We start from the raw sequence: 56,687 nt of genomic DNA, 5'->3' as shown, positions 1-56,687 counted from the left end.
ATGCACTAACACATTTGGCTCAATTTTCAATTCATATATAATTCCTCAAGGAAAAGTCTCAACTACATGAAAAGAAAATCTAGCTTTAATTTGAAGCTTAAAGTCCAAAATGACATTGTTTGAAATACATTACTTTTTTTTAATATAGGAAGTCTCACTTTTGAAACACATTTTGAAGAGGCTCATTTATTTCGCATATATGATTTTTTAAAATGAAGTCCATAAGGCATTACTGACATCAAACTGGAACACAAATACATGTTATAAAAGTACTTAATTATCATTTTCTCTCTGAACCCTATTAAAATCTTAGGGCCACCACTAACTGAGCACTTTCTATGTGCTAGGCATTGTGTCACTCACTGAACACACACTAACTTACTTAATTTTCATAATGACCTATGAGAGACTGGACAGAATCCACTGGGTCTACGAAATGGAGCAACTATTACCCAAACTAGTCACTACTGGGAAAAGGTCCCAAGCCCAACATTCCCGGCTGGGGCCCCTTCGGGCTCTACCAAACTCCACAACACAGCACTTTAGGAATGTTTCCCATATTGCCCAGCGGCAACCAAATCTAGCAGGCCACTGCTCTGCAGATGATCTTCCAGGCGTGCCCCGACTGCCTCCGGCCCAGCATCCCGACACCTGGACTCTGGACACTGCCCGCCCTTAGGAGCCTCTCCGCGCCCCGTGGTCCTGTCCCGCCTTCTCTCTCCAGGCTCTGCACATGCTGTTCTTCTTTCCCCAAACCTCCTCCACCCTTCCACCTCCAGCCAGTGAACACCCACCCCACTTCTCCGTTTAGAATTCATTTCCTCTGGGACACTTTCCTTGATAGTCCCCCTCCCCCAAGACAGTCTGAGAACCCCTCCTGGAAGCTCTGGCGGCGCCCTGGGCACCCTCGGGCTGATTTCCACCATAGCGCTGGGGCATGGACTCCACAGCCGTCCTGCCTGTGCCTCTCCATCATGTTCTTGTTTACATGCCCTGACCTGGCACAAGGAAAGCTCTCCACACACGTGTTGAACAAATGAATGAGCTGTGAAGACAGGACGTAACCAGTGTTTGCTCCTAGCACCAATTTTTGCTGACTGTTTTATATAAAGTATCTCATTTAATCCTTAAAAATTCTGAAGTAGGAATAGCCTTTAAAACTTGTTTTAAAAAATATTCAACACAGTAATTAATTACCCATGTATGTGACACTTCAACAAATGTTACGATGCACTGTCTACTCACAATAAGGTTTTTTTAAAAGCCTCAATTCTGTTGTGATTTTAAAGATTTAAATTAAGATTATCACCCTCCAAAAAAGTAAAAACTTAAATATTTTTGGAACCTTACGTAGAAATAGAGAAGAAGATGTTAATTAGATCTTAACAAAAAGAAAAACTGAACTGAAATTTTAAGTCAATCTAGGTAAAACACAGGACCTTTATCAGGAAGAAAGCTTGAGCCCTATTATCCAAATAAAGTTTATACTTTCCTCATCTGACAGTCAAAAGAAATTACAAAACAGTGTGGAGGTAAAAATAAGACAACAAGGGAAAAAGAAGTAGAGGAGGAGGAAAAGGAAGAAGAAAGCCAAAACAGTGAAGATTAAGCCAGCCTTATTTACAGTAATGTTAAATAGCAAAAACCTTGATTTTCTGGGATAAACATCCCTTCAGGACAATCATTAACAAATGACCAAATAAAATCATTTTACTTGCTCCAGTTGCCTTTGGCGGGGGGGGGGGGGGGGTCACAACTCTTAAATTAAGAAAAAAAAAACCCCAAGGAAAACATACAACGCAGTCGTTGATAACCATATAGCATTATAATTTGGGAAAACCAAAAACATCCATTCTCCTTCACATGTATATTCAGCCAATGACTTCTTACCCTGAAACCATCAGGTATTAAACTGGAGAAAACCTTTCTGGAAGCCAAACAATGTTGCATAGGGCTCAGGATTCAGATGTTACATGTTCTTTACTCTCAGTAAAGCTTCTAAACATTACTGAAATAAATCTCAGGACTTTTAAGCAACTACTTCAATGAAAAGTTTAAATTTCTCTCAACACCTCCTGATGATAGACAAACAAAAAGTTACAAAAGCATGTTTGAAAAAAACTGAGTACAAAAATCAAGGTTGGATGTGTGTGGAGGAATGAGACAAAGTGACTTCTCAATTGTTTCCATTAAGTGTACCTGCTTTAAATACAATGTTTTACTTGAAAGTCTTAAAATGCTGTCCCTTATATGGTATTTCTCCCTTGTGGTGACCAAATGCTAGAATACATTATTCTTTTTCATTTTTAAAAGAATAAGCATATGGCTATTTGAACATTATGGCACTCCATATACATTGTGATAAAAATATCAATACATGCAAAAAGAAACTGTTATACCTGTGCTTCTTAATAAACAATGTAATCCACATTCTTGTTGCATTTCCATTTGAAAACTCACAAGCTTTAAAAAGACAACCTGGATTTTACTTATTTGTAAGGAAACAAATCACTTCGCTTTAAACTTTTACAAAAAAAAAACCTCTGTAGACTTAATTCAATGATACAGGAAAGAAGTGAAACTGACCCTAAATACAAATAAGTGAAACCGATTATTCACAACACCGATGCACTCTGAATGAATAATACAGTCAGAAGAGAATTATGTTTCAAACGTACAAGTTAAAATTTGAGACTCCACTAAAACGTACGAGAACCTAAAATACCGCTGTTTTAGGGGCTAACTAGTTTTTCAACCAGTTTTACTGTTATTTGAGTGTATCTACTTTAAATAGCCAACGTGTTTTCCCATAAACAAGTAAGTCCTAAGGCCTCCCGTAATATAAAAGAGCTATTCCACAAAAGTAATCTCAATTGCATTCATTATAGCGAGGTTAAAGTCCTAAATGGTAAAACTTCTGTCCCATCAAATCTTCATCTCAAACATCTGAAACTGACCGCCCTCTCCCCCCACACACTCCCCCACCCCCGCCCCAGGTAAGTTGGGTCTTCCTGGCCCGAAGATAAAGAACAGGACTAGGGCACACGCGCTTTGGGGGACGCGACGTCGGGCCTGCCGGCCCCTCCTCTCCTCCCGAGGGTGCCCGCTCCGCCCGGCGGCAGGCGTGGGGAGCTCGGACACCCGGTGGACTAGCCAGATGGACGGCCCCGCGAGGACGGACCGGCGCGGGGGGCGGGCCGGCGGGACGCCCGGGTGGGAAAGTTTGTCTCTTTGGGGGGCGCAGGCGGGGCGGGGAGGCGAGCCCGGGGCTCCGAGGGGCGCTCGGGGACGGGAGGTGGCAGCCACGCGGGGGGCGGCGGGCGGCCCGGGGACTCCGGGCGGCTCAGCGGTCGGCGGCCGGCACACGCCCACCCCGGGCAGACCCATGCGGGCCTGGCCGCCCCGGAGCAGCCAGCCGGGCCCAGCCCCCGGGGCCGAGAGGGGCGGGCTGGGCTGGGTGGGGGTGGGAGGGCAGTGTCCATGGCAACCAGGGGGGTCCGGCCTCCCCGCGCAGCCCGGCGCTCTGGGAGCCCGGCCGCCGGGGCCGTCGCGGCCGCCGCCCCCTCCCCAGCGGCCAGGCCCAGCCGGCGGTGGCGGCACTGCCACCGGCGCGGCGGGGTCCCGGGCGGCCCGCCGCTGCGGAGGGGGCGGCGGGCGAGGGGCCGCGCCAGCCCCCGGCGGGCCGCGCCGGCAGAGGGGCGGCCAGGCCAGCTGCGGCCGAGGCGAGCGGGGCGCTCCGCGGGCCCCACGCCGGCCAGCGGCGGGCAGGTAGGAGGCGGGAGCTTACCTGACCCGGCTCGGCGATCGCTCCATCCCCCTCGGCGGCCGCCGCCGCCGCCGCCGCCGCACACAGCCCAGCCGCCCGGCGGGGGACAATGACGTGCCTCCATCCGGGCACCGCCGCCGCCGCCTCCGGGTCAGCGCCGTGCCCGCAGCGCCCCGCCGGGCCGCCAGGGGGCGCGCCAAGGCCGCGCCCGCACGCGCCGCTGCCCAGGGGCCGTCGCACAAGAGGCGCAGCGCACAGTTAACTAGCCGGGCTAGCGCGGGAGGGGCCATCTCCAAAGCGCCGCGGGCGCAGGCTGGCCCGCGCGTCACTGGAGCGCTGGTCGGCCGCGGAAGGAGGTCGCTGATTGGTGGAGCCGAGCCGTACGGCGTGGGCGGGTGAGGTCTTTCCCCAGCGGCCGGCTGGAGCCGACCGCGCGGCCCTCGGCGGTCGCGACCGGAGGGCCGAGACAGCCCTGCAGCGTTTGCGCTCAGTCCGGCCAGCGCGGGTGCACGGCCCACGCGGGACACCTGGCCCCCCCAAATGGACATGGCTCCGGGAGACGCCCCTTGGCCTAGAGACCCGGCATTGAAGAACGCCGGACCCAGCGGTGCTCCAGCGCACCATCAGACTTCTCCAACTGTTACTGGAAGCGGAGAATTTTAAACCCGGCTCTAGAAAAGGCAGACCCCCGACTATCCCGTCACGATCTCATCTCAGATCCGAGCGTTGCTCTTGCAACGGAGGGCCAGACCATACTTCCAGCCGCTTATTGGATGTCTCCACCGCGAGGTCGAGCAGAGAACGAATTGATTGATCGTGTCATCTCCCCTCCACCACGACCCTGCTCCTCTCTGTGGGGTTCCCTGCTTTGATTAGGGACGTGGCACTCTCCCGCACTAGCCGAGTCCTCCCTCTGTCTCTCTTCTCTTTCCTTTCCTGACCTAACCCCTTACACCAGGTCACACCCACCCAACCTACCCACGGGCTGTAATCCCCACCCTCCCGGGGCAACCTTCCTAGTCTCGCCCCTCGCCTTCCCACAGTCTCCTTACGGTCACTCCACTCTCTTTCAGCTTCCACACTGCGGCCAGGATGATCTTTCAAAGACACAGGTCAGATGTTGGTCCCCTCCTAAGAGCCTTTAGCTACTTTCTTAGCCCACGGAAAAGTCTCAACTCCTTTACCTGGCATTGAAGGCCTACAGTTCCCTCTCCTCTTTTGTGTCCCAGCCATAACCTCCTTTTTCCTACAAACACCCCACTCCTACTTCTGCTTATAGAAATCCTGCCTGTGTCTGTTCTTCCATGAAGCTGCCATCAGAATCTTATTGCTCCCCCTATGTCTTTTAAAGTAGTGCTAATTTCACTATTATGGAAAGAAATCACTGAAGTGATAAAATAGCAGTTGTGCGTTTGGAGCAGAACACTGAAGTTGTCTGAGAAAACAAAAAAGGAAAAGGTGAATTCCAGACCTCCAAAGTTCAGTACCCACTTTTGGGATTAACACCACAGTTTACTTCCTGATGAAGAATGGTTATGAAATTTCACCTGTACGGTCCTGGCAACACTAATAAGAGACTTGGAAGAAAAGAATAGCCATAGGGATGGATCCAGTAATTTGCTTGCCTTTTCCAAATGACTTGCAGGTGATTAAATACAGAATAAGGAGGAATTAAAGAGTCAAATGCCTAATACCTGAGCTTTGTGGTTATTTCAAAATGCTTCCTTTGGAAGTCACATGAGAAGTTTGGCTTCTAATATCAGTTTCCATTTCATATCCTATTGACAAACTGCCCCTGCAGTCAACGTCCTAATACAGTAGAGTAGGAAAAGAGATTAAAAAGAAGAAGAATCCCTTGGCATTCTCTCCAGAACAGAATTTTTCGGAGGGGAGGGGTTGTTACACAGCCCTCTGCTCCTTCCTCCGCGCCTTGAAAGCAAACATAGACGCCCTTTTCCTCTAAAGAATTTTGGGGTCACTTTAGTGCAAACTCATGACATAAATAGAGTAGTTAACAGAGGACATTAGGAAGTCCCTGCCTTCAAACAGCTGGGTCTTTGGCTTTTGCCCCAGAAATTCATTTTCCTCCAGACCAGAGCTTAATCCAAAGTGAATGCTGTTGGGAGAAGATTTCACTCTGCCTCTGTTCTTACAAGCTGTGGGACCTGCACTAATTACTTAGCCAGTTGCCTTGACCAAAACTGTTTTTAGGCAAGAGGTGAACTGACACCAAGTCCGCCACCTCCCAATCCGGGTGATCACATGATCAAAGAGCAAAAGGTGTCAAAGAGGAATAAATTAGATTTTTCAAGGACCTCCAGATAATGAGGGAGCCTGTGGTGGGCTCTGTTAATGCCCCATCTAGATCCACTTTGCTGGCTGACTCACGAATTCCCCTCCCAGCTGTTACGTATGTTAGTTGCTAATAACCCACAGCTGCCCCCTTCTGACAACTGTTCTTGGCTGATGGGAAGCTGCCTTCTGGGGAGGCTAAGCCCACCTACCCTCCCCCCTTTCAGTCTACACCAATGGCTCACCAACGCAGGGGTTCAGAAAGACCTTGCCTCAATTAGTGACCAGTCTTGCGATGCTGTTTACATTCCAGAGCCAATGGAATCAGAAGGAAGCTCATCTCCCACTGAGACTGTGCCTAACTCTTCCCTGCCCTCTCCCTCCCTTCATTCCCTTTAACACTCCCTCGATGTATCCTATGCATCTGAATTCTGTCTCAAGCCCTCGGTGGTCCAGCTTAGAGAGTCGGTACCAGGAATGGTCCTAAGAAGCAGAGTCTAAGGATAAGATTTCAGGTGGTAGCTGGGATGCCGACAGCTGTGTGGTGACCCTCACCTTGGGGGAGCTGGGTGGGAGAGAGGTAGATGGGGATGCATTGGCTTATTCAATCTCTCTGGTGATTGAGGACGTGGGGGAAATAGTAATTTTTTAAACTGAAATTAGGTGGCCACTGATGCTTGAAAGAGGGAAAATGACTGCCTCTGGTCAATCCATCATCAATATACAGCAAAGCCCGTGGGCCTGCTTAGGAGCCTGTTGTAACCATCACCTGCAGTCAGACAGCAGACCATTCGTTCTGCGGACCAGGCTCAGGTTCACTTAAAATGAGCTGAGCTTTAGAAATGGTCAACTCCTCAGCCATGGTTAATCCCCAGCACCACAGTCTGGGCTCTGAGAAGGAGCTAGGGATGCGACTAGGGATGAGAACCAAACAGTGGTAGAACTTCAGACTCCTCTGAACCTTTGGGGCCTGTAGAAGTGGCCAACTCCCACCCCCCAATCTGAAGACTATGCAGAAGCTTCAAATGAGGCAGGTACCCTACAAGACAATGCATTTTCCAGGATCTGCCCCATAGCCCCCTCTGGCCGCTAGACCAATCACTAAAATTAGGCCTCAGGGACTTCCCTGGTGGTCCAGTAGTTAAGACTCCAAGCTTCCAACGCAGGGGGAGCGGGTTCAATCCCTGGTTGGGGAACTAAGATCCTACATGCCATGCGGCACAGCCTAAATAAATAAATACATTTTTAAATAAAATTAGGCCTCAGTATGGCCTAATTATGTCCGCTGACATAAGGAGTATCAAGAAACAGTTTGGGCTTGAGGATCCATTAGTAATTCACCTTATTTGGGAAAGTAAAGAGGAAAGGAGAAATAGATATGCTCACCCAAAAGAAGTCGCTGTTCATTTGGCACTTGCCAGCCCACGGCTGGCAGGACCCTATTAAGTGAGGTTATAAGCCTGATGACATCACAATGTTTGCCTGGGCCAAGATTGTAAGCCTGATGACATCACAGTGTTTGCCTGGGCCAGGGGTGATGGGTCCCCTGCACTGTCAGGTGGATTCTTAACCACTGCACCACCGGGGACGTCCCCAATCGTGTGGTTTTTGTTTGTTTGTTTTTGGCCTGGCCTTGCAGCATGCGGGATCTTAGTTCCCTGACAAGGGATCATGTCCCATGCCCCTGCATTGGAAGTGCAGAGTCTTAACCAATAGACCCCGGGGAAGTCCCAATCATGTGTTTTTATTTTCTGTATTTTAGGACGTTTTGACATCTGAAAAAGCTTGCTGGCCAGGAGAGAGTATCCCTCCCAGAGCCAGCCAATTCTTAGAGCTAGCAAAGGGTTCAATCAACCCATGCAAACCAACCAATCCCAAGCCTGTAGATCCTGCCTTGTTCTTATCTAACTCTCACACATGAGTCAATACTTCCTCTGCCCTAAATCACCCCAGGGCCAGGTACCAGGCCACTAGAGATACCTCTATGGCCCAAAGCCTGCTGGAATTATTCCAACCAGCCAATCCTAAGCTGCTCACTCTGCTGTGCCTTGCCTTTCCAATAGAAACCCAATCCAGGCTCTGGCTCAGACTTGTCCCTCACTCCTGTCTTGTGCCACTTGACCAAAACCTATTGCTTTCCTTGTGCCCTTACATGGCATGTAGTGACCCCTTCTTTGGGACCTGGGAGTATAATCAACTTCTTCCTTCCAAGTCTTGTTCTTGTTTCCTTCTGTGGCTGCACCAACTTAACCACACGTATACAACATTTACATTCTTGGGACACAGCAGGTTTCTTGTTTCTTGTTTTTTTTTTTTTTTTTTTTTTTTTTGCCACACTGTGCAATTTGCAGAATCTTAGTTCCCTGACAGGGATTGAACCTGCGCCCTCAGCAGTGAAAGTGTGGAGTCCTAACCACTGGACTGCCAGGGAATTCAGGACACTGCAGATTTCAAGGAGAGGGGCAGTGGGAAAAAATGGAGAGAAAGGAAGCATAATGTCTAACTCACCTGGATGAGTGTTGAAGATACAAGATTATACCGTTTCAGAAGAAATCTTTCTGGGCTTCCCTGGTGGCGCAGTGGTTGAGAGTCCGCCTGCCGATGCAGGGGACACGGGTTCGTGCCCCGGTCTGGGAAGATCCCACATGCCGCGGAGCGGCTGGGCCCGTGAGCCATGGCCGCTGAGCCTGCGCGTCCAGAGCCTATGCTCCGCAATGGGAGAGGCCACAACAGTGAGAGGCCCGCGTACCGCAAAAAAAAAAAAAAAAAGAAATCTTTCTGCTTAGGGAGATTCTAACGGTGAAGGACTAAGGAGCCGACACTACCACCAGGGTCAGAGAGTTTGACCTGAGTGGTGTTGGTCAGCGTTCGTTCGCAGGAAGAATCAGCCACCTAGGAGCAAAGAGGAAGGATCATCATTAAGCAAAGGTGTTAACACCAGCCAATAGCTGAAAGGTTCCTATGCCTCAGGCACCTCCTCTAAATGGTTTAGATATGTTAACTCATTTACTCTTTACAACAAGACTATGAAGTAAGTACAAATTAATATTTCCATTTTACAGATTAGGGGTTAAGTACATTGCTCATGATCTCACAATTAGTGTCCGAACATATATTCTTCAATATTAAGCTGTATAGGCACAGATTTACTGTAAGACCAGAAATGCAGGCTAGGGGCAGGGGGATTTTCTAGGCAGATGGGGCAGTGTACGAAAAAGCAGAAATAAAAGAGAACGAGGGAGATCTCAGTGAGTAGATTGTCTTAAAGAGCTGTTGGAGAAAATTCACATATTTTTCATCTTTCTGAAAAATATCTCAGTTCAATAAAGGAGGATTAAAGAAGTTTTGCTACCACCAGGGTGTTTTCTCTGATCTCAGTGTTCTCAGTGATCTCATAATAATACTTCTTATCATGGTATTATATGCCCGGTACCTCTTCTGTACATGTGAATTAAATGTTAACTCATTAATTACATTCAACGACACCATGAGGAAGGGAGAATTAGATTTGCATTTTACAGGTTCCACCATCTACAAGGGAATGGCCAAAAAACAGAACTGTGAAAGATCTACTAGGCAAATAAGAGGAGTGGGGGACACTGGCATAAAAAGTTGGCAGTGGTGGTCAGAAAGGGGGCCTCCTAGGCAATAATGTTGCTCATAAGTACAAATCCACTCTTGCTGGGGGATCTGAAAGTATCTTCACCTAACTCTGTCATAGAAACTCTGCACGTGAGTAGTATTTAAAATGCAGTAATGAAAGAAGTCCTCAGAGTCAAATCGCTGACTAATAAACCAATTTGTAAAGCAATAATACAACATTCAGTAAGAATCCAAAAACTAAAGTCCAAAATATTATATATATTTTTCTATGGGCACATGGCTAGCCAAAGAAGTGAACAGAGAAAGATCTGGACAGAAAAAGTAAAGAGTGCTTAATTCTAGAAAGGGAAAAGAAGAGGGGATAGAGTTTAATGGTCATATGGAACTTGACTCAAAATGTTTTCATGTTTCCCAGAAGATTTTACCTATTGTATGATACTATTAAGAGTAAAAATTTTGTTTTACCACATATATGATTTTGTTTTAGCTTTCCCTCTTATTCCTCTACATTAACCTCTATGTTGGATTCCAAAAAAGAAATGCACCATTAAGGCACTGGTGATTTCAGGCACTGCTTTCAGGTAATTCCAAAGGATAATACACAAACAAAATTTCAATAGTGTAAAATTTTAGAGATTGGTTCTCTGATTCCTGGGCAGCAAATTTGATGTTAGCTCCTGGAAGAGCTACTTTACACAGCTACTGGGAACAGGGAGGTATTAAAGAATATGAAGTTCCTTTCCATAATTACGTCCTTACACTTTTATGTTTAGGATCTTTACTTATTAACAGGAGTCATTCCAAATAACTGCATTGGATAACAGTTACAAAGGGCTGCCCCCAAATATGTCAATTTATTTAATCCTCATGTAATCCTGTAAGTTTAGGTGATAGCAGAATCTTCTTTACAAATGAATCTCCTTTACAAATCTTTACAAATTAACCTGAGACAGGTTAATTGGTTTAAATCAGAGCTACCTGTGGTGGGACTCCCTGTAAACACATTAGATACAGATGTTACTTTTCGAGTTGTTTGAAATATTGACTTACCGGAGACACCTAATTCCCCTTCACCTTGGGGAACGGCTAAATTATGTTATACTGTGTATAACATATAACTTTCCATGTGAGTATACTATGTTATACTCATATGGAAAGTTCCCCAGGACATATTTTAGAGTGGAGAACAAAATGCAAGTTGCAGAACAATATGTATTTAGCCATCGTTTTATGCAAAAACAAACCCTCTCAAAACGATGCTGTTCCATTGTAGTACATATCTTTGTCAATGAATAGGGAAAGATTGGAGTAACATACGCTAAAGTGACAGCAGTGCATAGGGGAGGGAAGGGGGAGACATAGGGCTTTAAGAGTTATGGTAAAATAGAACTGTATCCTTACGAAGTTTTTTGAATAATTTGAGAAATAAAATCCACCATTAAGGTGTGAGGGTTATAAGAGTATGAACATAAAAATAGAGCGTTCTCAGGGACTCTCAAAAGAGACATTAAAAGTCGTTTTTAATAGTGCAGTATTTCATTATTTAGTCTCAAGGAGCTTAAAAAAATGTTACCTCAAACTGCCCTAGCTCTGCATTACATAGCTCATATTGGATGGAAACAGAGGCATTAAGTAATATTAAATATTTTTTCAAATATGCATCCTGGGGCTTCCCTGGTGGCGCAGTGGTTGAGAGTCCGCCTGCCGATGCAGGGGCACGGGTTCGTGCCCCGGTCCAGGAAGATCCCACATGCCGCGCAGCGGCTAGACCCGTGAGCTATGGCCGCTGAGCCTGCGCTTCTGGAGCCTGTGCTCCGCAACAGGAGAGGCCACAACAGTGAAAGGCCCGCGTACCGCAAAAAAAAAAAACAAACAAAAATGCATCCTGGTATTTTCAGTTGAAATATTTTATAGCTTAACTTTTTTTTTCTCCTTTTTTTTCCATCCAATTGAGACAGTATCTTCTAACTCCCCACCATATAGATGAGAAATTTCTACCTCTCCCATCTCATTACGTCCAAACATGTATGGATATACCACTGATTCTATTAGGGTTTATAGCACTTACCTCCTGTTGGGCAGCCATAATTATTTATGTAACAGGATGATTGATAAAGGTAGCTAGGAGGGACATCCTCTGAGGTTACTGATGTCTCCCCCATAACTGAGAGGTGACTTTGAATTCCATGTGGATATTGGTGGGAAGGCTTCACATTGGGGTGCTTAGTGATGGGGGAGGTAAAGGAGAGACTCGGTAGGCATTTGTGCACACACACAGACACACACACCTAGATGTACACAGATGCACGCCTACGCTGCCCAAAAGAGGGAGTCTTCCTCCGGGATGCCAGCCCCCACTCTGTGATCCCCACCCCTGCCACAAAGAAATTTCCATCTCTTTAGAGAGTTCGTCTTCGCCTCACCATGAAGAAAAAGCTCTACTGTCCATGCAATATAGGTGGAGGAGGTGGGTGAAGGCCATCTATGCAGCCAATCGCCAATTGTTCAGTTACTGAGATTTCCATCCTAATTCTTGTGTGACCCTGTCCCTGCTCCAGAAACTGTGACCTTGAGAACAATCTCTGCTCTGTCCCTCCCTCATGAATGCGTAAGTCATGGGTCTTGCTTATCGGCCTGGTCCCATAGGCTGCCGTGAGAGTGGCACGACTGAAGACTGAAAAGGAAGGCTGGGGTAGCTCTTGAAAGGCCCTGTGGGCCTTACAGAGGACTCTGAATTTTCTTCTAAGTGCAGTGGAAAGGCTGACCCATCACAACAGGTAACCGGTTCTCTTGCCACTCCTGTTTCTTTCTCCTGGTCTCTTTCTTTCTTTGAAATGTACTAAACTCATTCCTACCCCAGGGTGTTTGTACTTTCTTTCTCTCTCGGGACACCTCCCGGGTCCTAATACTGATGATGCCTTCTTATAATTCAAGTGACAGCTCAAAAGAGGCCTCTTCAGGCAGGTTTCCTCTGGTCCTGAAATCTGATGTGCTTCCTCACCCCCTCCTTTGCCCCACCCCCTTTCTATCTCAGTGTCTCACTTGTCTTATGTGTCAACTTGTCTGGGCCATGCTGCCCAGATAGTTGGTCAAACATTATTCTAGATGTTTCTATGAGAGTGTTTTGGGGTGAGATTAACATTTAAATCAGTGGACTTTGAATAAAGCAGCTGGCCCTCCATAATCTAAGTGGGCCTCACCCAAACAGTCGAAGGCCTGAATACAGCAAAAAGATTGACTTGAACCTTCAGACGCATCAAAACATCATTTCTTCCCTAGGTCTCCAGCATACCAGTGAACCCTGCAAAGTTTGGAGTTGCCAGCCTCCATAATTGCATGAGACAATTTCTTTATTTTTAATTTTTTTTTGAATTTTATTTTATTTATTTTTTTATACAGCAGGTTCTTATTAGTTATCTATTTTATGCATATTAGTGTATATATGTCAATCCCAATCTCCCAATTCATCCCACCACCACCCCCACTCCCTCCCGCCACTTCCCCCTCTTCGTACATCCCATTCGTTCTTTTTCTCTGGAGAACACTGACTACACAGATTTTGATACCAGGAGTTGTTCTAGAGGAGAGGAAACTTAAGGGTGAGTTTTCTGAGTTGGCTCTGGGCTTTCTGGAATTGGCTTTCTAATTAAGTTAGGTTGAAAGACTAGTGACTATTTCTTTTTCCTATCTTTTTTTTTTATGTTCCAAATAGGTTTTATTTTTTCTTGCTTATTCCTTGAACATACCTTACTTTGAAGGACAGCCCACAGATTTTTCTGATAGACTAGACACATAGTATGTAAGAGAAATCAAACTTGAATGTTATGTTTTGCCTGAGAAATCATAAGGTTGGAGTTTCTATCAAGGAAGAGGTTTAGAGGCAATCCTATTGAGTTAAGATAGTCTAGTATTGTAGCGTATCTGAAGCATGACACATGGAATGAAGAGATTATAGAAGGGTTATAAGTTTTTTTTTAGATATCAAGGACTAGGACATAGGAGTAAATGGCTGAAATTAGGGTAAAGCTGAGAGAACCTTGGGCCACAGGAACCATGTTTATCACAAATATAAATTAACTCCATCTTCTAATTTTCCTAATTCTTACTAAGACTGTATCACTTCTCAGCTGCTTTTCACACAAAGTTACTGTGACTCAGGCACTTGCCTCACAAATATTCAAATTCGTGCCTCTGCAAAATTACAGATACCTTCAGGACATCTCTCAAAGTTCTTCATCCAATAATGAACAACCACAGTGTTGCCTGTCACCAGTACCCATGTTCCTCTTGCCTGAAATACCCTTGCTATTCCTTCAAGCCACTTCTCCCATTAAGTCTTACTAAAAAAAAACCACTCATTCCTTCTGTTATTGTTCTTACCACACTAGAATCTACTTAACTACTTACTGGCCAAATAGTTGGAAAGGATAATCAATTTAAGAAAAATTCCCAAGTCAAAAGAGATTTTATTCATTTAAAAATATCACATATGAGTCTGGCCTCTTGCAGTTTCTGTAGCTGGATCACTCAGAACTTACTCATCAACCTGTTGAACTGTTCTTTTTTCAGAAACATAGATACCATCCAAAAATTTTCTGATATCCTTTTTTTAACTGTTGTGGCTTGCTGAATCAAGGCAGCTGAATTTGACACAAGTTCAATGTTGTTTCCTTCAAGAATCAACTCATCTTTCTGGGCTTGAGATACTGAACAAGCAACACCTGGCCTCATCCGAACCCTGCAGATGTATTTTTTGTTTGTTTTTGTTTTTGTTTTATTTTTCTGATACGCGGGCCTCTCACTGTTGTGGCCTCTCCCATTGCGGAGCACAGGCTCCGGACGCGCAGGCTCAGCGGCCATGGCTCACGGGCCCAGCCGCTCCGCGGCATGTGGGATCTTCCCAGACCGGGGCACGAACCCGTGTCCCCTGCATCGGCAGGTGGACTCTCAACCACTGCGCCACCAGGGAAGCCCCAGATGTATTTTTTACTCCCAAAATTTTGGATTTCTACAAGAGAACCATTTTCCTGAATAACAACATTGGTGGGTAAAAGAGCATGCGCAGAACTCATCTTGTAACGGAAGCCCAGTGTAACACCCTTGATAATGGTCTGTACGTGACTACAGGTAGTACGAACAGTCACCAGTTCCTTTCTATTCTCCCACCATGTGTCAACCCGGAACCTCTTCTTTTTCTTTCCAAGGAGACTGAGTTCTCCACTGATATGATTGAAGTCCCTCTGCAGGGTGCCTCTGGGGCCGTTCACAATAACTGTGCGTCCCTTCAGAGTAATGTCGACATTTTCTGGAATGTCGACAGTCTGATTGCTGAGAATGGTCTTCATTCTCACCTCGAAATAGATGTGGCAAAGAGTAGTGACTCTATTTTTAGAGGTAAAGAGAATGCTCATAGTCCACGGCATGATGTGGCAAAAGAGATACAGGAAATACCACCACTGGATACTCTTTTCTTTTTTTGTGTGTGTGGTACGCGGGCCTCTCACTGTTGCGGCCTCTCCCGTTGCGGAGCATAGGCTCCGGACGCGCAGGCTCAGCGGCCATGGCTCACGGGCCCAGCCGCTCCGCGGCATGTGGGATCTTCCCGGACCAGGGCATGAACCCATGTCCCCCTGCATCGGCAGGCGGACTCTCAACCACTGCGCCACCAGGGAAGCCCCAAGCCTCACCACTGGATACTCTTAATCAAACACTTATAAGAAGCAAGGATCTGGGTGACCTTGTATATGATACCTTAAAACATTTTGTTAAATTAACAAGTATAATGAGATTGACTGGTGACTCCTAATGTCACTGGACAAAAAGGGGAAAGAAAAGGATGAGCTTACAGATTTGATTTTAACTGATGTGGAAGCTCTGTGTCTGCCTTGAAAGAAGAGACCCTTGGGACTTCCCAAGGATCCAGTGGTCCAGTGGTTAAGACTCCGTGCTTCCAGTGCAGGGGGCGTGGGTTCGATACCTGGTCGGGGAAGTAAGATCCTACATCTTATTTACCTGAATGGCTTATCATGAACTGGGTGTTCTTTGACCCAACAAGCCATAAAGTTGGGCATGCGCAGAAGCACTGCATCACCAAATGGAAGTGAAATCATGCCCAGGCAGGCCCTGAAGGCACACATAATTTACATGAAGAAGTGGCTCAAATGTTCACAGTTCCCACTCCTGCTACAATACCCTCTCTCTCCACGCCTACGAGTATGGCCTTATGGAGAGTTGCCTATGATCAGAGCATATACAAAGGAAGGGAAGACTTGGGCCTGGTTTCCAGATGCTTCTGCACAGTATGCAGGCACCACCCACAAGCGGGCAGCTGTAGCACCACGGCCCCTCTCTGGGACATCCCTGAAGTACATGGTGAAGGGAAATCCTCCCACTGAGCAGAACTTTGAGTAATGTATCTGGTTATTCATTTTGCTTGTGAGGAGAAGTGGCCAGATGTGATTATATACCGATTCATGGGATGTGGCCAATGGTTTGGTTGTATGGTCAGGGACTTGGAAGGAGTGCAAGTCTATAATTGATGACAGGGAAGTCTGGGGAAGAGATATGTGGATACACGTCCCTGGATGGGTGAAAAAGGTGAAGATATTTTTGTCCCAAGTGAATACTCACCAAAGGATTTTTTTTTTTTAAATAAGGCCGCACTGTGTGGCATGTGGGATCTTAGTTCTCTGACCAGGGATCGAACCCTCGCCCGCTGCAGTGGAAGCGTGGTGTCCTAACCACTGGACCTCCAGGGAAGTCCCTCAGCAAAGGATTTTAATAAGCAAGTCAATAAGATGAACCATTCTGTGGATACCAGTCAGCCTTTTCCCCCAGTTGCCCCTGTAATCACCCAATGGGCAAAGTGACCATGGTGGCAGGGATGGAGGTTATGGGTGGGTTCAGCAACATGGGCGTCCACTCACCAAGACTACAGCCACTGCTGAGGGCCCAATCAGCCATCAGCCGGGACCAACACCGAACCCCCAATATGGCACCATTCCCTCAGGGTAATCAGCCAGCTACCTGGTGGCAGGTTGATTATATTAGACCACTTCCATCATGGAAGGGGCAGTATTTTGTTCTTACTGGACTAGACACTTATTCCGGGTAGAGATTTGCCTTCCCTGCATGCAATTATTCTGCCAAAACTACCATCTGGACTTACAGAATGCTTTATCCACTGAAATGGTATTCTACAGAGCTTCTGATCAAGGAACTCACTTTCCAGCAAGTGAAGTGCAGCAGTGGATCTATGCTCATGAAATTCTCTGGTCTTACCATGTCCCCTACCTTCCTGAAGCAGCTGGCTTGACAGAACAGTGAAATGGCCTTTAAAAATTTTGTTTTATTTTATTGAAGTATAGTTGATTTACAGTGTTGTGTTAATTTCTGCTGTACAACAAAGTGATTCAGTTACACATATATGATATATATGAGTTAATATTTGTATATATATAATGAGTTAATATTTGTAAAAGCACATAGAACTGTGTGAGTGAGGCTGACACAGCTCTCAGTAAACGTTATTTTACATATAAAATAAGGCTTCTCGTAATAGGGAAGGGATGTGGGAACAGATGTGTATGTATGACTGATTCACTTTGTTATAAAGCAGAAACTAATAAAAAAAAATAAGGCTTCTGCAACTTTCACTGTGTTTTAATTAATTAATTTATTTATTTTTGGCCACACTGCATGACTTGCAGGATCTTAGTTCCCTGACCAGGGATTGAACCCATGCCCTCGGCAGTGAAATCGCAGAGTCCTAGCCACTGGACCGCCAAGGAATTCCCCACTGTGTTGTTTTAAATGTCCATGATAAGACAAGTATATCTAGTTGATTCATTCTAACTGTTCTATAATATTTGTTTGCATATATGTTTATTTCCCTACTGATGGATATTAGGCTATTTTTGTATTTGTTGTTACAAACAATGTTGCAGTAAATATCTTTATACACATATCCTTAGGCACAGATAAGGGTGTCCAAAGAGAACCAAGAGGGGAATTATTATCTTTAGAATATATTTTAAAATTTACTTATTATTTATTTGGCTGTGCTGGGTCTTAGTTGCGGCACATGGGATCTAGTTCCCCAACCAGGGATCGAACCCAAGCCCCCTGCATTGGGAGCGTGGAGTCTTGGCCACTGGACCACCAGGGAAGTCCCCAAGAGGGGAATTAGTTACTGGATCTTGGGTATGCACCATTTCAGCTTCACCCAATATCCCTAAATAGCTCTTTAGCAATGTATGATAGTTCCTTTTCTCCATGTCCTCACTAACCCTCGGTATCAAAAACTCCAATTTTTGCAAATGATAGTTTGAAATATTTCATTGTTTATCTTACACTTACCTGTAACTAGTGAAATGTGTGCATCTTTTCCTCTGTTTATTGGCCATTAGGGGTTACTTTTTGGTTACCTGTATGCTTAATATTGCATCTTTATATGTATCATGTTTCTATTTATTTATTTTTTATTAATTTGTAGGCAGCCTAGATATATTCTGGATATGGAATAAAAGTTGACTCTCAGGTTTCAGGCTTGGATAAGTGGGTGGATTGTGTGCTAATTTAAATGGATGGAGAAGGGTAATAGAAAACAAGTTTTAGGAGGAATATCACGAGTTCACGTTCAGACAAACCTGAGATGCTTTTAAGCCATCCAAAAGAACAAGTCTGTGTTGCAGAGATACATTTGGGAGTTGTCAGGTTATAGATGGTATGTAAAGTGATAGCGGTGCATGTGGTTATCTCCTGACAGAATTTGGAGTGACATGACAAGAGCCCTACAGAATTACACATTTGGAGAAGGAGGATCCAGAAGGGGATATTGAGATGAAGGGCCAGTAAAATAGAGAAAAACTAAAATTGTGTGATATTATGGAAGCCAAGAAAGGAACGTGTTTTTTTTTTCTTCCAATTTTTGCCTGCATGTGGTTTCATTGCAGGGATGTACCCTAACTGCTCTTCTATTTGGAATTTGGATTATTTCAGTGCTTTTTTAATTATAAATTACACTTTGATGGACATTCTTGTATTTATCTTTTTTCACCACTCTATTTCCTTTGGATATACACCTATATATATAGGTGGAAGGGTATGCTTATTTAGAAGCTTTTAACTATAAATTGCAGGTCATCTTCTAGAAAGATTTCTTTCATTCTATTCTGACCAGAATGAGTTTTTTTTTTTTTTTTCTCCATTCTGGTGGTGGTGGAAAAGTGGTGAGAACCAGATAATGCATACCAATATTTTTAATGGTTGCAAAGTGTGCCATTGTATTGATATTTGTAATTTATTTAACCAGTTATATTGCCTGTTTTGGGTATTACAATTAGTGTTGCAATTAATAACTTTTTAAGCTAAATCCTTTTGCTCATTCTTTTTTTTAAAATTAATTAATTAATCAATTTTTGGCTGTGTTGGGTCTTCGTTGCGGTGCGCGGGCTTCTCGTTGTGGTGGCTTCTCCTGTTGCGGAGCACGGCCTCTAGGCATGCCGGCTTCAGCAGTTGTGGCACTTGGGCTCAGTAGTTGTGGCACACGGGCTTAGTTGTTCTGTGGCATGTGGGATCTTCCCGGACTAGGGCTCTAACCCGCGTCCCCTGCATTGGCAGGCGGATTCTTTTTTTTTTTTTTTTTTTTTTTTTTTTTGCTGTAGGTGGGCCTCTCACTGTTGTGGCCTCTCCCCTTGCGGAGCACAGGCTCCGGACGCGCAGGCTCAGCGGCCATGGCTCACGGGCCCAGCCGCTCTGCGGCACGCGGGATCCTCCCAGACCGGGGCACGAACCCGTGTCCCCTGCATCGGCAGGCGGACTCTCAACCACTGCGCCACCAGGGAAGCCCGGCAGGCGGATTCTTAACCACTGCGCCACCAGGGAAGTTCCATCAAATAAAATTCTTTTTTTTAAAAATATTTATTTATTTATTTTTGGGTGCGTTGGGTCTTCGTTGCCGCGCGCAGGCTTTCTCTAGTTGCGGCGAGCGGGGTCCACTCCTTGCTGTGGTGCACGGGCTTTTCATTGCAGTGGCCTCTCTTGTTGCGGAGCACGGGATCTAGGTGCACGGGCTTCAGTAGTTGTGGCACATGGGCTCAGTAGTTGTGGCTTGCGGGCTCTAGAGTGCAGGCTCAGTAGTTGTGGCACACAGGCTTAGATGCTCCGCAGCATGTGGGATCCTCCCAAACCAGGGTTCGAACCCGTGTCCCCTGCATTGGCAGGCAGACTCTCAACCACTGTGCCACCAGGGAAGTTCAAATACAATTCTTAAACAATACCATTTTTGCACATCGCACTGGGGTTGAGGCCCCAACTCTGAAAGGCTTTTCTTTTTTTTTTTTTTGGCCGAGCCACGTTGCTTGCGGGATCTTAGTTTCCCAACCAGGGATGGAATTTAGGCCAGGGCAGTGAAAGCGCCAAGTCCTAACCACTGGACCGCCAGGGAACTCCCCCAAACGCTTTTTATTCCAGCTATGTTATCTGATCTGCGATCTAAGAATCAACTTCCAACAGCATTGTGTCAGCGACCAAGTCTTCAGAGACATCGCCAGAGGGCAAAGAGGATTTTTGCAGCCAATGGCTTCAAACCGACGTTGGTCCAGTGTGGCCATGGGATCACTTGGAAAAGCCTGTCTCAGGTTTGTGAAAGTCCTCTCAAAACCAGCGGAATTTTTATTAGGCTGATTCACTCTCGAATCTATTTGGCATTTCCCGTTTTGCTGTGGCCTAACGGTTCACCAAAATATGTTCAGTTCTCCTTGAGACGAGTCTTGTAGATGCTTTTGATATTTTTTAAAAAATAAACGACAAATTAACAGTCACCGCTGTATCCGCAAAAAGTAAACATTTGGATCAGCATCCCTGCAGACATCCGATTCTTACACTAGCACCCGAGTCTTGGCGTGAGAAGTGAGAGCGCTGACTCGTCGGGTGTTCAGGTCTCGAGGATAGTGGGGCTGAACCGCGGGGAGCAAAGGCCGGGGTCGACCCCACGTGGGGGCCACCCAATTCCTCCCGCAACGCCGCGCCAGCCGCCGCCCGCAGAGAAGCCCGCCACGCGCCAGCACCCCGGGTACGCCGGCACGGGACCAGCTCCCCTCCTCGAAGGGGAAGGGGCGGGGGCGGGGCTTGAGGCAGGGCCCGCCCCCTCAATCGCCCGGGGGGCGGGCAGGTCTTCCGCCTTCCGAGGGGCTACTTCCGGATCCGGTCGGCCGCTGGGAGTAAATAGGGAGGCGGCGCTTGGGTGGCGGGAGGGCTATCGTGCAGCCCGCGCGCGGCGGGCGATGCTGGGGGATATCTTGGGGGCCCGGGAGCGCGAGGCGGAGGGCGACGCGGCAGGGGCTGTGCCTGCGCCGCCTGCCATCGACTTCCCGGCCGAGGGCTCGGAACCCAAGTATGATGGTGAGGGACCCGGAATGCGGCGGCGGCCCTCCCTGCCCCCGTCCACCTTCATTCCCGGGGCGGGCAGGTAGCTGCGAGGTTCTGCCCAGGACCTGGACAAGTTCGTCTGGATCCGGGCTTGAACCGGGACCCAGCGGTGCCGTATGGGGGCGGCGGGCGGGCCGTCTGGGTTAGGTGAACTCGTGTTGAAACAGGTGTCTGCAGCTTGGTCGATCGCTTACATTTCTGTTCCTTGGTTTCCTCTGTAGACTCGGGGCTGCGGACGTGCTGGGCTGTTTTCCAGCTCCCGAGCCCCGGGGTGTTGTCGGGCGATGAGCTTGAGCTTTGTAAACTACTGGAATGGAACTCTGCAGACCCTATGCGCTGAACAGTTTGGGTTAAGAGTTTTAATTTGTAGCTTCTCTTGTCTTTTGCTTCACTAATCGCGTAGCTAAAGACTTCTCATAGTGAGGCAGTATGGACATCATCCTCTTCGGTTAAAAAAAAAAAAACGCCCAAGTTTTCTTGAGGCTTTTGGTTTCTAGGAGGTAGGGCTAAGTCGGCAAAGCCAGTCAAGTTATTCATAAAGCGAGAGGTACTTACAGCATTGAGTCTAACCAGTTCAGAGTATCTAATGTTTTAATGAAAGTGCAATCGGCTCTTTAGCTGCAACCAGTTGTTTTGGCAAAAAAAAATTTTTTTTTAAATTGAACATGAGAGTGATTTGGAGAACTTTTCCAAACTTGCAGTTGGTATCAGAAGGGAGGGAGGTTTCATGTGGACAGTCTACCCTGTAACATTTGTAGTTGGCTAAGCCCTTGCAGACATCAACATAAGGATTGGGAGTGAGCATTACAGCATATAATTATGAGCAGAACTAAGATTAAATAGGGGCCAAAATGGAGAGAGTCTGGTATGTAACGTCTGCTCAGTTTAGATATTGGACAACTAAAAATAAGGGAGTGGGGAAAGCATGTATTTAAAAAGTAAATATATTGATGATGGTAGTATAGCTATCGATATTCTGTAACCCAGTAGCAACAAATATCCCAAGTTCTCAGAATGTGGTCTTTTTTTCCTTAGTGGATGTACACTTAAAAAAATTGAATTATAGTTAATTTACAATGTTGTGTTAGTTTCAGGTGTATAGCAAAGTGGTTCAGTTATACATATGCATATATATTCTTTTTCAGTTTCTTTTCTATTATAGGTTATTACTAGAATTGAGTATAGTTCCCTCTGCTATACAGTAGGTCCTTGTTGTTTACCTGTTTTTTATATAGCAGTGTATATGGACTTTTAATTAATTAATTATTTTTTTGGGTGCGTCGGGTCTTAGTTGCGGCATATGGGCTCTTTTTGTTGTGGCACGTGGGCTTCTCCCTAGTTGTGGCGTGTGGGTTTTTTCTCTCTAGTTGTAGCACGCAGGCTCCAGGGTTCAGTGGGCTCTAGTTGAGGCGCGCGGGCGTAGTTACTCTGCGGCACGTGGGATCTTAGTTCCCTGTCCAAGGATCGAACCCACGTCCCTTGCATTGTAAGGTGGATTCTTTACCACTGGATCACCAGGGAAGTCCCTGTATGGCCATTTTTAAAATAAAATTGTGCCATAAAAAATGAATACATTGATTCAAGGAGGTTTTTACTATGTGGTAGTTCGAATAGAATGATTACAGAGAATACATGTTAAGTTGAAGCATGAAACAAATATTAACATGTTGTAGGGATTTAAAGGAGCAAGCTGAGTTGAAAAGGTCTTAATTTATTCCTTAAATTCTTTGATTTTCATCCTTATTACTACTACAATTCTTGATCTTAAAGAGAAACAAAAACAGACTGTGAGGGCGATTTAAGTATGCCCTTAGCACAGGACAGTTGTAAGATAACTACTTTGTAATGGGTAAACTGATTTTTTCCACGTGTCATATTATAGCAGCTCAATGATGTGTAAAGCGTTATGTCATAGAAGTCCCAGCTGTAAACAGGCAAGTCTGTCTGTTCTGTAACATTGTGATAAGGTTTTCTGCAAACCGAAGATTATTTTTGAAGGGAGTGATCGTCGATAAGCTTCTAAAAATTTCCTCCTCCTTTGGTTACTAATAATACTGCCGCATTTACGTATTGCCTTTTCTTCCAAAGAAGCCCAGAATGTCCAGACATACTTTATCTTTTTATATGAAATTTAGGTGTGTGAGAAATGTAGTTTCATTTCTAGACTTCAAACAGTAGGTAGACGATTTCTTGATGGTCGCCTGTATTGATGTGAGGAGGTCACTGCCCGCCAATGGTAGTGTCAGAAAAGTTGCAACCTAGATGTAAGTAACACCTGTGTTCTTTAGCAGCTCATCCTGTAGGGAGTCTCCTGGAGCCAGCATCAGCCTTTGATCAGAGTTTCTGCATGGTTTTTTTTTTCCTGTGGAACAGCATGGCGTTAGAAGGAGGGCTGACAGTAAGCCCATTGTCAGACTCATTCATTTTCCTTCTTTCATCTGACAAAAATGTTTTTACCTCAGATTAATTCTACAGGTTCTTTAATTTAATAATGGACCATTTGGATCATACTTTCCTCAGGAAGTTGAATCAGGTCATCCCTTTCCTGTTTGTCTTACTCCCCTCCTTCTTGGCAGAATTCTAGAACTCTAATGCACATCGGGTTTAGATACCATTTCCTACTCTTTAATAAGAGAACTTGACCTCACCTTTCCTTTCAGCCACTTAACCTCTTCCTTTTCTCTTGACCAGAACTGTGAAATGGGAAGCTTTCAGCCTCAGCCTTCATTTCCTTTCAGTTTTACTCCTTCCTGCATTTGGCTGTCTGTCCATTGGTCTTTTTAAAGTTGTCATTTTCTTGATTTATTAGGTTCAGTTGACTCCACTGAGCAACGATTCTTTTTTGTTTTTTATTAAAAAGTAGAATTTTCTCATTGTAGAAAATAGGAGAATGTAAAAATAGGAAAGTGTAGAAGCAGAAAACCCTCCTAAAAAAATCTCACCACTGTTGACAATTCAGTACTTAAAAATTTTTTTTCACATTAGAGAGTATGTTAAAAATGTAGAAAAGCATGAAGAAGAAAATTAGAAAAACCATAATCTCATCGCCCAGGGATTACTGTTTGTAATTTAAATATACAAACATTACATTTTGGCTTAGCTAGAGACAATTTTTTGGGTGAATTTTGCATTTAAAACTGTTTGTCAAAGAAAGGTATTCTGAATGGATTCAAGATTTTCTGTCTGATTTTGTCGTCCAGACAAGATAAAAATTTAGAGAAGTCATATGCAAAATTTAAAGGCATAAAGGAAGAAGAGGGGGAAGTGTATTTATTCACATCTCTGAGGAGAACTCACTGCTAATAATTTGGTGTATTCATTTGCACATATTTCCTGAGAGTTGCCGTATGCCAGGTAGATGCCTAGATATGAAGGATCAAACAGGCAGACTATAAAACAGCTGCTCACTAATTTCACTCTTTTTGTAGCCTCTTTCATTGAAAGCACGGGGCAGAGATTTCTGTCTGTTTTGATGTTTCCATTCTTTTTGTGTGTGTGTACATTTATATAGATATAAAATAAATATATTTAAAAATCGTGATCGTAAAAATTTTATGTTGCTTTTTATTTTTTATTTTTATTTTTTGGCTATGCCTTGCGGCTTGTGGGATCTTAGTTCCCCGACCAGGGGTTGAACCCAGGCCCCCGTAGTGAAAGCTCAGAGTCCTAACCACTGGACCACCAGGGAATTACCTTATGTTGCTTTTTATTTTTTATTTTTTTATTTTTTAGAAACTAATTTTTTTTTTTTTTTTTTTTTTGGCTGTGTTGGGTCTTCGTTTCTGTGCGAGGGCTTTCTCTAGTTGTGGCAAGCGGGGGCCACTCTTCATCGCGGTGCACGGGCCTCTCACTGTCGCGGCCTCTCTTGTTGAGGAGCACAGGCTCCAGACGCACAGGCTCAGTAGCTGTGGCTCACGGGCCCAGTTGCTCCGCGGCATGTGGGATCTTCCCAGACCAAGGCTCGAACCTGTGTCCCCTGCATTGGCAGGCAGATTCTCAACCACTGCGTCACCAGGGAAGCCCCTTATGTTGCTTTTTAAATGTGAACCTTTATTAGCATTTTCTTGTGACAAATTAGTCTTTAAGAACGTTATTTTAAGACCATCACATTCTGTACTATCACTTATTTAGTCTTCGCTGTATTGGTGGAAAACAGATTTATCTTTTTTTTTACCATTAGAAATAATGATGGGTTTGACATGTGTATACATTAATCTTTGTTAATATCTGATTATTTCTTTAGAATAGACCCACAGAAGTAGGATTTGTTGGGTCAAAGAAAAATATTTTAAAAAGTTTTGATATGTTTTGCTAAAATGATAACCAGAAAGGTTGCACTGGTTTGTATGAAACTATCTCCCTCACCTTCATTAGTGTTACTGTTTATGGCCTGCTTCTTTGACTTGATACAGGATTACTTATGATTATCTTTCTATACACCATCATTTATAACAGCTACATAGTATTCTATTATATGTGTATAACTTGTTTAACAAATTTTTAATACTTTGTTATCCTGAACACCTTGTACATATATATTTGTTGTGCTTTGTTTAATTATTTCCTTGGTTTACATTTCCAAAAGTAAAGTTTTGCACATGTGAAATTCTACAGTGTATTGTCAAAGGTTGCAAACACCCCCTTGTGTTCGAAAGTATCTAGTTTTCTGTGCCCTTAACAATACCAAGGATTCCAGGCTTTAAATAGTTACCAGTCTGATGGCAAACTCTTGTACTGTGGTTATTTTACTATGTATGTCATTACCTACTAGTTTCATTAAGCCTATTTGAATTTTAATTGTGCTTCATTTTCTTACTAGCTTGTAAGAGTGCTATATAAATTTTATTCCCTTTTTCTTGTCATGTACAGTAAAGGTATCTGTACTGTATCTGATTTTGTGATTCATATTTTAACTTTAAGATGTCTTTACATAGAGAAGTTTTTACATGGCCACATTTTCCATTCTTTTTCTTTCTCATATTCAGGCCATAAGTATTCATTTAAAATGAATAGCACATCTCCATTCATGCAGGTCTTTTTTGGGCCACCTACAGGTCGGAGAGGTGAATTGGTGAATGAAGTCTCAATTTCAAAACCTCTCTTCCAGGACCTTTAGTAGTTGATAGAGAAGCGTGGAATAAAATGTTTCGACTGGGGCTGATTTGAGAAGGTGTAGGATACCTGGGCCCTGTCTCCACAGGGCATTTCCAGCTGAATGGGTCAGCGGCTCCTGAGTTTGAACTCATCTCTCATCCAACAGCCCCTCTTACCAGTTTTCACTCTCGTTAACCTCTCCTTCCTCTCGTTCCTAGTGTTTTAAATCCTGACCCGTCCATTTCTTTCTTGTTATCTCTGGGACCTGTCCTTTCCTCCACATTTCTGTCACTTACCTGCTTTATAGGCTCACCCTGACTTCTTGTTGTCTTTTTTCTTTTAAATTTATTTTATTTTTTAAGTTCATTTTTGGCTGTGTTGGGTCTTCATTGCTGCGTGCGGGCTTTCTCTAGTTGTGGCGAGCGGGGACTACTCTTCATTGCTGTGCGCGGGCTTCTCATTGCTGTGGCTTCCCTTGTTGCGGAGCACGGGCTCTAGGTGAGCGGGCTCTAGAGCGCAGGCTCAGTAGTTGTGGCACGTGGGCTCAGTAGTTGTGGCTCACGGGCTCCAGAGTGCAGGCTCAGTAGTTGTGGCGCACGGGCTTAGTTGCTCCGTGGCATGTGGGATCTTCCCGGACCAGGGATCGAACCTGTGTGCTCTGCATTGGCAGGCGGATTCTTAACCACTGCGCCACCAGGGAAGCCCCTTCTTGTTGACTCTTGCATGTCTCCTTCCAGGCTACCTATCACGTGTCCAGAACAGTTTCCTCAAACATGTTTCCTGCATTGTGTTTTCGGCCGGTTAAATAATGTATTAAACAGTGCGTGAGAACCTAACGACTGTCAGCTTTAAGTGCCAACTCAGCTGTCCGCTTGGTCTTGTTCAGTGGAAAGAGGATGGGCTTGGGAGTCAGTCTGATCTGCCTGCTAACTTGTTCCTTAACCTTTCAATGAGATCAGTGTCTGCATCTGTAAAATGGGAATGGTAACATAGGGCGTTTCGGGAGGATTCGATGAGATTGTGCATATAAAACACCTGGTCCGGGCTTCCCTGATGGCGCAGTAGTTGAGAGTCCGCCTGCCGATGCAGGGGACATGGGTTCGTGCCCCGGTCCGGGAGGATCCCACATGCCGCGGAGCGGCTGGGTCCGTGAGCCATGGCCGCTGAGTCTGCGCGTCCGGAGCCTGTGCTCCGCAACGGGAGAGGCCACAACAGTGAGAGGCCCGCGTACCGCAAAAGAAAAAACCCAAAAAACCCCACCTGGTCCATAGTGTGTAGCTCAGAGTAAAGATTCCGTTCTTCCTCCCTTTCTCTTTCTTTGCTGCCAGACTTCTTTCTTGAAGGAAGGAAGCCATCCTGTTCCTGCTTGCTTGCTTGTTTGCTGGAATATTTATTTGTTTCTACCTTTGTACACATCATCCCTAACCAGCACTTCCTCCCTTCCCGAACTGGCATCTCTCTGCTAGTCCTTCCAGAATTCAACTCAAAACTCAATTCCAGAATGTCTCTCTTGATTAACCCCACTCACCTTAACTACTGTTTTGCTTTTTATTTCCTTAAATTTAAATAGTGTGTTTTCCTAATTAGAATATGCTGTTTTGTCATTACGAGATATGTTTACCATTTCTTAAAATTTTTTTCCTTTTTTAATTTGCAGAATCTGATGTTCCCGCAGAACTCCAGGTGCTGAAAGGACCCCTACAGCAGCCGACCTTCCCTTTTGCAGTTGCAAACCAGCTGTTGCTGGTTTCTCTGCTGGAACACTTGAGCCATGTGCACGAACCAAACCTGCTTCATTCAAGACAGGTGTTTAAATGTTAGTAAGAATAAATTAACCTTGCTAAATAAAACTTGTAAAATTACTCTGTTGTTTAACGCTGTCAGTCTGAGAAGCAGCTGGTATATAAAAATTTGAAATAAGCCTTAGTAGTACATCTTGTAAACTTATTTTATGTTTGCCTTTGGGTAATTCCTTATGAATATCATCCTTGGGGACCCTGCAAAAGATTAATCACCACAAAATTGTGTGTATTTAAAAGGTAGTTCTTTTTGATTTATAAGTGATAATTCATGCAATTTTCGAAGATCTGTTACGGGTTAGTTGGTGAACAGGTACATGAAAATCCCAGGTATTGATTCGGAACTCATTTTTGCCCAGAGCCCTGAACGGTTGTGTTTTGTGTCGTTGAAGGAAACTGTTTTCCTCTACACATTGAATACTTCCGACACCAAATGTGTGGGGCTTTCCTCCCACACGGACCAGTTCTCCTGACACCAGATGGGTGTCTTACAATTCACTTCCGACACTATCTCCCTGGAGTTGGTGTCAGATCTGGCAGGTTAAGGGCTCAGTCCTACAAGACTGTCCTCATTTCAGATGCCAGTCGAAAGTAGGAGGTCCCTAGGTTCTCAGGTTACCCCACATTTGTGTCTGACTTGGCTCCAAATTGGGGGCTCCCAGTGCCCCTCCTCAGGTTTGATAATTTGCTATAACAGCTCACAGTACTCAGGCAGACACTTACTTTTTTTAAAAAATAAATTTATTTATTTATTTATTTTGGCTGTGTTGGGTCTTCGTTGCTGCGCGTGGGCTTTCTCTAGTTGTGGCGAGCCGGGGCTACTCTTTTTTTTTTTTTTTTTTTGCAGTATGCGGGCCTCTCACTGCTGTGGCCTCTCCCGTTGCGGAGCACAGGCTCCGGACGCGCAGGCTCAGCGGCCATGGCTCACTGGCCCAGCCGCTCCGCGGCATGTGGGATCTTCCCGGACCGGGGCACGAACTCGTGTCCCCTGCATCGGCAGGCAGACTCTCAACCACTGCGCCACCAGGGAAGCCCCGGGGCTACTCTTCATTGCGGTGTGCGGGCTTCTCATTAAGGTGGCTTCTCTTGTTGTGGGGCACAGGCTGTAGGCACGCGGGCTTCAGTAGTTGTGGCTTGCAGGCTCTAGAGCGCAGGTTCAGTAGCTGTGGTGCACGGGCTTAGTTGCTCCACAACATGTGGAATCTTCCCGGACCAGGGCTCGAACCCATGTCCCCTGCATTGGCAGGCGGATTCTCAACCACTGCGCCACCAGGGAAGCCCGAGACACTTACTTATGCTTACCGGTTTATTATAATAAAGGATATGATAAAGGATACAGAGGCACACAGGGTGAGGTCCTGAGGGTCCAGAGTGCTCTACCTTCTGTCCCCACAGAGTTTGGGTTCCCCACCCTCCTGGCAAGTGGATGTGTTCACCCACCCTGTACTTTAGGGATTTTTTATTGAGGCTTCATCACGTTGGTATGCTTGATTATTAACTCAGTCTCCAGCCCTTCTCCCCTCCCTGGAAGATGGGGGTGTGAAGTGGAAAGTTCTAAGCTTCTAATCAAGGCTTGGTCTTTCTGGGGACCAGCCCCATCCTGAAGTGACCTAGGGGCTCCAGCCACCAGTCATCTCATTAGCATACAAAAAGACTCATCACTGGAGACTCCAAGGCTCTGAGAAGCTCTTGTGTCAGGAACTGAGGTCAGAGACCAAATATTAAGACAAAAGATGCTCCTAATACCCCTGTCACTCAGAAGATTATAAGAGTTTTGTAACTGTGGAGCTGTGTGTCAGGAGCCCGAGACAAAGATCAAAATAATCACGGTGGTTGAAAATGTTTATTCCTGCCATAGGTTACTTGTCTGAGGAGCAAGCACAGAAATGAGTAGAGTTACAGATTATGGCATTTCTGGTTCAGCTTCATAGATTGAACTCTTGAGTAGCCCACACCACAAATTCTAAGTGTCTTTTCTACCAAAAGTCTTCCCAAGTCTTGTTTGGTGTTAGAAAGCCTTAAATTTACAGATACTTTTATGTGATCTTAGAAGAACATAATGTTTTTAGTTAAAGGTAATTATCATTTTGATAAGCTTCATGGGACATAAGAAATGGTAAAAAAAAAATGTTATTTGTCCAGTATACACTTATTTTCTTGAATATGTGTTGGGGGGGGATGGGTCATAGAAAAGGGGGTGTTCTGTAGGTTCCAAACCCGGGGATTATTTTCTGGTATAGAGAAGCAGATTATAATGCTTTTAATATAGTACTCTCGCTCCTGATTAAAGCAAAGCTATGAATCTTGCTGGTTTTAAGATGTCTTAAAATTCCTTATATACAGCCTTTTTAAAGCCTGAACTTTAAGACAAAGTTGATTATTTTTTAAAGAGAAATGAGAGTGTTAATATCATTATTACCTTTTACTTACTGTTTCCCTCTTCTGACTGTGAATTTCGGTTTCCTTTCTTCCTTCGTGTCATGGTGTTCAAAATAAAGGATATTTAAGTAAATGTTTTTGATGTGGTTTAGTTAGTTGACAATCTAAATGGAGAGTTTTTCACATAGAATTTTCTCTGTAGTACCTGTATTCCTTGAACGAGTAAAAACCAAGCACTTTTGTAGAAACTTCTTTTTCTGAGCAGCCTGGTCTTGTGACTTGAGACTTGACTTCCCCCTGGGTATTTGGTCTGTACATACATCTCAGATGTGCTCTTTGTATGTTGGTTAAGGATATTCCATAATTGAAAACAGCTGTTCGTATTCACTTTTGTTGTCAGTTCTAATCATTTGTTTCCACTCCTGCCTTTTAAATTTTTATTTATTTACACTACCCCTCCCCCTCCTTTTTTTTCTTGCCTTTTTTTTTTTTTTTTTTTTGCGGTACGCGGGCCTCTCACTGTTGTGGTCTCTCCCGTTGCGGAGCACAGGCTCCGGATGCGCAGGCTCAGCGGCCATGGCTCACGGGCCCAGCCGCTCCGCGGCATATGGGATCCTCCCAGACCGGGGCACGAACCCGTATCCCCTGCATCGGCAGGCGGACTCTCAACCACTGCGCCACCAGGGAGGCCCTCTTGCCTTTTTTAAAACAGAACTTAGTACTTTACTGACTGACCAAGCATGGTAAACAAATGACTGTAGAATGTAGAGTGTCAGGTAAGAAATAACAGATGAGCCCCTGATCAATGAGTGTAACCAATCATTCCATCTCTTCAGAGAATCAGTCTCCAAGCTGTAATGTGTGCGTAAACATAACTTTTTTATGATAGAGGCTATTATTATGACTTTATTTTCTGTGTATTCTTGAAAATTGCCATCTCATTGATGGCCTTTCTAATAATTGTTTTCCATATTTTTTTATAGTACTTTGTCAGACCTTTATCAAAATGGGGCTGCTGTCATCCTTCGCGTGTAGTGGTGAGTTTAGCTCCTTGAGGCTACATCACAGCAGAGCTATTATGCACTTAATGAGGTCAGCTAAGGAGAGAGTTCGTCAGGTAAGCACTAAGAAATGTACTTGGAGTGTGATAAAAACATTCTCATTTCAAGAGAACTGTATTTTAAAGCATTCTGAAATCCTGATTATAACATAGGTTTAACGTTAACTTCCATTTGTTTATTCAACAGATGTTTATTGAATGGCTGCTATGTGTTAGGCTCTCTTGTAGGAGCTGGGGTTCAGGCAGTGAGCAAAATAAAAGTCTGTGCCCTGGGGCGGGGGTGGTGGTGGGATGAATTGGGAGATTGGGATTGACATATATACACTAATATGTATAAAATAGATAACTAATAAGAACCTGCTGTATTAAAAAAAAAAAAAGTCCCTGCCCTCAGGGAGCCGATGTTCTGACCAGCGGGCAGTAAACAGTAGAAAAAGAAAAATACATGGGGTGTTAGGTGGTGGTAAGAGTTAAGGAGAAACATAAAGCAGTGAAGGGCATTAGAAAATGTTGGGAGGGGCCGTGTAGTGTGGCAGGTAGGACCTCGCTGAGACAGGAGCAAGGAGCTGAGGTTGAGGAATGAATCACGCAGAGGGAAAGCATTCCAGGCAGAGGAGCAGCCGTGTGCTGGCATGTTTGTGAGGCTGACAGGCAGCCAGTGGCAGAGGTGGAGTAAGCAAGGGGGCACATGGGAGAGGCGGGGCCGAGGGGCAGATGGAGATGGATCTGGAGACCGTTTTAATGTCTTTGGTTTTCACTCAGTAAAATGAGAAGTGTTGCAGGGTTCTGAGCATGGGAGTGACATAATCTGACTTTAACGGGTTCTCCCCAGCTGCTGTGTTGAGAATACATAGAGGAGGGGACTGAGGGCAGAGGCAGGGAGACACGTGCAGTCATACAGGCACAAGGTGCTGGGGGCTTGGAACGGTGACATGGGAGCAGTGGTCAGTTTCTGCTTTTATGTGAAGGGGAAGCTGGCGTTGTGTGCCGGTGGCGCTCCTTGGTAAATCTCAGCTTTGTCCTTGGATGGCAAGAATATAGCTTTTTTACGGGTGATCTTTTAGTTAATAGAAAAATGTCTTTAATTGCACACTCTTAAGTAATATTGAAAAAGCCATTGGGTGGGTGTGTTTTTTTTTTAATATTAGTTTGAGCATTTATACCAATCTAACATTGAATTTTGATAAATTCCTTATTCCATGAAATTTTCAAAATGCTTTTTAAAAATAACTTTTTGATTTTAGGGTCCTTGTGAGGATAATTCTCATATCCAGAAGATCAGGTATGTGTTGAATACTTTTTTGACTATGCAAGGAGTAAACTGATCCAAAAGAAATCAGGATTAAGAATTAATCCTGAATTAATCAGAAATTAGTAGTGGGGTTAAAAATAACGTAGTTAGGGTAGTTTATGAAAATTAAAAACATTGTAAGATTAAAAACTTTTTAAGATTTGCTAAAAACTTTGTAAGATTTCTCATTCTCACTTTGATCACCCTTCCCCCGCAATTCCATGTGGATTCCATAAGCCCCACTCTTAATTCAGAGCACTGACATCCAGTCCCTGTCAGGGGAACACCACTGAATTTCGGCTGTATGTAGGAAATGCTCGTTTAAAATCTGTAACTGGTCTGAATCATTAAGAAATTTAAGGAAACTTATCACTGAGCTTAGCTACTAACTCCTTCCTGTTAGTCATCCTTAGGATTCCTGTTAAAACAATAATAATAAATAATAATATTAACTTAATAATTATTAAAACAATAATTTCTAATTGGAACACTGATTACTGGTAAAATACTTAAAATTAATGATCCCCTTGCTATCTCTATTACGCTATTGATTAGCTTATTATCAAATGTTTTCTTCATGGAGAATGAAAACTTTCATTTTAGCTCATCCTTTCCAAATGATCACAGTTTAGTGATAAACGAGGTTTGCCAGGTTAGTAATACAGTGGACATGGTCTGTCTTAGAACATTTTGGTTCTCTCATGTTTGGGGATTGATTGATTGATTGTGTTTAACTTTCAGATCAAGGGAAGTAGGCTTTGAAGCACAAACTTCACGTTACTTGAATGAATTTGAAGAGCTTGCCATCTTAGGAAAAGGTGGATATGGAAGAGTCTACAAGGTGGTTTTCCACATATTTGTTTTGACCCCCTACTCTAAACAATGTATTTGCAGAAGTTGTTTTCATTATTATTATTTAAAGTGCTCAAAGGAAAATTCCTAGAAATCATGTATGTTTACTTTTTATTTAGATTTGTCATTTACAGGGAAGTGGGCAGGTTTTAATGTTTTCCTAACCACATTGGTGATTTAGGTGGATTCTGGAAACTTTGAGTTTCTGTTCTGTAGTTAATTTTTATTAAAAAAATCTATTACTTGCAAAAGTTTTGCTGCTGTGTTTTGCACATAGCCTTTTTGCTAACATTCCCATCCTTCAGACCTAGAGATTCTAGGAGTTGGACTGTCAGTACAGTTGGAAAAACTATTAGTCTAGTTGACTACGGCTGACTTCTCTGAACATAGTAAAGAGAATGCATAAAGCATGGAGTCCAAACCACTGAACCTCCAGGGAATTCCCCAAGACGTGTGTCTTTAGCTTAATTTTATCTCTTTGGCTAGTTTGGATTACCTAAGGTCAGGTTAAAAGAACTTTCTTTATTCAGTTGGATTTAATGGTACGATATACTTTGTCTTTTCCTCTACTTTTAGGTCAGGAATAAATTAGATGGTCAGTACTATGCAATTAAAAAAATCCTGATTAAGGGTGCAACTAAAACAGATTGCATGAAGGTATGATTTAAAACATTTACTTATTTTGAATAATTGAGTATTTAGGTCCTTTTGAAAGAGTTTGTGTGTGTGTGTTTGTGTGTATTTGGGAAATACTTGGTGGTATGGATTGCAGTTTACTAGGAATGGGTTACCATAAAATAAACATCAAGATTAAATTTTTATTTGACTTAAATTTTTTATAGGCACTTTAGGTTGACCACATTTCAGGGTCATTGCTGGAGAAATTAATTTTTTAAGTAAACTATTCATATACAATATATAACAAGCTTTTTATGAAAAACACAGGTGCTCAATTCAGGTCCAAGTCTTCTCCCTGACATGCTGTGTGGTCCCAGGCAAACGACCTAGTCCTCTAAGCCACTTCTGTCTCCTGCCCTTGAAAATAGTGGTGACAAGAATGGTTTTATTTACCTTGGAGGTCTGGACTTACTTGTAGCAATGAAATGAGGGAATGATTATATATGAGCCATGAAAAGTGTAAAGTGCTATATGCATGTCAGTTATTTAGTTGCTATAACAACTGCAGGGCTTGCCTGGTGGCGCAGTGGTTGCGAGTCCGCCTGCCGATGCAGGGGACACGGGTTCGTGCCCCGGTCCAGGAAGATCCCACATGCCGCGGAGCGGCTGGGCCCGTGAGCCATGGCCACTGAGCCTGCATGTCCGGAGCCTGTGCTCCGCAACGAGAGAGGCCACAGCAGTGAGAGGCCCGCATACCGCAGAAAAAAAAACCAAAACAACAACTGCATTTGTGTCTCACAGAAGTATTCCCATTATTTTAACACAGTCTAGATTCCTCGTACAGAGGGAACAAGTATTATTTAATACCATGAACATTTAACAAATTTGTCAGTAAAAACTAGCTCTAAGTATGTTTCTTCTTCAGGTACTACGGGAAGTTAAGGTGCTGGCTGGTCTTCAGCATCCTAATATTGTAGGCTATCACACTGCCTGGATAGAACATGTTCACATGGCCCAAAGGCAAGGTGAGTGGTTTTAGATGAAACAGTTGAAGGGTTGGTAAATTTCAGCCCGTGGGTGACACCAAGCCTATGTCTGTTTTTGTGCACCCCACAAGCTGAGAATTTTTTTTTTAAAGAGTTAAATCAAAGGAAGAATTATTTTGTAAAGATTATATGAAATTCAAATTTCAGTGTCAGTAAAGTTTATTAGAACACAGGCTCGTTCACGTGTGTTATCTTTGGCTGCTTTTGCACTACGAAAGCAGAGTTGAGTAGGGGCAGCAGAGTCCCCTAGGGCCCACAAAACCTGAAATATTTACTGTCAGGTCCTGTACGGAAGGTTCGATGAGCCCTCGCGTAGTTGAACAGCTCTGTTTTTGTCTTTTCTAAAATCTGCCAGTCATTTGAATAAGCTTGGTGTATTTGCATTTTGCCAGAAGGTCGTGACATTTTTAACTTCTTGTCTCATTTGGTCTTACTTATGTATTTTAGCTCTGCCTTTGACTATAAATTAGAAAACTGGGCTGCTTGAAGATTTCCTTTTGTTTCTATTCAGCAGATAGAATTTCTATTCAGTTGCCGTCTCTGGAAGTGATCTCTGACCAGGAGGACCCCAGGTACGTGGGCTGCCGTGTCCTTTCATGCCCTAGATGTTACCTCCAGTCACCTGCTTTGGGTCGCCTTTGCCTTTTACAACTAGGAGCTCAGGAGTGTTTTGGACTTTCTTTTTTCTTATTTTCATTACAAAATGTTAAGTTATATTCTTCCTCCTCTCAGGTATTTCCTGTCAGTATTTTTAAGTAAATGCTGCTGCTAGACAGACTGGTTGTCTCTTTTGTCAGGAGTTTACCAGTAAGATTCATACAGGCTTGAAGGAACAGTTGAGGTGCTCTGGATCTTTTTTTACATTGGTTTTTATCTTTACTGTTTTTTTTTTGGCCTCCAGAGATCAGTGTGATGTTAAAAGTGATGAAAGTAACAGCTCATCCATTATCTTCGCCGAATTCACCCCAGAAGAAGAAAAATCCTTGGGAGAATCTGGCGTTGAAAATCAGAATAATAGATTGGTGAACTACGGCGCCAGTGTAGTCACAAGAGATGCCAGTGAATTTGAACCGTCCCTTGAGCCCCAAGAAAAAGGTGTGGCTGACCAGTCTTCCAGATCGATTGTTGGGCATCGGCTGCCACTTCGGCATAATTCAGACCTAGAAGAGAATTTCGCATCCACTGAGGAATCTTCTGAAGAAAACTTAAACTTGTTGGGGCAAATGGAGGTAGATGAGTTTCCCAGAACCTGCGCATTTGCTGTTTCCCTGTAATAACGGCGTGGAGGACGGTGATTAGACGTGGCCGGCCCTCCCCCGCAGCCGGCTTCCCTCCTCGGCTCCCCCTCCCTGCCTCTGCTCTTGCTCTTCTGCCCTCGCGCGGCCTCCTGACACGTGGCCCGTGTATTTGGTCCTCCCTCCTTCTCTTAGTAAACTCCTCCTGGTCCTTTTCTGACCTCCCTGACTGGGGCATCTCCTAAGTACACCCTGGAGCAGGAAGCATCACACACGTTCTGTTTCTGTGGTTGGTTAGCATCATGCTATCAAAATATAGTTATGCAGAAAGATTTTCTGTATTTTGGAACACGACTTTAGGAGACAAGTCCCAGGCAGATCACCAGGTCAGCTTTCAGTGTCCTAATTACAGTACTTAGGATTACACTGATGTGCTGGTGCTCTCACCCTTACTGAGTGTTAGTATTTAAACTTGAACGTTAACAAGGTCTGCGCATAACCTGTCGTGTTGGAATCACAAAACTGTATATACCATCTGTACGCTCGCATGTAGAATTAATCCTGGTTCTCCAGGTATATGAGGTTCTGTATTTTTATGAAACACAAAAAACTTTGAGTAGGTTCCCAGAATATAAAGGAGTTGAGTTTAAGGGACCTTTCATCAGAATCAATTCATTGCTCTGTAATACATTTGGAAAATTTTCCTGAATGGGCTACAGTGAGCTTAATTTTTGCTTACTTTTTTCTTGGACAAATTATTAGTTATGTGAAGCCAGATAAAGTGTGTGCACACTCTGGGGTATCCATAGAGTAGTAGAATACCATACAGCCAGCCTGATGCTTTATCTTCAGCTTTAAAAACTGTTTATCTCGAGAGCAGACTAAACAGTTTCAGGCCCACGGACTCTGTCACGTTCAAGAGCTTCTTCCATTTAATACCTGCCTAACCCCAGCCGGGCCTGCCTCTGCCCACTTGGGTCATGACGTGTTGTGTTAAGTATTGCTTTATTCCTCTGTCTCCTTCACTAGACTTCAGGCTTCTCGGGCAGGCTTGTGTCTGTAGTCTCTGTCCACAGCACGTAGCCCGGTGCTTGGCCTGGGGTAGGCAAGGGAGCATTTGTCCGCTAAATGGTGCAGATGGGAGCCAGTGGTGTGTCGCCCCCTAGGTGCAGTACCACCTGATGCTGCACATCCAGATGCAGCTGTGTGAGCTCTCGCTGTGGGACTGGATCACGGAGAGGAACCAGCAGGGCTGGGAGAGCATGGATGAATCCGCATGTAAGTACCATGTGGGTGTTCGAGAGCTGGGCTGGGAACTACAGACATATCTGCCGCCTTCTGCCTCCAGGTGCTTTAGATTGGGGGGAAAATCACATTTTTAAAATATAAGTAGGTATTTGGAAGTTAATATTTTCTGTTATAGATACATAGTTTTTTGATATTTAAGAGTACTATGCTAGAATTTAGTATAATGATTTCAGGTAGAAAAGTGCTTTTAAAAATTTTTAAGGGGAAATTTAAATATTTGTTTTATTTTTTTAACCTGAAAATGTGATACTTTGGGACTTCCCTGGCAGTCCAGTGGTTAAGACTCTGCGCTTCCACTGCAGGGGGCATGGGTTCAATCCCTAGTCGGGGAACTAAGATCCTGCATGCCGTGCGGTGTGGCCAAGAAAAAAGAAAAGACTGAAAATGCGATACTTCTATATAAAGAAACCTTTAAAGAAACCCTTATAGAAGGGCATGTGGTCAAAAGTTTGTCTCCCTCAAGATCCATATCCCCCCTGCTCCCCTGCAGTTATACAATAGCCTCTAGAAGTACTCTGTTAGGTTAATATTTGTAGAATATTATAACACTGGTTCTCAACTTAACACTGCATGTAGAAATCACCTGGGGAACTTTTAAAAAGATGTTGTCAATAAAAAAAGTAACTTTACAGTGGAAGAAACGTGACAAACACTCCCTCAGCAAGTAATCAAGGTCAGCATGAACAGCGATAACTCATGTTGATAGTATGTGCCCTTGATAAGAAGCTATGCGAAGGTCACGGTATCTCTGTGATTTTCCTCCCCAAAACTCATAACCCCAGTCTAATCACGAGAAAACAGACAAATCCCAACTGAGGGACATTCTACAAAACACCTGACCAGTACTTCTCAAAACTGTCAAGGTCATCATAAACAGGAAAAGTCTGAGAAACTGTCACAGACCAGAGGACCCTCAAGAGGCATGACAACTCAATGTAATGTGGTATCCTGGATGGAATCCTGGAACAGAAAAAGGACATTAGGTAAAAACTAGGGACGTCTGAATAGCCTGTGGACTTGTATCAGGATCAGTGCATTGTGACATGTACCAGACTGATGTAAGGTGTTGGTGACAGGGAAACTGGGTGTGGGGTAAGTGGGAACTGTGTTCTCAGGTTTTCTGTAAATCAAAGACTGTTTTTAAAAATGAAATCTTTTTAGAAAAAGGGTGTTGTCTGGGACCACACCAGTAATTTTTATATAATTGGTCTTGGATAGGGCTTGGCCTTTGTTATTTTTTTTGTGAAAGTTCTCTTGTTGATTCTAATGTGCGGCCAAAGTTGAAATTCACTGCGGTAGATGATCAAAATAGGGGATGCAAGTGACCTGATTCTAAGTAAAGGCTCACCTAAATATCGATCATTAATCATTTGCTGTTCACTCCTAGTGACACTATAACCCTTTATTTGGCCTAAAACACGGGTCAGTTGGCCTACTCAGAATCTTAGACTAGCTAACCGTGGAGACGGAGACATAACGTCTCTCTCCAGCAGCTCCTCAGTGCCCCTCTGTTTGCCATGAAATTAGAACATGCCAGACTTTGTTCAGTTCAGTCATGGTAAGCGGTGCGTGGGGTATTTTTAGGGCCCGGTAAAACTGGATCCTTGGCCTTCTGCATGCGCATTATAGTGCTATGTGCCCATCTTTGTGGAAAGAGAATGGTTCATTCCAGCCCCATGTGCAGTTGATCTTGAAGCTTACGTTTGGAAAGTGAGTCCTTAACGAAGTGTGGGGTGAGAACTCTAATCTATACCATCCAGTACGATAAACCCGTCAAAACAGTGAAGGCAAGAGATGGATCATACTGCTAGCAGGATGTATATTTTTCTTTTAAAAATATTTTAAAATAAAAAGTTTTATCTTTGTAGCATTCCAGCCCTGTGTGTCCAGCTTTACATCAATCACAGTTTTTACGTGAATCATTCCCAACACTCCCATGAGCGGCACACCTGGGTTTGAGTCATGGCTCTGGTACTCACCAGCTAGAAGGTTTTGGGCAAGTCAGTTAACAGTTTTGTCTCTATCCTCACCTGTAAAATGTGGATCATCCCTGTTTTATGAGGTTGTTGTGAGGATTAAAGCAGTGCCTGTAAAGGATGTAGCACTGAGTGGAAACTGATCACTGGAGCAAGTCTGTATAATTACTGAATCCTCCAACAGTTGCCTACCATTTGGACGTGTTAGGTGAGTTAAAAGGAAAACCAAATTAAAGACAGACCAAAGCAAGGTAGTTATTCTGAATAGCTGGGAAAGTCAGAAAGCCCTTTTTGCATTTCTTCCCAGACAGGTTGGTCACTTCAGGGGTGGGGTGGGGGCGGGGGTGGTTCATACTAGAGGTGCTTGTAGTGGAACCATTGTTTTTGTTTTTTTTTTTAATTTTTATTTACTTTTTGGCTGTGCCATGAGATTTGCAGGATCTTAAGTTCCCCAACCAGGGACTGAACGCGGGCCCCGGCAGTGAAAGCACAGAGTCCTAACTACTGGGCCACCAGGGAATTCCCTGGAACCATTGTTTTTACACACACACACACACACACACACACACACACAGTTTTCTGTCTTAAATACTTGAGGTCCCTAAATTATGTGCTAGACAGTGTAAAAGGAGGGTGTGGAATAGGTTTGAGTTCTATAACAAAGTTGGCTCATTCAGGGAGAAGGGAGCATGTGGTGCTCTCGTGCTCAAAGGTAAACAATAGGTTTATGATTTTATTTATTTATTTAATATATTTATTTATTTTGTTTATTTATTTTTGGCTGCATTGGGTCTTCGTTGCTGCGCAGGGGCTTTCACTAGTTGCGGCCAGCGGGGGGCTACTCTTTGTTGCGGTGCGCGGGCTTCTCGTTGCAGTGGCTTCTCTTATTGCGGAGCACGGGCTCTAGGTGCTTGGACTTCGGTAGTTGTGGCTCGTGGACGCTAGAGCGCAGGCTCAGTAGTTGTGGCGCACGGGCTTAGTTGCTCTGCGGCATGTGGGGTCTTCCTGGCCCGGTGCTCGAACCCGTGTCCCCTGCATTGGCAGTTGGATTCTTAACCACTGTGCCACCAGGGAAGTCCCTGATTTAGTCTTACCAAACCTCTCCACTCTCTAAATTCCCATATTATGTTATGCTATTAATAGATTGATTAATTCATTTACCTTTTCCCCCCTCTACTTCATTTGTCCATCATTTTTGGAAAATGCAGCATTCCAAATCTTCCAGGCAATAGAAGCTCACCCCTTGGGCTAAAATAATTTATCTTTTTTCTTATTCTGTTATTTGTAATAATGTGTTTAATCCACAGCGGGCCAGGACACCAGATTTATTAGCATTAAACCCCAGATGTCAGGGGTTGACGGGGACTGAAACGTAGTTTAATCTAGCCACCCGATGCCTGAGAATTGTTTACAAAGCAGTTAATACAGGGGCTCTGAGTGACATGAGAGGTCCTCTCTTTCTGGTGACAGAAGTCCATCGACTCTTGGGAGCTAGTTTGCAGTGGCTTCTTTGTTTGCTGATTTCTAGGTTTGAAACCATTGTGGAGTACTGACTGTGTTGACAGTCTGAATGTTGTGTGGTGTCAGGTGTTAATGTATTTATAACTACGTTCATTACATTTTTTTTTAATAAAGTTATTTATTTTTCGTTGCGTTGGGTCTTCATTCCTGTGCGCAGGTTTTTCTCTGGTTGTGGCGAGTGGGGGCTACTCTTCGTTGGGGTGCACGGGCTTCTCATTGCAGTGGCTTCTGTAGTTGTGGAGAAGGGGCTCTAGGCGCACGGGCTTCAATAGTTGTGGCATGTGGGCTCAGTAGTTGTGGCTCGCGGCCTCTAGAGCACAGGCTCAGTAGTTGTGGTGCATGGGCTTCGTTGCTCCACGGCATGTGGGATCTTCCTGGACCAAGGCTCGAACCCTTGTCCCCTGCATTGGCAGGCAGATTCTGAACTACTGCACCACCAGGAAAGTCCCCTCATTACATTTTGATGTTATGTAACAAGTGAAAAACTATTAGAGAAATAAAACTTTTTTTTTTAACTTAAAGGTCCTTATGTTATGGCCAGTGTTGCAACAAAAATTTTTCAAGAATTGGTGGAAGGTGTGTTTTACATACATAACATGGGAATTGTACACAGAGATCTAAAGGTAAGTGGGGAAGATTAAATCATTGACAGCTGCTTACAGGGGTGACTTGGGTATTGGTTTATTGAATTAAATGAGATCATGTACCCTAGTTTATTTACCTCGGAGGTTATCATTACCTTTATATTGTATAAATCATTGTTCCATAGGTCTAGAATGTGAAAACTTTAGATTGAATTTAAAAGGAGTAATCTTTGGGCATTCGAAAATTCTAGCTGTTTTCAGGTAGTAAGTGTGCTCTGAGTACTAATATAACTGATGATGCTAAATGTATTTCTTGCTGACAAAAATACTCATTTCTGCCTTAGAGGTAAAATCTGTTTCTATAATTATCCCTCTTAAAAGAAATTTAACATGGGAAATTTTTTTCTGCTGTTTTAAAAATCTGTAATGACTATTCCAATTTTTATAAAAGACTATCAAGAAAGAGAGAAAATAGGGAATTCCCTGGCGGTCCAGTGGTTAGGACTCCATGCTTTCACTGCTGGGGGTGCGGGTTCAGTCGCTGGTTGGGGAACTAAGATCCCGCAAGCCATGCGGCATGGCCAGAAAAAAAAAAAAAGAGAGCGAGAGAGAGAAAATATATTTACTTTTTTGGCTGAGAGTTTTAAATTAATTTACTTACTTTTGGGGCAAAAATTAAATCATGGAAAATGCATTTAAAAGACTATTTAGGAAGAAAAAGTTAATGTGCAAATCAGTTTATTTTTTGAAAAAGGTTTAAGAACCAGTAGTTTGTACATTTGGGATGTATAAGGTGATGGGTTAAGTATTTTCTGGGTACATGCCTAGCCAGAAAATGCGACGTGAGTTACTGAAGTTCTGTGGCTCTGTGCAACTTTGAGATCTTATTTCAGGAGGTGAGCTAAATCATAATAACCATATACAGAATTCCAGATCTTCCCTGGGAGAAGTCGCTTCAAGTGCTGTTTTTGTTTCTCCCCATAAATATTTCTGACATTTCTTTTACAGTTGTCCTCTAGGGATAAGGGTTTTTGAGATAACTTTATTAGGGTTTCCCTTAGGAGGTGGAATTCTGGGAGCGTGATTCCTGCAGGTAGAATTCCTTGGTTATTGGTCAATCTCAAAGGATAAGAGTGGTAAAGCAGCCTGGTGAGAAGTGCCGTGTCTGTTATATTGGAACCGCGCTGAAGGTACATATATATCGGAGATTCCCCATTTCTTGTTAATATGTTAACATTGGCTTCAAATTCGAGCAAGAGATTATTGCCTCTCTGCCTCCAAAACACGCCTTGTGGATCGCGGCTTGACCTTCATGGTCCTGCGTATTCACCTGGGCTCTGTGAACAAGCAGCAGGCGGATGCAGCTCAGGCCTGCAGCCAGCAGCTGGCCGGCCTTGCTTGCCACGGTGCACACCGCCAGCTTCAGGGCCGTGTTGCCTGTGGAGGAGACGGTGCAGTTGACGTTCGCCCCGTGGGCAATGAGCGTTTCCATCATCTCCTTATTCACTATATCTGCAGCCATGTGCAGGGGTGTCATGCTGGACTCGTTTATGGCGTTGACCTGGGCACCATTCTGGGCCAGGATGGAGAGAACTGGGTAGGTCCCGTACGTGATGGCCAGGTGGAGCCGGGAGCGCCCGTTGTTGCTGTCCACTCGCACATTCACCTGGGCCCCGTGTTCGCACAAAATGCGGAGACACAGGACTGCATCGTTCTGGATGTCCGTCAGGATCCTTTGGATTCTGTTCCCCGGCTTCGTCCACATGGTAGAGGTGATGGGCCAGTGCAGGAGCATCAGGTGGAGCGTAGTGAGGCCTCTTGTGTCTCTGGAATAGGTACTGATGGCAGATTACGCTCAGTTCACAGTGGGAATGGCTCGACGCGGAGAGCTACTACTTAAGAAGGCAACATTTATTTAAGATAATCCCTCGTAATTACTCTAGAGAAGTGTTTGAGAATCTGCATTGCTGTTTAATTTCTTGGGGTGTCCCAGCGTCTTGCGGGGACAGGGTGGTATGCATCACAGCATGGAGGGGCCCAGCTTCCTGTCGCAGCTCGTGTCAGCTTTGTTACTCCTGCTGGGACGGTGGCCTCTTCCAGGCTGCATCTCAGTTAGCTCTGTGTCCACAGCCCCTCAGGGCTGTGCTGAGTTAGCAGCCATTCAGTAAAATTGTGCGGACTCGAGTGTGATCCGGGATTCCCACAGAAGTGAGCCATGAAGGGCCAGAACGCCCGCTAACTCAGTCCCCTGGTGGCCCCGCACCTGCTCCTCTACCTGGCCTTTTCACTCGTGTGTGTGGATGGCAGGGGCTGCAGCTGGAGTTTATCGTCAGTCCCTCCCCAGCGCAGGCGGAGTGAGAGTTTGACAACTCGGCCCTCATCTCCTTTCCTCATCTCCTGAAATCTCTCAGGATTGCCTCCAAGATTCCTTGATTGTGGCAGAGAAAAGGGAAGGTCTCTTATGAGCATCTGACTGCTCCACTGGGATTAGAAGATGACTTTCAGTTCACCTGTTGATTTAGTGTAAGCCCTGCACCAGGGGTGTGGGGAAACAGCACAGTCCCCACCCTGCAGAGCTTACAGTCAGGTGTGGAAGCATTAGTCCGAAAGAGCTAAGTAAACAGGCCAGTGGGCAAAGTTCTCAGGAGGTCTGCAGGCCCCACCCAGGGCGAGAAAGCGTGGGAAGGGTGTACTGAGGAATCCTGTGGGGAGGGGGAACGTGATGGTCCAGTCCTGGGAGGACCTGCAGAGCTGGGGTGAGGCTCGGGGGCGGGGTGAGAGCAAGACGGGGTGGGGCGCCCTTCCGGAGCGTGGTAAGGATTTGGGGCTCGACTCTCTTTTATACCATGAACTTCTCCCATTCATTCAGATGATATTTATTGGGCACTTAGGAAGTGTCAGCATTGGTTTAGGCGGTGAAGGTATATTGGGAAGCAAGATAAACTTCTTTCCAAGAAAATCCCTTGCCTCTTTCCATTTTTTTTTCTTTTGTTTTGTTTTTAAAGTGTAGATTTTGTGTGTGTGTGTGTGTGGTACGCGGGCGTCTCACTGTTGTGGCCTCTCCTGTTGCCGAGAACAGGCTCCGGACGCGGGCCCAGCCGCTCCGCGGCATGTGGGATCCTCGCGGACCGGGACACGAACCCGTGTCCCCTGCATCGGCAGGCGGACTCTCAACCACTGTGCCACCAGGGAAGCTCTCCATTTCCTTATTTTTCATATCTAACTTAGGTTGTTAAACTCCCTGAGGGCTGTGACCAGGACTTAATTTTCCACAACACCATTGCTGAGTGCTTAATACTCACGATGCTTTAAGGGGGCTGACTGATTTGTGTTCCTGTATTGTTTCCGGTTTTTCAGAAGATCTCATCTAGTCAGTAAGGAAATTGGTTTATTCCAAACGTGGTAACCTGTAGTCCATCACCCATGGGGAATGGATGAGTCCAGACATGACCAGGAAAGGAACACAGATCGTGTGTGTCCTTAGAAACAGTCACCTGTTGAGTTAACTTACCTTACTTCTGGGTCTGCACCATGTTCTAACAAACAAAGCAAACTCTGTGCCTTGCGGTATTCCGCGGCCAGGTGGATGGGGATGATGGGCTGCGTCTGCTTTGGGGGGAAAAAATACATTACAAGTAGCCCAATATAGTTAGAATAATTGTGTTAGCTTGCTATTTCAAAGGAAATAATTGTATTTAGCATCTCTTTGGTTCAGTATATCTCTGTTATGTGCATTGAAATTCTTCTTTTGCCTGTTTTAAATTACCCCAAACCAGTCAATTTTATATTGATATTATAAAAATCTGTATTTTACATAAATGCAGATTTACCAAGGCAGCAGATATAATTTACTTAAAGCTTCAAAAGTTGATTCTTGTGAAGAGCTCATTGTGTAAAATTAATGGCAATTGCTATCAAGTCCCTTAGTCCTTACATTAACCCAGAGAGTCATTGACAAGTAGGTTTTGCTTTTTAAGCCTTTGCCAAAGTCATAGCATCAGTAGTATAACCTGCACTTTCAGGGTTTCACAGTTAATGCTGCTTGTATTCTGTCTATGATTAGCAGAGCTGTTTATGCGAGTTCTTTATACACACACACACACACACACACACACACACACACATATAGGCCTTTACAGCACGACTGCAAGATAAGGGCAGAGGGTGACTTTCTGAAAAAAATTTAAGTTATAAGGGTAATAATTACTGTATAAAAATTCAGAAAATGAAAAACTATATGTAAAAAAGGGAGAAAGGATTCCAGCACACAGACATAATCATCATTGGCACATTTGAGAGGATGACATTAATGTTCTTCCAGCCAAGCAAGCCCCAGTCTCTGCTCAGTCAGTGCCCCTGTGATCCCTGGAAGGAGTCATCGCAGACTCAGCAGAACATGGCTTTGGGTGTGCAGTGTGCTCGGCGTGGACCATCCAGCCTCGGGCACGGTGAAGGCAGCCAGGTGTAGTGAGTCCTCAAGAATCAGGTGGCGTTCCTTCTGAAGCATCACGTCTTTTTTCTAAAAGTGACCGAGAAGAGAACGCGGGTACCTGGCTCAGCAGTGATCTGTAGCTGGTGGAGTTGGCCAGAACGGCCATGGGCTGGTTGACGGGTGGCTTCTAAGCAGAGCCCGGAGTGCGGTGCCGCCCTCCCTCAGGATGGCCTCGTAGAGCCTGGTGTGGAATGACACCACTGCGCCCTCTTCCAGGGCCTGGGCCCCGTCAACCACCTGCCCCCTGCTGCCTCTCTTGGTTATGTTTCCCATGAGTACAACTTCGAGGGGGGACTTAGGAATTCAGGGCAAACACGTTACAGAATTGGTCAGTCTCAGTCTCTTTCTATTCTTTCCATTCAGTTCTAGAACTGTTGAGAATGGTATCCGTGAAGATGATGCATTTTTATATCAGAACCAAACTTTTTCACATGTTGTTCCTGTATCTATAGTGCCAGATACAGGACCACAGTTTCCAGGACTTTCTACTTAGCCACAAAAGCGTATCCGGATTATCGTCTTGCACCTAAGATTGTTTCTGTTTTCTCTTCCCATTCAGCTACTGTTAAAAAAACCTGACAACGCTAAAATAAGGGAATTTATACAAACAAAACATTTACATTAAGAAGACCTAACTTTTAAGCTAAACGCTTTCTAGTTTTTAATGGAATGCCACCCCGCCTCCAACAGAGGTGCGTTTTCCACTGGTCTGGGGGTACTTCCATCGGGAAATGTGTTGGGTCTGTGATGATTGCTTCAATAGAGTGAAATGTGTACCTTTAGAGTGTGACCTGGCCATCCCCAACCCTGGCTAACATGTTAGATCATCTGGGAGCTTTAAAAAACATCAGTGTTTTCATTAAAAATAATAATAATCAAAGTCTTTGACTTGTTGAGAGGATAGTAGTTGTTAAAACCTTCTCGGTGACTCTGAGGTTCCATCAGGGCTGAAATGCACTTGTGCACAAGCACGCTCTACATTAGTGGAATAAGCTGGGGACTTTAAGTAATGTCGATGCCTGTGTCCACCTCCAGGAAATCTGATTCAGTCCGTCTGGGGAGTGGCTTGGCCGCTGAGATTTGTTTAAAGTTCCTCCGGTGATGGCTAATGTGCAGCCGAGTTTGAGAACCACTGCTCTCATTTTTAATTCTTGAGGGGCTTTTGGCTCCTGAGTTGAAAACTCTCAACATCCACATGTTTTCACTATTCATTCTAGAACACCGTGGAGTTGACCTGTTCTGTTTGTTTACAGCCCAGAAATATTTTTCTTCATGGCCCCAATCAGCAAGTAAAAATAGGAGACTTTGGCCTGGCCTGTGCAGACATCATACAGAACACAGACTGGGCCAATGGAAATGGAAAGAGTAAGTTTATCTTGGTGGTGGTTTTTGTTTGTTTCTGCATTAAAAAAAGAGAGAGAGAGACATGGTTGAACACTGTCTCTAAAGACTTAACAGCAAAGGTGAGATTTAAAAAGAAAGCAACTCTCATTTCCTTGGGAGCTGCAAAGCCCCGCTCAGTCAGGGGTCTTTATGTCGACAACGCTAACCCTGTCATGCTTCATCTCTGGCTTTTCAAATTACAGGAACACCCACACATACCTCCAGAGTGGGCACTTGCCTGTATGCTTCCCCTGAGCAGTTGGAAGGATCCGAGTATGATGCCAAGGTAGTGTTTGTTCCCTTCTCCCCTTTCAGTGGACTCACCCTGCAGTCATAGGTAACAAAAAGTACAGTAAATGCAGTGGAAGGTCTGACGTCGAAGTGATTTGGAAATAGCGGAGTGTGGTAGGTTATCTCTTACATCAAACTACCATAGTGCAAAGCCTCACTTTTCAACTGAATCTGACTTTTTTAGGCTATTTTACTATTTCCAAATCCATGGGTGTCACAAAATAATTTTTGCAATGAGCTTTCCCTTTAAGATATCACCTTCCCCTCAGGAAGGCAGGATTCACCAGAGTCTGTTTTCAGCCGTTCATTCTGCTTTCAAGCTTAGGTAAATAGTGCCCCTGACAAGCATGACACTTGCTTCCCTCTGAGGTTGAATGAAGATGCGGAAGAGTTTTAATCCAGCTCGTTCCTCGAAGGAATGTTAAAGTAAATTCTTTTCTCAAAACAACAGCCTAGTAAATTTTCTTCCTTTTGATGAATCATTCAACTTTTTAGTGATTGGGGAAGAGCTGCCAGAAAAACCATGGCAGCTCCAAAAATCCTATGTAGTAAACACCTTCCTAAAAGACTGTTTTTAGGAAAAGTGACAGGTTTTATGCAGAGTTTGCTAAAACTTTACCAAGAATGCCTAACTCTGAGCGGAGGCAGAGGTGGGACCGGGGTAGGCTGCAGGGACCCTCGGTGACCTCTCATGTCTCTCTCAGGCTATACCTGGCCTTCAAGGAGCAGTGGAGTCAGTTGTATGGTAGTGACTGCTCTGGGCGGCCGGGATCACCCCTGCCCCTCGCCTGGCCCTCAGTCCTTCGTGCCCCTGGATGCCCCTTTTTGGTGTTAGAGCTGGGGATTGCAAGAGTACAGTCATCTGTCTGTAGATCACCTACAGTAGATCCAGCTGGCAGACACCTGCCTCTGTGAGGGACGAACCAGCCCGCTGTGTTCCCTCCATTGTAGGGGCTGTCAATCATGCTTCTGTAGAAAATCCTCTCGCTTTTGAAAGGAAGGTGGGTGGGAATGGAAATGTTACTCTGTGTATTTCACTACTCATTGACCGTTTCCCCCCTTTTTCAGTCAGATATGTATAGCTTGGGTGTTATCCTGCTGGAGCTCTTTCAGCCGTTTGGGACAGAAATGGAGCGAGCACATGTTTTAACGGGTTTAAGAAGTGGACAGATCCCCGAGTCCCTCAGTAAAAGGTGTCCCGTCCAAGCCAAGTACATCCAGCACTTAACCAGAAAAAACTCATCCCAGAGGCCGTCTGCTGTTCAGCTGCTGCAGAGTGAACTGTTCCAAAATTCTGGAAATGTATGTATGATTTTTTTAATACTGGGGGAAATATGAAGCTTAAAATGGAATTTGTTTAAATTGTGAATCCCACTTCACGAAGAGCAGTTGAGCTTAGAATCAGGTTTATGGAAACAAAATATTTCAACCCATTCTCAGAGTTGCCAGTGGCGTACTTGTCAGGTAAGCTAGATGACCACTGCCAACTGTCTACTCTGAAAATGGTCACATGGGCTCCAGTTTTGAGCCTCATCTTGCTAAGTCAAAAGGTTTTAATTTTCCCTTCCAACTATGGGATATGGCGTTTTATGAATTATTATAAAGTATCTACTAGTAGAATGGCACACACACCAAAGGATATAGGACAGCAGTGATTCTCAGGGGAGCTGGAGCATCTGTGGCCGAGACCGCCTTACCCTCCCTGAGACCTCAGCATCCCAGTGCGGAGTCTGGTTTTCTGTCCTGTGGGGGTCCTTCTCCAGGCAGCCCATCCCCTTCCTCCTTCCTGACATGTCGTTTCAGTGCCAGGTATACACAGAAACTTTCTAAGACTTAAAAAAGCTTGACTCAAAGAGAAATTCACAGGTTCTCTAGTGCTTTGCTACTCAAAGTGGGTCCTCCGACCAGCGGCATCAGCCTTACCTGGGAGCTTGTTGGAAACACAGGCTCCGGGGCTCCATCCCAGACCTGCACTGTAGCGAGATCTCCGAGTAATTTATACCCAGCGTGTGAGCGGCACTGGGTGGACGCACCGGCTCCAGAGTGCAGCATAAAATCACCGGGAGCTCGACAGAATTCTTAGACCCCCACCCCGCTTCCCCCACCGACCTATTAAAAGACATCTGGGGGAGAAGGGGCTGCTCTCTGTGCTTCCACAAACCCTCGAAGCGGTTCTGATGCACACGAGTTGGGGAACCACTTGCAACTGGTTAGTTGATTTGTCTTTTGTTTAAGGCTTGTTTGTTTTCAAGTAAAACAGTGAATTTTAGTAGATTGAACGGTAAACAGGTAGGTGTAGTGCTTTTCTGTCAGTCTCTAAAAATAGCAGATGTGGTTGTTAAATTGATATCCATGTATGGAGAGAATTTTCTAACTCCCTGTGAAGCTAGAGCAGAGACCGTAGTTATTTGTTGTTAATGGTAAGGGTTTCTCCTTCTTGTAGAATTGTTTATAAAGTAACCTGTGCATATACCTGCACAGATAAATTTGCATAGACAGGTGGCCCTCACTCTGCACTTGTGTAGGGCAGGACTGTGAAAATGGCCACGCAGCGCTCACAGCATACAAAAGGAGCTTCATGATCAATGGGAAAAGTCACAGTCGTCCCATGACCTTTAAAAATGTTTGTCAGAACATTAAGACTCTTATTATCAGTTACAGATGTGTGTGGAAATGAAAAAAATTATAAAACTATAATTGAGAATTAAAGTGTTTCCAGAGTAGTTTGAATAGTGCCCACCTTCATCTCGTCCTATAACTTAGGACACGGAGTGAGCATCTTTTCTATGCCTTGGTGACTTGTCATACCCCTCGCTAACTTTGGATCCGTTTCTGGCGTTTTATCTTTGGCACTTTTGATGTTATGATCTGTCTCCAAGAGTTCTTTTAATGTGAAGTTTTCTTGGGGACATCTTCATCCTTTTCCTGTTCACGTTGATAAGCAGTCTTCACTCAGTGCGTCTGACGGTGGCGGGGATCAGCATTCCCACCATCAGCTGTTGCGTCTGTAACACCGTGCGTTTGATATTCACTTCTAGCATCCTCACTTTTCATTACTTTGCTGTACTTTCATCTTCGTTGGCCAGTTCCCTCTTTCAAAAATGTCACGTGTGCTTATCACCGGGAGACAGGAGGCAGCACAGCTCCACACACTGCCTGTGTGTGAACCGACTAACGGGTGCACGGTGACCAACCACCAGAGCTGTTGAAGGAAGTGATGATTGGTCCTGATTATGACATGTATGGTGGGTCACATAGTGTTTCGTGGACTGAAGCGCTAAGGCAGTTAGTCACTATACCTTGATAACTGACACTTGACCCACGTTGCTGGGTGACGCGTAATAAGCTGTGAGAACTGGAATCCACGCGTACTGGAACTGTGCAAAGAGAGGCAGGCCTGTATATTTAAAAGTAAAGGAAGAAGCCGTTGTAACAGAGCTTAAAATTTTCTCTCTTTACAGGTTAATCTCACCCTACAGATGAAGATACTAGAGCAAGAAAAAGAAATTGAAGAACTAAAGAAGCAGCTAAGTCTCCTCTCTCGAGACAAAGAGGTTAAGAGGGTGGCTTGAAAGACGGGGGTGTGCCCGTCTAGCCTCAATAGGCTCTGTAAATATGAGAGTGGACTTTTTAAGCTAAATAGTCAACTGGAATGTAAATTTTCAATCTTTATTAGGGTATGGCTGGTATAACTAATTGTATTTAGTAAGCCTGTATAAGACTTGTTAAAGTGAGGTTGTGAAAGTACCTTTTAAGGCTGGCATTTTGAACCTAAGACTGCTCGCAGCGAAACCTGTTCTGTTCTTGCCTTTCTCCTACCCCACACGCTCCTTTTCCTGGACTTCTCACTTTAATATTACCATCCATCCCGTCTCTGAAAGTGAAAGTGTAGGCCTCATCCTCAGCTGTTCTTTCTCTTTTGAACTCTGCCTGTTGACCACCAAGTCCTCCTCTAGGTTCTACTGCAGAGACCTAAGTGTGCTCTGGACCCATCACTGCCCAAGCCCAGGCCCACGCACTAGCTGCACCGTTCCAGGTTGATGGCTGCTGGCCTTCCTACCCTCCACACTGCGCTGTTCCCACGGGCTCCCTCCTTCCTCACAGACTTGCTTCTCCCCAAGTGTACATTCCTCAAAGGCAGTGATATGATACGTTCATATTTGTACCCCAGTGTGCCTGCCACGTAGCTGGCAATTGTCACGGTATATTGCATACAATGTTGCTGGATTTTAAATAAAATAAAAACCACAAATTAATTATATGATGCATTTATTGATATTTAACCACTGGCCTAGATAAAGACTTTGATTTTAGTACAAGTCCCTTTACCAATAATAGGCACAAAACAGCACCATCCTTAAAATTTAAACCCTTTAAAATCAGTGACCAAAGCTCCCTGAAGGAGCTTGAGGGCCATGTGAAAAGGCGCCAGGTTTTCACAGGCCCTCATCCACTTCTGCACGTTGGCTGGTGCCGTCCCACTGCAGCCCCCCGTCTGCTGGAGAACAGACCACAGCACGACATCCGCCACCGTGAGTTCATTCCCGACGAGCCAGGGGCTCTTCCCGAGAGCAGAGTTCATGGAACGGAACACAGCGGCTTTTTCTTTACTGCTTCCCTCTTTTAGCTGAAAAATAGCTATATCTACCCAGCTATCTATAAGGGTTAAATTCACAGCATCCTGCTTCTGGCCAAAGAGAGAGAACAGGAAGCGTGCAATGTTCCCTTCTCCTTCGATGGGACACATCGTTTGGACACTGAACTTCATCTGAGTCTTCGGCACTGAAAAGAAATAAGCACTCCATGAAATGTCAACAAGGGCAGCACCGCCGGAGGAAGTGCTCGTAGAGCGTGGCACAGGGACTCCCTGTTAGTCACGAACCGGTGGCCAGGGAGAGTGTATTTTCAAGAAAATCGCAGTTTTAGTCGGTCTCCAAAAGGTTAGTAATATTCAAGAAAGTTTAAACTGCAGGTTTAAACAGTGCAAACTGTAAGTTATAAAGTAACCATTTCTGGTATTTGATGATGACAGTTTTCAAGCTAGAAGGGACCTCAGACCATCTGTTCCAAGCCCTGTGCCTAAGGATCGGGGCATGAGGCCTGGAGACCAGGGGTCCCATCTCCCGGGCCAGGACCTCCTGCTGCCCTCACCCTGGCCCTCAGTGTGTGGCTGAGGGCCGTAAGGCCTCGATGGATGGACATGAACTCAATTCCCTCTGTAGGAACTTAACCGGGAGAAGCGCACACACCAGTGAGATAATGAATAAATGACATCCTGCCACCCTTTAATGGATAATGTCCATTAAAAGAGGACGTCAGTGTCCCCATAATGATGGGTTTTGGAATGTGAGGGCAAGACGGCCGTGACAGCCGTGACTCCCCTGCCCTGGCTGGTTAGACAGGATTCCCTCGGAGACTGCTCTCAGTTCAGACCTTCACCTTCCCAGAGGAAGGAGAGCATCTCTGGGCCAAGGTGCGCCTGCTCCTCTCGTAGAACACCCCACCCCCACCCCGCCCCGCCCCGCCCAAGCTCTCTAGACTTTGAGGGCAAGCAGCCGAGGAGTCTGCGCAGCTGCGGACCGCCCCCTTCCCATCCCCCACTGCCTCCTAGTCACCCAGCCCCTCCGCTTACCGTCCTTCCAAATCAGAGTAAAGCCCAGCTGGTACTCGTGACGGGGCTGCTGCCTCGTCTGCTCGCCGAAGCACTTGAGGAGGTTTGCCGGCACACTCTTGACCGCTGAGTGCGTGTGAACGGTGGACAGGACCCTGTAGTGGTCACAGAGCAGCCGGTGCAGCACGAGCAGGGAGAGGGGTGGCGAGGCGGGGTTGGCGTTGATCACGATGTCCTTCAGTGCCCCGTAATCCTGGGGAGCAAAACCCCAACAGAGCAGATGACACCAACAGCAACCCGAGTGCTGATACCGTACCAGGTGCTGTGCTTAGAACCCCACCAGGCTTCTCTAAAGAATCGTCACCTCCCGGGAAGAAGGTACGAATGTCACCCCACCTGCAGCCAAGGATGCGAGTGCTGGGGATGGAAGGAAGCTACCAAGGGGGCTCGGCTCGGTAGGAAGCAGGGGACAGCAGCCGACTCCAACCCTCCACCCCTGCAATGCTGCTTCCAATAAATAAAAGGTGACTCTACTCAAATTAGTACATGTTAGGACTGACACCTCTATTTGTCCCTAAGTTAAAAAAAAAAATCACACGTGTTATTACTCCATTTACTAAATCTTTCTAATGCCCGATAGGATATAGTTTCTACAGCAATTTGTTTGAGTTACGTGTCAATGAAGAGCCCCTTGGAAAAGGGTCTTCACTCGGAGATTTTAAAAATCTAGGTGTGAATTAAAGTGCCAAAACACACTGCCTTTTTATTTTATTTTTAAAATTTATTTTATTGAAGTATAGTTGATTTGCAACATGCATGGCCTTTAGATGCGGACTATCTTATTTCTGTACATCCGCTCTTCATAACTAATGAACTCATATGATACAACAGAGGCCAAACTCTGTGGCTTTCTGTCCACAGCCGGCCACAATCTGGCCTCTGGTCTTGCCACTCCTGACTGATGCTCTGCATTTCTCTGAACATATCGTGTTACTTGATGCTGTGCCTTCTGCGGTATCAAGGTTTATCTGAAGCACCATGTGCTCTGGGAGGCCCCCTGGCATGCTGGGACACCCGGCACAGCTGTCTCACCGACTCATCCCCTATGCAGACTGGCTCCCTGGGGGACTGGCTGAGTGGGGTCTCATGGGCCCCCGGTGCGTGCAAACACAAACTGGGGGATGAAGGGATACATGAGTGCAGAGGGACGGACGTTACCAAAAACAGCTCTGGGGGAGACATGGCAGTACTGCCTCCGCTTGTTAGGTCTTTAAGCAGGACTGTTTTCTATCACCAATTCTAGGGGAGGGTGCTAGCAGGGATTCTCGGGATGAACCCTCTTGCACCCACTTGTAACAAGATATTCTTTCTTTGCGTATCAGATTGTCCTGTAAATCAACTGAAGCCTGTAGACTGACATTAAAGGTGGCTGATGCAACTGAATTTTAACACAGCAAACTGAATTTAAGCAAAATATGTCTGAGGTATGAGACTGTGACTGGCTTTTAGCAAAAAATTGCAAAAGGATCGGTGGGATTTTTGCGCCTGGACAGCCAAGGCTCTGAAATTCAGGCCACTCTCAAAGAGTCAGGGTTGACTCGGCTGAACCTCAGAGAAGCATTGAGTGAACGACCATTTCTTCAGGGCTCGGAGTCTGCCGGGAGCTGCCTGGGGTGGCAGGAAGCAGGGACTCTTGACTCCCTCTTCCGCCTAAGGATCCCCCCGCCCCTGTTCTCCACCGGTTCTGAGAAATCCAGAAGCTGCATTAGAGCCTGCCTGGCTTCACTCAACGCTCATGAATCTGTTCCGTGCAAAGGAACAATCAGAGGAGGAATGTGCTTTTTGCACCACCTTTGAAAACTCGAAAACCAAGGCTTTAATCATACCGGCAAAATTTTCCAGCACTAGTATCCACCTAGCGCGCTGATGTTCTTTAGCTTTCTAGATGCACTTACCTTTCCAAGCACGGAATTTAAGTCCAATGCACTGGTCGATAAAGCAGCGGGCTCGTCAGCTTGGATTATGTTGGTTACATCCAAGTCCGCGTCTGGCGTCTGAATCATCTTGGAGAGACCATCGACCGCAGCTTTCAATTCATACAGACGTTTTAAAATATCATCTTGGCGGGACTCAAGAGCTTGAAGAGACGCGTCCGGCTCTTCCTAAACAGACCAACGTCAGAACGTTCACTTCTTCTCACATCAAAGCAGTCTGTTTGATCAGTTGTCTTCCATTTAGTTCGAACCTCCCACCTTTCAGAAGACATTAAAATGAGGTAGCAGAGGGCTTCCCTGGTGGCGCAGTGGTTGAGAGTCCGCCTGCCGATGCAGGGGACACGGATTCGTGCCCCGGTCCGGGAAGATCCCACATGCCGCGGAGCGGCTGGGCTCGTGAGCCATGGCCGCTGAGCCTGCGCGTCCGGAGCCTGTGCTCCACAACGGGAGAGGCCACAACAGTGAGAGGCCCGCGTACCGCAAAAAAAAAAAAAAAAAAAAAAAAAAAATAGGTAGCAGAATCATCTCATTTGCCCCAGTCCAACAGGTCCTGCAAATCAATCCCCAAATGCTATAAAACAAATAATGTTGTGCCTGAAAGCCACTTTGAAATTGGAGGACTCCTATTTCAGGTGATTTAGTCTTTAAGAACAGAGAATGAGAGAAAACGAACACAAATTGTTCTTTATATCAAACTAGTTCAAAATACTTTGCGTAAATGAATAGAAAAAGATTGGGGGTGGCGGTGAGGATGTAATCAGTCACACTAATCGAAGGGAAAAGGGAGCACACACAGGTTAAAAAGAAAGTGTCCTTAGGCTTAGAAGTATGTCCGGGGGGGGTCAAATGATTCATTCCCCAAATCATTTTCTAGGCAATACTGGCACTCACATTATCGTAGAATCATCTAGAACTTTTTCACTGCTGAAATGTATCACTTCATAAAGAGGGAATATTCACATCCTTCATTCACTGAATCTCTGCATCTTTCTTGCCTGGTACAGTGGACTAGTATACCATAAGTAACTAATAACATTGGGTTGGCCAAAAAGTTTGTCTGGG

General features: G+C 44.9%; 3 protein-coding genes and 1 pseudogene across 4 annotated transcripts; 1 reads left to right on the top strand and 3 right to left on the bottom strand.

Moving 5' to 3' along the window:
* Positions 1-14,195: 14,195 nt before the first annotated feature.
* On the bottom strand, positions 14,196-15,006 carry LOC307063476 (large ribosomal subunit protein uL6-like; annotated as a pseudogene). Its single transcript has 2 exons — positions 14,652-15,006; positions 14,196-14,418 (listed from the first exon to the last, which is right to left on the bottom strand). The product of its transcript is annotated as a large ribosomal subunit protein uL6-like (transcript).
* A 5,877-nt stretch (positions 15,007-20,883) lies between these two features.
* Positions 20,884-52,260, top strand: EIF2AK1 (eukaryotic translation initiation factor 2 alpha kinase 1). Its single transcript, XM_079720163.1, is given in 16 exon segments — positions 20,884-21,064; positions 27,843-28,001; positions 31,347-31,480; positions 32,668-32,705; positions 33,456-33,555; positions 34,143-34,223; positions 35,110-35,209; positions 35,742-35,802; positions 36,132-36,459; positions 37,632-37,743; positions 41,793-41,893; positions 47,600-47,711; positions 47,933-48,015; positions 49,089-49,322; positions 51,482-51,580; positions 51,583-52,260. Coding segments are annotated over 16 exon segments (1,893 nt in total). The 5' UTR covers positions 20,884-20,946; the 3' UTR covers positions 51,616-52,260.
* ANKRD61 (ankyrin repeat domain 61) lies at positions 42,739-46,619 on the bottom strand (the record flags this gene model as incomplete). Its single annotated transcript, XM_079720164.1, is given in 5 exon segments — positions 42,739-43,115; positions 43,118-43,680; positions 45,366-45,460; positions 46,405-46,463; positions 46,466-46,619. Coding segments are annotated over 5 exon segments (1,248 nt in total).
* A 31-nt stretch (positions 52,261-52,291) lies between the features above and the next one.
* On the bottom strand, positions 52,292-55,840 carry AIMP2 (aminoacyl tRNA synthetase complex interacting multifunctional protein 2). The gene is made up of 3 exons (XM_079720162.1): positions 55,587-55,840; positions 53,653-53,884; positions 52,292-52,802 (listed from the first exon to the last, which is right to left on the bottom strand). The coding sequence occupies exons 1-3, from the start codon at positions 55,692-55,694 to the stop codon at positions 52,378-52,380; spliced, it is 765 nt and encodes a 254-aa protein (XP_079576288.1). The 5' UTR covers positions 55,695-55,840; the 3' UTR covers positions 52,292-52,377.
* Positions 55,841-56,687: the final 847 nt, after the last annotated feature.

The sequence above is a fragment of the Hyperoodon ampullatus genome (genome assembly GCF_949752795.1).
Source record: "Hyperoodon ampullatus genome assembly, chromosome: 14".
In the NCBI taxonomy this organism is placed as follows: domain Eukaryota; kingdom Metazoa; phylum Chordata; class Mammalia; order Artiodactyla; family Ziphiidae; genus Hyperoodon; species Hyperoodon ampullatus.
The sequence above is the reverse complement of the archived record's forward strand: the minus strand, read 5'-3'. Positions and strand labels throughout refer to the sequence as shown.

What these genes read in the sequence shown, in the direction of transcription:
- AIMP2 (XM_079720162.1), bottom strand. Translation starts at nt 55,694, where the DNA reads ATGATTCAGACGCCAGACGCGGACTTGGATGTAACCAACATAATCCAA. An exon ending in TAAATTCCGTGCTTGGAAAG is followed by an intron (nt 53,885 to 55,586) that starts GTAAGTGCATCT and finishes TTTGCTCCCCAG; the next exon opens with GATTACGGGGCACTGAAGGA. An exon ending in TACTCTGATTTGGAAGGACG is followed by an intron (nt 52,803 to 53,652) that starts GTAAGCGGAGGG and finishes ATTTCTTTTCAG; the next exon opens with TGCCGAAGACTCAGATGAAG.